General features: G+C 35.4%; 5 protein-coding genes across 5 annotated transcripts in view; 3 read left to right on the top strand and 2 right to left on the bottom strand.

Moving 5' to 3' along the window:
• The window catches only part of LOC110465750, a 22,155-nt gene extending 18,038 nt beyond the window's left edge, over positions 1–4,117 (bottom strand). Inside the window, exons 1-3 of the mRNA XM_021521790.1 lie at positions 4,034–4,117; positions 3,503–3,541; positions 1,801–1,880 (exon numbers count right to left, since the gene is read on the bottom strand). Coding sequence (XP_021377465.1) covers positions 1,801–1,880; positions 3,503–3,541; positions 4,034–4,067 — 153 coding nt within the window. The 5' untranslated portion in view covers positions 4,068–4,117. The remainder of the gene's footprint in view (positions 1–1,800; positions 1,881–3,502; positions 3,542–4,033) is intronic.
• Positions 4,118–23,010: 18,893 nt separating this feature from the next.
• Positions 23,011–26,662, top strand: LOC110465791. Its single transcript, XM_021521884.1, has 3 exons — positions 23,011–23,341; positions 23,912–24,061; positions 25,031–26,662. The coding sequence occupies exons 1-3, from the start codon at positions 23,179–23,181 to the stop codon at positions 25,216–25,218; spliced, it is 501 nt and encodes a 166-aa protein (XP_021377559.1). The 5' UTR covers positions 23,011–23,178; the 3' UTR covers positions 25,219–26,662.
• Positions 26,663–28,011: 1,349 nt separating this feature from the next.
• Positions 28,012–37,278, bottom strand: LOC110465802 (cathepsin B-like). The gene is made up of 9 exons (XM_021521896.1): positions 37,176–37,278; positions 36,241–36,375; positions 33,912–34,127; positions 33,435–33,550; positions 32,170–32,254; positions 31,439–31,583; positions 30,873–30,986; positions 29,154–29,282; positions 28,012–28,187 (listed from the first exon to the last, which is right to left on the bottom strand). The coding sequence occupies exons 2-9, from the start codon at positions 36,373–36,375 to the stop codon at positions 28,111–28,113; spliced, it is 1,017 nt and encodes a 338-aa protein (XP_021377571.1). The 5' UTR covers positions 37,176–37,278; the 3' UTR covers positions 28,012–28,110.
• Positions 37,279–41,303: 4,025 nt separating this feature from the next.
• Positions 41,304–56,321, top strand: LOC110465747 (cathepsin B-like). Its single transcript, XM_021521787.1, has 9 exons — positions 41,304–41,412; positions 43,513–43,660; positions 44,639–44,854; positions 46,184–46,299; positions 47,114–47,198; positions 49,277–49,424; positions 49,919–50,035; positions 52,004–52,132; positions 53,301–56,321. The coding sequence occupies exons 2-9, from the start codon at positions 43,514–43,516 to the stop codon at positions 53,375–53,377; spliced, it is 1,035 nt and encodes a 344-aa protein (XP_021377462.1). The 5' UTR covers positions 41,304–41,412; position 43,513; the 3' UTR covers positions 53,378–56,321.
• A 2,043-nt stretch (positions 56,322–58,364) lies between these two features.
• Positions 58,365–65,622, top strand: LOC110465803 (zinc finger protein 91-like). The gene is made up of 2 exons (XM_021521897.1): positions 58,365–58,453; positions 60,039–65,622. The coding sequence occupies exon 2, from the start codon at positions 60,127–60,129 to the stop codon at positions 62,290–62,292; it is 2,166 nt and encodes a 721-aa protein (XP_021377572.1). The 5' UTR covers positions 58,365–58,453; positions 60,039–60,126; the 3' UTR covers positions 62,293–65,622.
• Positions 65,623–72,089: the final 6,467 nt, after the last annotated feature.

The raw sequence follows: 72,089 nt of genomic DNA, 5'->3' as shown, positions 1-72,089 counted from the left end.
GATCACTATAATGTATAATGTTTTAATTAAAAATATTTCTGAACGAGAACCAAGGTACACTACAAACACCTGAACGAAGGTAAATTATATACACTTAATTCAAATCAAGGCAAATTACACCTACCTACTTGATGTCAACTCAAGAAACATAACTTACATTATGGCTAACGAAAGTAAATTGCGTTACTGAATTATTGATCAGTAACTTCCACGAACTGAAGTACATGTAAGTTATACTTTGAAAACCTACAAAACATTGACGTGTAATGCAATATCCGTAAATATACATAAGGTCCAAAAGGGACATGCATGACCTTTTCAAAAGAATATCAAATCAAACGAGGTAGGAGTAATCCGTAATTCAAATACCAATCACAAGTAAAAAAAGATTTGGATACCATACGTCTTAACACTACGCACTAATTACAGATAAATGTGTTAAGTAGCACATATCCTTAATTTTCACACAAATCACATGTATTACGTGTAAGGCGGCATAAAAGTATCCTTAATGGCATGAAGCAAACTGTGGAATCATTCTCTTGCTCACGGAATGCGATATCTTATATTTGTACAATCAAAACAGTATAGTCCTTGTGAATAAAGCTACACGATAATGCTTGTTTGTCTAATTTTAAATAATTTAAGAATATCAATAAGTCTTTATTACCCTTATCTTATTACCTTCAGTTAGAAAATGAGATTAAATTACTTGGCTGAATGTTTACAAATGAAAGATAAGGCCAAATAAAAATATATGCGTGTGTCCTGTTTCGGCTCCAACAAAATAGTGCAGGTGGGTAGGAAAACCATTTTAGTTTAATGTAATAGGGTCGGCATGAAACAATAGGGTCGGTCGGGAAACAGGAAACACATCTATATTTGTATTTGGCCTAAACATGACTTCGGCACAACAAACGCTAACATCATAAAACCAAATTATATAGTGACCTTTGACCTTCTATCATTCTAGTTGATATGTCTTTATGCAAACGGTATTATCAAACTTATCAACATTCGATTCATTGCTGTAAAACCTTATCTTGTGAATTTAATCATCAAAGTGAACATGTTATAAATGTATGTAAGACAAAACAAACTTGGACATTGAGCCATCAATATTTACATGTGCTGCTTAAACCGTTTAGTAAAACAACATCAGACAGTATTTCTCGCGAATTGAGAGGAAAGTTTAACTTTATTTAAAATTTCTATATGATAACATTGTCTCTGCAGCCTCTGGTTGTAATCGTTTGTGTTGGTGAACAAGTGTTGAAAAATTCATTACATTCAATAGTTCGAAAGAAATTGTTAAATAGTCAAAATCTTGGACCCTATCGAAATCTAAGGATAATTAAAAATGCATTTTCATCACAAATCACGTTTTACTTATTAAAATCAGCTCTTTTTGCAAACATAATTTTCTTTTGGAAAACAAAATAAAACAAATTTAAAAGACATAAAAAACCAGCAAAAACTAAACGAAAAAAGACAACTGATCTAAAAGAAAACCTTGTGCTCAGCTTTATACTTGTTAATAACACTTTTGCATTGATAATTGTAGCGTTACGTGAGAGATATCAAAATATGTCACTAAAACATCTTACTCTGTAAATCTGCTTCAATGCTAATGATAACGCCACGAACAGCAGAGTTCTAATGCAGAAAAAGGGCCAGATATCTGACTGGTCAACTTCGCTATCACCTATAACATAATTTGATCCCTGTGAAACATTAATCAAATTACTACATTAATCTGACTGTTCACATATACAGAGACGTAGATTTTGGAGTACTTACCTGATGTGGATCACACTCTACTACATTGGTACAGTCCCGCGGATGTGACATATTATTACACTCGTAACACACTTTACCATCTACAAAACAGTAAAAGAAGATAATATGTCAAAACCAGACATGAAAAAATAGTTTTTGCTATTCTATTCCCCCAATGATAAACTTTTTCACGATATTTTCCCTATAGTATAAAAATGAAGACAACACAGAGAGTGATTACTTCGTATACCGCAATGTTTGGCGCGGTATATGTCATATTAACTATTGATTGATTGAAGATGCTTGGCAATGAAGTTGCAGCCAATAATGTGTTTTGTGCAAATATGTTGTTTTTTTACTCGAAATGAAGAAATATTAATAAAATATGCACCTATGAGTGCTGTTTTTCTATATACATCCAATAAAAAAGAAAAACAGAATCACCTTAGGTGTTGAACAGTATATACCAAATATCTGTGTGCATTATTGTGAATAAACCACTCAACGGATTTACATTGTATGTTAGGTGTACAGTAAAGTATTTTGTCACCTTAATAGACTTATATAACAAATAGCAATCCTTGGGGTGTTTTTTTTTTGGGGGGGGGGTAATATTTTATTTCCCCCAGCCAAATATTATATATATATATAATACTAATAAGTATATACAGATATATATATCAATAAATTGTTATTCCATTGATATTTACATCAAAGTAGGACGATGCAGTATAGATAAACAGTTTGATTCGATGTGTGTCCTAAATCTTACGAGATAATAGTTTAACATCATATGACTGTCACATGACTACTGTTCCATTGTCTGAACAGAGTTACATATATTTTACAATTGCTGTGGATATGCGTGAAACTCATGATTATTCGTGATTTATTCCATTAATTCCACAGTTCCCTGTGTTGTATCTCCGAGGAGATTTGTAATTTGGTCGTATTACTGAAAATATCTTCCCGACTTGCTTGAGGAAAGAGTTATGATTTTTTTTTGTAGTTTCCTTGATTATGTTTTTGCTGCTACGGGGAACATTACCAAAGGGCATCTTCACTATAAAAGAAGAAGCGTATTCATTGCGCTACTGGTCATGAAATGTACTTCATTGGATACTGTATACTTCATTGGTGCATTTCTACGAACCTGTGAATATTTTCAAAGCTCGATAAAAGGTCAGCAAATTACATTTATACTTGTTATGATCCATACCTTCATTCGTTTACATCGGAGATAAGTGATACAGTCAAAGAGAAAAAAATATACAGAAACACACAAGCTTATTAGAAATGTATCCAGTTAATTCATACATGCAGACAAACTCACAATAGTCGCATCAGATTAGATTTGGATGGGTTTGAGTGTGTTCTTTAGTTCTAAAAGGTGCTTGAGATGCGGCAATAATGTGGAACAATCTTCTACTGCTAGTTTGTGTTTGTTATTGACAGAATTTTGGTCTGTTTATATCAAAGAGAAATAGGATATGAACACAAGGCTAATGTATCAACATAAGTGCCAAATTTGCAGAGAGAGAGAGAGAGAGAGAGAGAGAGAGAGAGAGAGAGAGAGAGAGAGAGAGAAAACGTTTACTGTATAATGACATCGATCTCTGGTAAATTAATTTCTTTCTCTAACAAGCATAACATTTCACCATTTATGATTGATTGTTTTAAATCTTGTAGAAATATTGGAGAAAGTCACGGAAAACAAACTTACTTGAAAATACTCCACCAAACAGCAACACCATCGACAATACTGCAAATAAAATAAATGGATCTTAGTAAAATATAATAGTTACATATAAATAGTTTTTACGCAGAAAGGAATAAACCATTGATATGCCGTTTATACATACTGACGTAATGTTCGAATATATATCGACGTACTCAAAAGAATATTTCCTTATTTCTGATGTTTTTGTGTAATTATCTATCTCTAACACTGATATCAAATACAATTCATCAAGTTGTTGCTGTTGTTGTTTTCTTCTTCTTTCCGGAAAAATCGCAAGCAATATTATTTTAAATAATCTCTTTTGGTTATTAAATATTTTTGTATTTTATACTTTATTGTATCTTTGTATACACAGCATTATTATAAACACATACCTAGTTTTTATTTCATTTTACATAATTGATTTTACAGGTGTTGCACAGATAGAAACGACACAATTAGGATTACTCCGTTTTTTGTACGTATAAATGCTTTAAACTAAAATTGTTTTGTCAGATGTTAGTATATACATACCGCTAAGGATTGGACTGTAATTTGATGGCGCCATATTGACTGGTCACAACAGAGATGGTTTTGTGACCCACTTTTAAGGACGTCTGTCCTTGACCTGAGATAAGGACAGGGCATCCAATGAAATGTATTATCTTAGGAAGTGTCGATACTACTATGTGGCAAACGCTCACGGTCAATTTAGAACTTGCTCTGTTGGTTCAATAACTCATTCTTTTAAAGTATGTTTCCTTTTTCCAACAGTTTCGTGCTTTCATTATTTAGCTCAACTTAACAGATTTATGTCTATGAAGGTGCACCTGCTTTATTATTTTCCAAAATCAGATGTTTGACTCGTAATTTCGAACCATGACACCAACCATTTAAATGTTATATGAGGTAACAGCAATCGTATATAATTTCCACGTTCAGTGCTTTCAGTACAGTTCTTTGCAAAGAAAATATATCATCGAATGTTCTGTAACTACTTTGTTCCACAGAAAGGGTTTCATGTCTACCACTCTGTATACGGAATGGGACAACTCAACCCCACACTTAAATTCGCCGTAGCTCTTTTACAACGGGTTCACATGTGTATATATGGAGAATATTTCTTCCAATTCCACGATTAGTTTGTAGCCATTTTCTCTCGTTTACTAGACATAGCTTCTCCCTATGTATTACAATTAATGTATTTGTATTTAAGTTCACCACCTATACTATTAGACAAGTTTAAACTATAAAGCATTTTTATCAATACCAGTTTTTACAACCCTTTCCTTTCAAACGCTTACGACACCTATAAATACGGTTGTTCATACGTGCTGTGTCCATGTACTCGAGTCGATGCCAAATTGAAGAAATGACCGCCTTCCATTGCCAACTGTAGCGTGGTTTCCATGTAATTTTGAAGTTTACTGCCGCTGTAGGCGTATACTTGACGACTCCAAGAAGAACCGACAACCCTATTTTTGACGTCGTTAATGCATGCATAGGCATGTGTTCCCCAAATAGCGGCTCCATATCTCAAATAGTTGTCAACATAGTGGCATAAAGCTTACAATACAAATCATATAGGAACCCACCCTGCAATGGATTTAAATTTAGATAACATAATTCTCTCTTCGCAAATCTAGCAGTAATTGCGTAGTCCACATGTTGAGACAAAACTAGTCCCGGATACTGGTATCTGTCAGAGTGATCAATCTCCAGGTCTCCACACCTGAAATTCATTTGAGACTTCCTTTTTTTTACGGGAGTGAATAATTTTTGTTTTGCTCCCATTAATCACCATGTTGTTTGTGCCGCATCAGTCTGATAAGATATCCAACGCACACTGTAAGTTATCCTCGTTCTCTGCTATAGTCTCAAGGTCGTCCGCGTAGAACAGATTCCCAATCCTTACTTCATCAACCCCCACACCTTTCCCTGAAGTACATTTAAAAAATAAGATGGATTATCCCTGTTTTAATCCGGATGATACAAATAACCAGTCATGCATGAAGCTATTAACACTAACATAACTATCCACACTATAGAACAAGCTCAGCAGAACTTGTGTGAAGATGTCACTCAAAAAATATGTTTTGGTGTGATGTTTTAAAAGCTTGGGAAAGATTATTAAATTCTGATTTTCCAAAGGGCAGACAACTCTCAATTCTGAAAACCCCCTTATGGCATAACCCACATATAACTATTGGTGGAAACTCTGTCTTTTACAATAACTGGTATGCTAAGGGGGTTAGAGTGATAAATGGTATGTTGAAAAATACAAATCCTGTTACTTCCTATTCCTACCATGAATTTACACAGAAATATAATATGTTTACAAACTTCCTTCACTTTCATAGTCTTGTCAAATCTGTTAAATTAATTATGGATACACAAAGGATTCAGGATATAATACTTCTACTTCCTTTCATTCCTTTAAACATAGAATAATTTTTTGATAAGACTCCAGGAACAAAATATTTATATAAAATCTTATCAAAGAATGATGAAATTCCAACAGGCAGGAAAAAAAGTGCAGATCAATTTGACTTTGATAATTCTAATTGGGCAAATATTTTTTCTCTACCTTTCAAAAAAACAAACGATTCAAAACTTCAGTGGTTTCAGTTTAGAATTTTACATAATATTTGAACAACAATTTGGTCAATTAGAAATGAGTTCAGTAAAATTGATAATGAAATTAACATCATCATTAAACATTACATTTACAAAACTAGATGTCTTGAAACCACACTTAACATAAATTCTCTTATCAACTTATTGAAAGACCACCACAATGTCAAAAATGCATAGCAACCGCTAAAGTTGATGCTTCTCTTTAAAGTTTTAACAGAGAGTAGGGAAAATGGAAAAAAGTTTTACTTCTTTTGACTTTAATTGAAATGATTTCTTTATCTATACCCATTCATATCAATTAATGGACTCTTGAAACTGTCAGTTGGTTTATATAAAACTTTTATACTTGTTTTGAATAGATATTACTATCTTTGAGCAATTGTTGCTAATAAAACAATTGTCGATGATTTAACTTCAACTTTTTGATTTTTGGAAGGCCTGTCCCTCTCAAATCTGTCGTCCTTGTCTCTGTGTCGATTGTCTTTGTGCGTATATGTCTGTGTGTCTGTCTTTGTATGTCTGTTTATCTGGCAGTTCTTGCCTGTGTCTTGTTTGGCTTTGCCTCTGTGCACATGTCTACTTTTGTTTTGTCTGTCTTTGTTTTTCCAGTAATTATCTGTACGTCTATTTCTTTCTTTCAATAAAACCACAACACATGACTAATATAATTAGTTTTTATTCCAATGTTTTGAAATGACATTTTGGATAGATTGATAACATATGTGCTAATAAACATATACTATCATACTAAGGTAATTGCTTGTGTATAATATATTGAATGATAGTGTGAGAGCTATTCATATACATTTCTTTAAATGTACATCATGTATAGAGATGAATATTTTGTACAGAACTGGTGTATATTAAATGTTTGATTTTGAATGTTTCTATACAGATAAATGTTCCATACTGTTGTATGAATGTTTCTGCACAAATGCATGGTGTGTATGAAATGTTTAATAAGAATGTTACATACAGTTGTATGGTGTGAATGAAATGTTTAATATAAGTGTTTCTATACGGATGTATGATGTGTATGGTTTTTTTAACTGTTCTGTACAAGTGTATGACATATTTTATATGCATGTTCTATACAGATCTATGGTGTGTATGAGTATATATGAAATGTTTGAAATAAATATGTCATGAATTAGCATGCTCTGTTATGATCAAGATAGTACACACGATCAGTAAGTCAGATCAATATTCTCTACAGACCCAATACTTAGAAAACTGGGTATATGAAATGAGTATGGTTAACATGAAATGTGTATAGAATGTTTAGGATGAGTGTACTGTGAAGTATGTTATAGTCTCCCAAATATTGTCATGTGTATGTGCTTTGAAAAACTGAATAGAAATATATATTAAAAAAAAAAAAAAGTCACTTAAACCGGAAGTCGAAAGCTTGACCATAGTTATGTCATTTCTACCTGTAATATGACAATGTTATAAATATGTTTTTTAAAATTTCAAATTTAAAAAAAATAGTGAAATGGTGCAACATTTAACTACGTTATCTCGGGAAAGGGGAGATAAATCTTCTCAGAAACGGTACTACGCGTAGTAATAGACATTTCTCATTTTGAGGCAGACCTACCACAGAGACAGAGACGGACGCTGAGAGTAGTTAAATCAGAGAACATCTCAAAGTATGTTATAATTTCATCTGTATTAAGGATTCCTGTCCCCTGCTTGCGACAAAACACTAGAGAACGGTATTTTAGTGCTCCTTACCTACAGTAACATCCCCTGATTTTCATTACATGTACAACTGATAAACTTCTCTTGGCTGATCTCACCTTACAGGGGTTTTTTTCTGAAAGGATTTTTTTAAATTATGCTAGAGTTGATCGCGGTAGTATAGAAATTCGAAAATTCACTCCCCTGAAATGATCCATAAAACGGTCTTCTAAGAATAGTAAAAAAAAAAATCTTTCGTAATATGGAAATATCGTATCCTAAGAAGTTTGTGGATGGTAAACTTAATCTGCAAATGTGATCTCTGTCCCTCTGGTAAAAAAAAAACTTCTTCCAACTGATTATTTTGGCTTGGGGGATTTCTTTTAACTCAGTCGGCGTCAGAAAAAATACAACAGACGTCCCGGGGGAGATATTGAAATAGCAATTACCTCGGTCACATACCTGTCGCATTAAGCCAAGAAAAAGACTAAACGACTCTGGTTACCGGTAAAATAATTTCTTACCAAAATGAGAAAGTCTAGTCATTGCTATGCATAGACGGACGAGGTAACAGTGTAACTTGTACAGTGACAAACAATTGATACCACTAATGAAGACCGCATAGCAGTGTCTGATACAACAAAGGCTGATGATTTATAAGTGTTAATTATTTGGATTCAACGTCTAATATTTTACTTCATGGATGATCCAAAGTTACAATTTTGTAGCAGAAAAAAATAGAATTATTTTTTTCGCCGTTGGAAGCAATGAGGACGATTCATCAGAGGTTCCATGTGGTTGTAAGAGTGGTCCTTATCATTGGTTATACTCTTCTAGTGTCATGTATTTCTTTGTACATGGAAAAGCCTGCTTCCATATCGAAAACAGCAAGGGAAAAAGATCTCCGAAACACGATTCGGCATGATCCAGTGGCGTTTGTTCCTGACCGAGCCAATATTTCTACCAATCTGGATTTTAAGAGCAAGGCATTCGTTAGCAATTGTAAAAAGAACAATGAAGAAACCAAATCTAAACTTGCAATCGTAGGCGGATTATTTCAAAAGGCTGTAAATCATGTCCGGGGAACAAAAGCAAGAGATGCTATGCTAGTTGCTGGCCACGCTTTAAAGGAAGTTTTGCGTGCGTTTGATTTGGATAGTTTGTCGGTGACGCGCCGTCATGCACACGAGGCGCACAGTGTGTGCCCAGAGATCTACAAGGGGGGTAGATTCGGATTCCCTTTTTATTACGAAGGATTTGACCTAGTCAAGTGTGACCATCATATTCCAGAGGAGCGACTGCTTACAATAGTTACCCTGTGGGACGAAAGTAGGACAAATTTGTCCAGATTTTTAATGGACGTACAAAAAAACAACCGGAATATGTCAGTTATCGTTGGTTTGTACGCTGTTGGTGATTTCCCTAAAGGTAACTATACGTCTATTTCTTCATATATTTCACTTCAATATTTCAAAACCGGAACTAGTACACTATTGTAAAGGTCATATTTGGAATAAACTAATTGTATCTGTAAATACGCCCTATGTCCTAGTGGCACGTGACACAATCATGTTCAATAACGACAGTCGAATACATCGCCTTATTAGTGAGCTTGAGCGTCTTGAACTGATTTCCGCTGGTGGTGCATCTCGGGATAGCGATGGCCACTGGCAAATTGGTTGTCTACAGCGAGCCTACAAAAACAACACTATTGTGTTAGAGGAAGGATACCTATAATCAGTCCACGAATGTATATTTTATGATCATATTGATAGTTCATTTGCGATAAGTACCAAAACCTTTTACGAGATCAAGTTTGACGAACACATCACTGGAGAAGGCATTTGGGAAGACTTCTTTATGCGCACTGGTGGAGAATCGGTAATTTGTCCAGATTCCATGTTTTACGTTAACCCCATATCTAGGAGCTCGAATATATCCGACTGGAAGCAATTTGGGAGAAAATACAAGCTGAAGAAAATGAAATTTATATCTTTGAATTTGGAATTCGATTTTGGTTGCTCCAAAGATTACCCCTATTTCCGTGACAAGAGGTATGCGGTTGACGCTTGTTGTCTGCAAGAGTTAACCAATCTAGTAACGTTCGCCATGAACACAGGCGCAGCGAATGGTATCTTTTGTGAATTAGCGGAGGGTAAGATGTTAGGAGCAGTGAAATTTCAGAAAGTGCTACCATGGGAACGAGATGCTGATATGGGTATTCTGATTGCAAATTACACAAAGTTTCGATCGCTTAGTAAGAAAGTCAGTGTAGCGGGGTACTCACTTGAAGACAAAACTAACATGGGCGAGTTTAGAATTCATAGTAAGAACTGGTTCATTGACATATACGGACAACGCACGTTAGACACTGAAATACTAATTGACCAGAAATTAGCACCGACTAAATTGCTATTCCATGGTCAGTGAGTGAACGCACCGAGAAACCCAGGACTATACGCAAGAAATGTATATGGACATGAAATATACCGGCATGCAGAGCATTGGAGGTTTTTAGGATATACCAACGGTTTCATACCTTATAAAACCGACGGTTTCGCACCTTGCAATAAACCCGGATCTCATAACTGTCTGGATCGTTACAACAGTGACGGAAACCTCCAGTTTTCACACCCAATCACTTGATTATGTTTTTATAAATTCACACCTCTTAAAAAACAATTTCTTACAACCAAGTTATTCTTATGTACACAATCCTAAACAACCTGGCTCTTCATTACTTTTACCACTGGCATTTCGTCAAGAGCTACTAGATCTTCTGCATAAAATGTATGTTATATGCAAACTTGTTTAACTAATATTTTTAAAAGATCATATACATACTTTTGAAATAATTGCACATGTGGAAAACTGGAAAAGTCTCTTGTCGTTCAATAAATGAAGCAAACCATTTTTTATGTGCTAACAAGTACAATCTGACAATTATACATGGTTGTTTCACATTATTATTAATATCGTAAATATAACATATATATATCTACATGTTGAGGCGAAGATTCAAACTGACCAAATGATAGGGGGAACCTTTAACCACTGGAATGGTTTGGGCAAGACCAGTTACTTTTATATTTTTTGTACATTTTGATTATATTCTATTATAACCTAAATGTTAGTCCATCGACTTAATTGCTACTCTTTAATGCACACTACATTAATGAAAATTCTTTTAATTTTTACTCTTTGCTATATATAAGCATTGTATGTATATCCGACTATGATAGTGCTTTAACCGTATCCTTTAGTGACACGTGTGTGACATGCAAGCGTCCATTATAAATTTCTGTTTTAGGACTACTAAGTTTAAAATCACAAAGTCTCTGTGGTGATGCTTTATCATATATTTTTTTGTATCTAGATAGGCTAGTTATGACTGTGGTATTCTGTACGTGTGTACTTATCTTACACAGGGTCTATGTTGTTCTATAAGTGTTGTAACTTTGTTATAAATAGTGTACACTTTTTTTATGGTTGACCATATGTTAGACGAGTCGTTCATCCAACTATAGTAAATTTTAAAAATAAAGAAATAGTTTCGGATTACCTACAGAGATACAGTTTGGAAGGTAAAGTAGATAGAAAAGAAAGTAAGCAGGAGGACAGAGAGGAAAGGTGAAACATTATGTATTGGAATGGGGGTAGCAGATCAGGTTTGTTCTCTTCGTTGTCCTCTTTAAAGTAGATACGAAGGAAATCCACGATTTTGTATGGAGTCCACATTATTTGCCTTTTGCGGTGAATATGCAGTGGGATGTAGTACTAGTAGGTCTATTCCCCCCAGTGCTCAGTATTGGCTCAATTCAATGCCTAGCAAATGATTGTTTGGTATAAAGCGTCAAAACATTTCTTGACACATTAGTAAATTGTGACTTTTACAATATTTAATTTTACAATAAATTAATTACAAGCTTTAATTGAAAAATTAGTGTACGAGTATATGTGCAATTTTTATTGAGCATACATGTACCTTTTAACTATATAATTATATATTATTCTTGTTTGTCATGTCTGAATAGTTGGTGCTTAGCACCGAGCCATTCCATCATCGTATTTTATATAAATATGTATATATTTAGTAAATATTTTTAAGTCTAATTTTCATTTCTTCAAACAGAAGACGCCCCAAATCTGCACGGGGTTCGTGCCTTAGTCGCCTCTTACGACTCTACAGTAGGATACAACAGGCTTATTATTTTCTTGAATCACGGGAACAGTTGTCATTCAATGTCACTCCCATTTGCTTATGATTACCTATACTCGTAGATCTTTAAGCGACAGGTCTCGTGAAGAACTTGTTTGACCACTGGGCTTGACCCTAAGCTTATCGGGTAGGTAGGCGCCAGTAGGGGTTATAATCAGTAGGACATTGTAGGACGAGAGTATACCTAGTGTTTCGCGGGAAATAGTTAGTTAGCTGGCTGTCAAGTTTTGACCTTGGCACTGTAAGCCAGGAAAGATTCTATGGGGACATCTGTGGGGGAAAGTCGGTGGACCCGGTGAGTAGGGCTAGGATGAAGATCTAGGCTACAAATCCTACATTGGTTAGTCAGTGGGTTTCGTTTTGTTGTAATGTGTATCGTCCTAGTCTTGTGTCGTATTAACCCGGCTATTGCGTCATACGTTAATGGGTACGTGTAGCGTGATGAGAGGAACTGTTGGGGAATCGTCTCGAGATGTATTTTGCCATGCTTTAATCTGTGCTGTATACTATCGCCAGTGTCGTTGTGTGGTAAAACTTTCATATAATCCACTTTATTATCCCCTTGCAACAAAAGTTCGAGGGAATATATGGTTCCGCCAATACGTGCGTATGTTTGTTACACTCTTTGGCATCGCTCTAGCGACTTTATTTCTCAATGGAATTTCATGAAACTTCATACAAGTATTCAGTATGACAATACATTGAATCGTTTAACATTTCAGGTTTCTACGTTGAAGGTCAAGGTTACTGTTACTATTTTTAGAAAATAAATTGTCATCGTTTTTCATGAAACTTGATACAAGTGTGGAGTTTTTATCAATTGATAAACTGATGCAATGTCCTCCAGGCATTAGTTCTAGAATTTCAACAACACAAAATGTAGAATAATTGCTCCTTTTTACTAAATGAATGTTTAATTGTGGCATTCCAAAATATCATGACCCTGGGTTTTATGGAACTTCAGATCTTTAAAAGGTTTAACCCATTATAGCCCATAGGCCAGCACTTCCATTACCTTTAGAATCATATTTGCAACTGCTTGTCTACGGAATATGCCCAAGTATAGTAGCCTTAGACACCATGGTTCTTGAAATCTTGTTTTTTTGTTGAGTTTTTAAGCTATTTGACCAACTGACCTTTTATCAGGAGATTGAAGGCATTAATGTTAAAAAAACACTGTATAGCACTCTTTCCAGGTTTCTATTCTGTCAGTACTTAAAAGGTAGTGGGTTTTTTTCAATTTGACCAATGGAATTTAAATCCAGGTACTTTAAATGAAAACAATGACAAATTCATTACAAATGAATGAAGATACAAATTTTTTTATTCATTTCTCATTGCCTTTACATTTATTTGTACATAAAATATATTTATATATTTTTACATAATTACACAACTTGTCATCAAATTTGAAGATAATATTTTACCTACATGAAAATGTTGTCAACTTTTATATGGGTCACTCACAATCTCAAATTGAGAGAAAAAAATCTAACTTTTCACACAGAAATTTTGTCTGGTCAGTTGGAAAAGATTAATTTAACAAAATAGTCTCGTCAAAATCTAGTTTTAATTTCCCTCAACAAAATATTCTTCTTTATGCAGATGATACCTGCGTCACTCATCTCCACAATTAACATATAGGACCCAAGATCCTGATGTCAAGGTTCTTTAGATCATGATGTTTGAATATTTGTTTTTAATATTTGACCTTGAAAATATGTCAAGTTTATTTATAAGGAGAATTTTTGGTAATCAATCCCGGGTAGCTAATGAACCATATATCATGACTCTGGGTTTTCAGTTTTGAAGAAGATGATTGATGCTCATAGGCTTAATGCTGCTCCATGCCATAATTTCACAAGTTCTGTGTGCCAGGTGATTTAAAATTTAGAATAAAATTATCACTGCAACTACGTTCCTATATCAAATGGTAATATCTCCCCTTTCTGTACTTTGGTGTATTTTCAGATTCCACATTCTACATTGCTATATCAAATAGATTTATCTCCCCTTTCTATAATGGGGGAATTTACAGATGTTTCTGCTTTCCCAATTTTCAGATTCTACATTCTTCATTCCTATATCAAATAGATTTATCTCCCCTTTCTATACTCGATGTATTTTCAGATGTAACGGTTTCCCAGATTTCAGATTCCACATTTTACATTGCTATATCAAATAGATTTATCTCCCCTTTCTATAGTGGGTGTATTTACAGATGTATCTGTTTCCCAGATTTTCAGATTCTACATTCTACATTCCTATATCAAATAGATTTATCTCCCCTTTCCATACTCAATGTATTTTCAGATGTTACGGTTTCCCAGATTTCAGATTCCACATTCTACATTCCTATATCAAATAGATTTATCTCCCCTTTCTATACTCGATGTATTTACAGACGTAACTGTTTCCCAAATTTCAAATTCTACATTGAAAAAGGTCCTACTTAAGTAGCTGGATTATAGCAAGTGTTGTTTGAGCTTTAAACCCGTTCACCCCTGAAGGCACATTTGAACTCGCACAATTCAAAGATTGGAATAGTTCATTATGAATTAGGGGTGAATGAGTTCATGCTAATCAGTTACAGGACTTCAGAGACTTCTTTCACACTTAGAAAGTAGAGGTCAATCCCGATTTTAGTCGATAATTTTATGTCCCACAGCGTGGAACTTCATAACAAGAGGCCAAATGGGCCTGCATCGCTCACCTGGTATTTATTTCACACTTGTAATCTTAAAAGTGGACTTAAATACAGCTACAGGCAGAATATCAGTGCTGATTAATGATAACCTACTGAAAGATTTAAACATATGACGCCTGTGACCTTGAGTATTGAACAAGGACATTAGGTTGGACAGAGTTTATAGTCTTCCAACCAAGCATGTTTCTGGCAAAACATCATTACCCTGGATCTTTTCGTTATACAGAACAAATCATTTAGAGATTCAAACATATATTGACCACTGTGACCTAATTTTGTGCATTTTTAGATATTTCCCATTCTCATCAGATCTATATGAAGTGTATAACAAACGGAAAAATAAAAATATAAATGATAAACTGCTAGAATAAGATGTATAAGAAAGCGAACAAAGAAGCAAAACTCTTCAAGTTCATGAAAATCCAACCCTGAATTTCTGCCATTTTTAGGATGCTTCTACACCAAAGTCGAATAACTTTGGCTACTTCAACTTCAATTTCTGACAGGTCAATGACCCTTGATGAGACTTATTTAGCTGTCAAAAATCAGACAAAAAAATACTGCAGTACAATTTTATGTCAAATTATGTATTAGTGGATTTGTAAACCACTGTAAATATCAATGTTGAACAGAAATGTTTTAACATTTAAGCGAACTGAAGATATTGAAAACAACGTCAGGTATATGCGGGTAAAATGGACTTCCATCATAATTTCACATATTCATAATGTGTTTATACAGCCTCTCTTAATAAAAACACATTCCATACATGTTTTCAGTCTGTTTTTGTTGTCAATATCTGTCAAGCCTGTAACATCTCATCTTTGCTAGACAAGCGTTCATTTTGTATTCACATATTCATTTATTCAACCTTAGTTGATTTAGCCTTGTTCTCTTAACTTTCAAATTATTGTACCTGGCTCATGGCTTTGGCACAAATTACCATCCCATGATCCACATCATTTTTTATATCATACATTACATAATACACATATGTTGACTGAGGGTTAGAAATTAATACCAAGTCCCTGTGCATGTAAATAATAATGGCGGCGCCCAGTACCAAGTAGCCTTGTCGACTATGTCATGCTTTATGTCAAAAAACAAAGGAGGACAATACTTCAAGTAACATTTTCTGTGTTTGATCAGTTGGTAGAGATAATTGGTCATATTCTAACTGTAAATGATAACCAAGGGAAATATATAGGCGACCAGTGCTGAAATAATCTTGACAGTTTAAAGTTTTGCTAATAAAGTGTCTCTGCTAGGTGGCAGTGGAGGGAAATTAAACACAAGGCTAAATCCGCCAAGGTTGAATAGTACAAATTTAAATTATGAACCCTTGCCTATTGAAGATGGTGAGATAACGAGTTTCGATTGTAAAATAAGATGTGTCTTCAGCAGTATGCTCCAGTGAAATAACACTATAGAGTCAGCATCAGTCCTACACTATCACAAGGAGATAAACATTAACATACCACAGACTCCCAAAACACAAATTAGTTATGCACACACTCACCACACGCATGCATCTAGCAAATGGGGGGAGGCTGTCCTTAAATGGCCATGTATAGCTGTTGATAGGACGTACATTAAACAATACTAAACCAAACCTGAAGTTTATTTTGACATAAATATCTTATTTATTTGGATAATTTCATGGAAATGATTACTTGTAATTTTTAAACCAATGATTTGTTAATTTCAGCTTGCATGCACTGCATGAGTGTTATTTTAATAACATTGTACCCATGTGAATCCATGATTGTTGTGAAGTGATGCTATATTTGAATTTAATACATTTGATGCTCTATTACCTGACCTGGAACCCATTCGTAACCATACCGAGACAATACAATTCTGTGGTATAACTGTATATATATTGTTTACATAGTTTAAGCGTTTGCGAGACCAGCTGTTCTAATTTACAAACGTCCAGGTGAAGAGAAAGAACGTGAGAGGAACGTTTTTGACTTTTGACACGAGCTGTAGGCAATTCACACTTTTCAATTCGTACTATTCTTCTCTTTGGATAATGACGCTTTAAGGTAAGCGAAAAATACATCGCCGGTGTCACGAGAAGCATCAATACTAAAAACGTCTTTTAATATTAACGACTACCAAACCCGTGCTCCAGGTTACAAATAAATGCTATGTTTAAAAAAAACATTAAAAGGGCTGTTAGTTAGGGGCTGTCTCAATCACCTGCCCTGTGGACTGCTTTTTAAGCTTTACTAAGTAAGTTGTTTTAGTGCCAAATTTTGTACAGCATGATTACCTTTATCTTAATCCTTCCAACGTAGGTATCTTATGATAACATTTGTTGTTTGCCTTTATGTAGCCGGGTTAACTCTACATTGGTTTATGACAGAATAACCAATACTGTGATTTCATTTTAGTGTTACGTGTACGTCAGGTACTCTTCATGTCAAGTGCAGGAATGCCGGTAAAACTCACGGGTACACGTACGAACACGCAATCACGTGACAAGACAAGTACATGTATTAAAATAGATAGCGCTAGAGATACATTATTTAAAAATACAAAAAAAATACTAATATTACCACTTTGGTAAGATATAGATAGTCTGAAAGATTTTAATCAATTTATATTTAAACAAAATACTCACTGCCACATACTCCCCTCTGATAATGGAATGATGTCCTCGTCAGTCTTTACTTACAACAAGGGACGTAACCGCATTTGCCATATGTGGCGAAAGTTTTAAAAACTCCGAGTTTGCTAGTCTCATCAGGTAACTTACCTTACGCTGCCAATCGGGTTCCTGATTCGACATGTTAAGTCACCAAAAGTGATTCTTAGGGGCTCCACATCTGGTGTCTAAGGTTGTTCGCCCTCAACGTATTGAGGTGGACCGTCATCATCAACCTCACCATCCCAGTCAGTGTTATCCGGATCGTCATCCTCCTGAGATGGAATACCAAAAACTGGTAGATCTAATTCCGGTGCAGAAACGTAGATATCCACTGACGAGGTATCACTCTGATCATCTGGTTCCACTTCCACATCCACTATTGTTGATGTTTTGTCTAGTTCCATTATGTTCCCGCTTCTGGGCATGGGCTTTGGTCGCTTTGGAACCTGGGTGCTCCCAGAAGTTGGTGACAAATATCCTTTTGGGAGTAGATGGTTCCGATGTATGGTACGTTTCCTCCCAGTCCCGTCTTCCCGTTGAATAAAGAAAACTGGAATATCGGTATTAGGCTGGCGTTCGACCATATACACATCGGTCTCCCAAGGTTCAACAATTTTATGGCGTCCCTGGAATGCTAGGACTTTTACAAGTACTCGATCACCTGGCTCCAAAGTGGCACCACGTACTCTCAAGTCATAATTCTCCTTCTGTTTACCCTGGGCCTGACCAGCATTAGACCAAGCCAAATGATAGGCTTGCTGTAGGCAATAGCATTGCTTGGAGGTGAATTAGAATCCTCATGAGTGAGTAACGCCAAAAGCAACATCCGCTGGTAATCTGGGTTGACGGCCAAACATTAGGAAATATGGTGAGTATCTGGTTGTTTCGTGTCTTGTACAATTGTATGCATGGGTGAAAGGTCCAATAAAAGCTTTCCAATTGCTCTTTTCCTGAGGATCAAGAGTGCAGAGCATATCCATTAAAGTCCTGTTAAATCTCTGACACATTCCGTTTCCTTGAGGATGGTATGGAGTCGATCTTGACTTTTCTATTCTTAATAAAGAACAAAGTTCCCTGATCACCTCTCCTTCAAAATTTGCACCTTAATCAGAGTGGATTCGTTTTGAATACCATAATGTACAAAGAAATTGTTGTATAGGGCATCCGCAGTAGTATGAGCAGACATATTCCGTAAAGGTACAGCTTGCGCATATCTTGTGAAATGGTCGGTGATGACCAAAAGATATTGGAAATTTCCTTTCAATGGTTTTAGGAAATCAATGCACACAAGTTCTACGGCTGTGAGGTCTCTATGCTGACTAATGGAGCACGTGCCCTGGCCGGTGTCTTTGCTCGAGTACAGCGATCACACAGCTTGACCCTTTCATCATTGTCCTTGCGCATCCCTGGCCAATAGAATCTGTCTAGTATGCTTGAAGTAGTCCGATCACGTCTTGGATGACCACCATCATTGTGTATGGCTTGGAGTACCTTTCGCCTCAGCCGTAATGGTAATACCAACTGTGGTCTTTCCTCATTCGTCTTTTTGTATAAAACACCTCTCATTAATGTTAAGTTGTCAAAGTTCTTGGAATACATCTTAAATTCACTGCTCTTTTTCATTGGTCTCTGTCGATTCCTTACATAAGGTAATATGTCAACTATAGTTTCATCTTCCTGCTGAAGTTTTCTCATCTGAGCAGGTGTATATCCCCCTACATCCTGTCCTGTGTCCATGTCATCCAGTATCCTGGTAGACAAACACATGGTTTCCAGGTATGGTGATCCCTCAATCTGCACACTCTACATTAAGGAAATCTGTTACAGGCAACAACTGGCAACAATTGGATAGAGAACTTCTATAATATTGTTCTGAAACAGTCGAGAGAGTAGATCCTGTATCTAACAAAGCCTGAACTTTGTTCCTTGCAATAAACACCTGTGTTTCACTCGGGGAACCAACCAACTTTCCAGGTACCTGTTTCCTGTCTGGTTGTATAGCATTGTTTAGGGATCTCCTCTCCAAGCCTAAGAACTTCCCTTCTTCATAGGTTGGTCCCCGTTTCAATGGTCAAGTCGTACACGACATCCAAGTCTAATATATTTTCTCTGGCCACATCGCCTACACAGGGGTCCATCACTATAGGATTCTAATGTCTCTGGTTGTTGTACATGTTTCTGTTCCCCCTGCTGCTGGAATGGTTTCGCAACTCCAGATTTTGAGTACTGCTTCTCATTACTTTTCATCTTGGCCATGTCCGTTGTCAGCTGCTTAATCATTGTCTTCATTTCTGTTAAGTCATCTTTCGTTACAGCACTGGCCATGTGTGCAGGATTTGGCTTTATTTTGGAATCATCTGCGCTGGGGTTAACTCGTCTCTCCTCCTTCCTCTTGTTAAGATCCTGATCAACCTGTCGATATCCTTCCGATCTCGTCTTAATCCAGTCCAAAACATGGTACGCAGCATGTCTCCTGTGTCAGTATAGGTTACCTCCCTTCTCCTCACAGCCTTATTCAAGATATCCTCCAATCGACAACTCCATGAAGAAACATCCTCGTCTTCCTGCTGTCGAGCACTATAAAACTGTGCTAAAAGTGCTTCACCCTTTTCCACAGTACCAAAGATGCTGTTCATCTTGTTGAGAATGTTCTTCACAGGGGCTGTTGGTCAATGTGCATTACAACTCTTCCAGCTCTACCCTTCATAGATCGACGAAGTGCCTAAGCCACCACATCCTCATCCTTGGATACTAGCAAGGATTCCACCTCGTATTTCCATAAGTTATATGGTGTGTCCTTTTCCTCACCGGAGAAAGGAGGTGGATTGACAGTAACTGTAGGGGTAGGTAAAGCGGAAGTAGCACCATCTTCCTGTTTGACATCCTTAGCACCTTCCTTAGACTTAATCAAGGACCGTAGTTCCTCAGATTAAAGTTGTCCTTCCTCTGATTTGTAACCCATAGCTACAAGTGTAGCTGTAATCACCTTGATATCCTTTTCCGAGAATGATCCCTCCATAGCCATGATGGATCAATACAACATAAACTAAATATACAAAAATCAAGTGGTATGCAATCTAAAAAAAAACTTTCTGAAAATCAAAATAAATACAAAAACATGAAAACCCACCTTTACATGGAACCAAAATGGACATCAATATTTACAATACCAGATGACTTTACCTACCTGTATGATCCACAAATATCCAGCCTGTTCCAATTTGGTTTCCACAACAATCACAAGTTGAAGCTATCGAAGATCAAACAACAAGCATATAAGCAGTACAAGTAAAGAAAATCAACACAAAACACATAACATATAACATAAAAGAGCAACATGTAACACAAATATATAAATGTCACAGAAATCATTTAACGATTTCTGAATGACACATAGCGGTATTACAATAAACTTATATTTAGAACTGAATGGTTGCAAATTCCTTGTTGTATATTCCTGGTCATGATGAATGGAATGTTTTATTATATGCATTCTGTAATAAACTATTTTTGCTGTAAAGTATGGCAGACTTAACGACTTAGTAACAAACAAACAAAAAAAGATTAGTCATGACACAGTTGATATACCTATCCAATTGAACAGGTATACTTGGTTTAAAGTTTTTATGTTGATAAGCAAGAGTCTGTTTATAATACAGGAGTCTATTTATTTTATTATTATTTTTTTTTTACATGGTTACATATTTAGACATAGTCTAGTATACATTATGTACAGACTAAATAAAACAATTATAATGGTAGAATGATAATAAATACAATCTTACAATCTTTGTAAATATCACAGATATCATTAGGTATCACACTTATTACTTACTGTAAAACATTTCTATGTATTTCTTTTTAAAAACACCTACACGCCACGACTGTTTAATAACATCACTCAGTTCATTCCATAAAACAGAGCAACTCTAGCTAAAAGAGCGTCTAAAAATTATTTTTGCTAAAGGGACATACAGTCTATAGGATATAACTAGTTATTCTCACCAGTAGTCAATACACATCTGTTCTATCCCGTTCATGATTTCATAATGCCATGTCTGTGAAACATATAGCGTCTATGATTAGCTGAATTTATTCTCTTTCTAAAGATGTAAAAATATCAAAACATATAAATGAAATGGTGGTTTGTACGAAATACATGTACTCCTTTCTATAATGAAATAGGAATATGAAATAAATTAGTGAGTCCAAATGTGATTTTTATTGACGTCAGTTGCAACTAGATACTGGTTACTTTCACAACGATAGTCTCACACTACAATGGGGAAGGCTATGTATACAAAGTTTAAAGAGCTCAAAGTCTTTCGATGCTAAACATCTCTTCAGGAGATATTGTATAACACCGAAAGACCTCGAGAATCAATCTTCTTGTGATTTTTAATGTTTTGTATAATTTTCCTATCATATGGACTTCAATCCGAGTTTTGTATACATTCATTTAAAGATATATAGACTTATCACATAATGTACTGTGTTATCCAGTGAATATACCCATGTCATATTTGTTTGCGTATTAACCCATGTAATATGACCTATCAGCCCTGTGATTGGTTGTAAGTTTCAATTGTTTCAATTCTGACGTCACGCCAAGGACAAGTTGATGACGTCATAGACTTACGCACTGGAGTCAAAATGGGGCTTTTTACATTTCAAGGTTGCATGAAAATTGTCGTTTTACACGAATAAATGTCACCAATCTTGATTATGTGATAAAAAGGATATAACACTCGTTATCATTTCATATGAAATGTATGAAACTCGTCATGAATTTTTCATTTCAGTTCGCCAGAGGCTTACTAAATTAAAAATTTATTTTAATAAATCTCATATGAAATGAAAACCAATGTAAGATCATCTATTTATACGCATTAAGATGGCGTGTCATCAAGGAAAGAGTGTTTAACACGACACACTCGAAAGAATTCGCTATGATAATGAAATGCTATGATAATGAAATGCTATGATAATTCATGTGTGACTGTGAGAACTTCATAAGACCCATGAACGAACTGTACTGTAGGGTCGAAAACGTGATGTGACCGTGCTAGACCCGTGAACGAACTGCACTGTAGGGCCGAAAACGTGATGTGACCGTGCTAGCCCCGTGAACGAACTGTACTGTAGGGTCGAAGACATGACGTGACCGTGCTAGACCCGTGAATGAACGGCATTCTAGTCCGACATGCGGAATAAATACAGCAACCATTTCAGATGACGAGACGAACGATATCACATAGATTACGCTGAGGTAACATTTTACCGCAGGTTCATGAACACTTTCTACAACAACAATTATTTATGAATCTTTCCTTGACTAACTATATTCGAGCATATAGCGGCTATTTGATAAGTTTCAGAATAGTTAATCAGGTTAATTTGCTATATCGGTGTCGATGACAAATAGGCTTCATGACCCCGGTCGATTAATCTGTACTGGTAATTAAAGTATAGGCTAGTCTGATAAAAGCGTATCAGAGTTGTTTTGGTACGTCCTATTGACATTCGGAACATGTGTTGGTGGCTTTGAAACTTCGATATAAGTTATCCCTCTTGTGTTGACGTATATATTGTACTTACGGTACTATGAACACATGAATGACTCAACAAAATGTCATGATATAAAAGAGGAACTTCTTTAAGTGCCGTTATTTTGAAATTCAATAATTTATATCGTGGAATATTTTGTCATACTTGAATACTTTGATGCCCTTACTAATCGGGATTTTAAATTGTGTGAAAAGAAATTATTTAAAAAAATGGGAACAAAAACGTGTTTACTTGTTTACACTGTTGGCGTTATATGTGAAGCTTTCGGTTACTTCACATTATACTGGGAGGTGACCGAATATGACGATTACCACTCAGGATTGTGGGAAGCCTGTAGAGGCGAAGTGTGTTCGTCCACCACGAATAACCTGTGTGAGTATTACCTCCACGTGCTGCTGACGTCATACCATACGTAACGGATCTATTCTGACGTCAGCTGGAAACGCCATAGCTCAGTTGGTTAATTATAATATAAGAGAATCTCCAGACAGGGTTTCCGATTCTAATCTCACTCTATTTGATTGATCGTTTGATAATTAATAGAAATGTTGAGTTTACAGCATATCGACTACAAGTTAATGTATTTGCGAATAAAGTCTGCATGCATAGTTTGCGAAACAAAGTACACGTGAAATTAAAATGACTTCTAGTAATTTATATTTGTAAATTGTCGGAAACATTCATTGCAAATTTATCGAATTAACTATATAATGTTCTAAGAATTGATTAATATTGAGTTATTTTGGATTTTATCTGTATTGCAGATTGCTTTTTAAGCTTCCTATGCTAACAAGTCACACATGTTAGTGGCAAAATGTAGAAGCGATATATTTGTTTATTATGTTACCCGTTGTTGCAGGTTACTTTGAGGCGACCCAGGCGCTCGAGACAGTGGCGTTAGTCTTTAAGTCTGAGTGCTGACATGTTAACCCGTTGTTACAGGTTACTTCGAGGCGACCCAGGCGCTCGAGACATTGGCGTTAGTAATTGGAGGTGTAGGACTCCTATTTCTCTTCCTCTACTTCTTCATCAGTCAGACGTCATACGATATCTCCCTTTGTATCGCTAGTCTCGCAGCAGTGGTGTTTGCAGGTATGTAGCATACGGTGAAGTGAAGTGCTCAAATTTATTTCTTATCCTTACACTAAAATTACACTATAAGCTTAAAATATTCCAAATATCATCATGTTGGTCAACTTAATCTTTTTCTTGTTCAATATTATATTACTGTCTTTAAATATCAAGAGTCTGCAGAACTAGCACTTAATTAAACATATTTTTAAACGTTTTATTCAAATATCAAGTCTTTGGCACATTAGAATATCATACAAAATGTATTTTTAATAAATTTATTGATATATTACATTTTATCCATGTAAAGAGTGATTTTCGTACAAAGGCAATGTACACTTAAATGAAAATGTGAAATATTTAGGAAAGCTTTTGTTTCATATGGCAAGTGTGTTTCTCTTGTATTTTGATTATTTTTACAGCATTTTTGAGAACTATTTTGAGGGGGAAAAGACCTGGGTCACGAATGGCTACCTCAATTTAAGATGTATTGGTGTCCTCTGTGTTCCTTTTGTTAATTGTTCGTATTTGTTAAATCGAATATTGTTCTTTTGTGTTTACAATGTCATGCTGTTGCCCCCTTTATCGGCGAAATGAACTATGACTTCTCATTGTCAGGTTCACAATATTGCTTTTACACTGAAATGGTACGTATGACAGGTTTGTAGATAAGTCATAAATGCAAATATAAATACGCTGAACGTTAGTAGGGTATACTGACGATTTGGGAATGGATTGAGTAACTCACAATGTGCACATAATGGTCCATGGCATCACCAGCTGGTGCAGTGTCATTCATTTTGACATACTGTATCTATTTTCTTTGTTTTAACGGTGCAATCAAGCGAGTGTGACCTGTCTTCATTTTAAACGTTATTAATCGATAATTGAACTAATTAATTATTTAATTTACATCATTTATTTGCTCTTCAAAGTTGATTGATTTCATACGAAATATTGGACTGAAGATTACATTTCTCTTTACTTCAGCCTGCTGTGCTATTCTGGGCGTGATCATTTACGGCTGTAAGACGTCACTTCCAGTGTCATGGTCCTACGCGTTAGCCGTGGTGGGCGGAATATTGTACGGCCTTGCAGCAATTCTTATCGCTGTTTATCTTATTCGAAATGCTGAAAAATACACCGACGACAAACTCCGGATGAGTTCAACGCCCTAACATTTTTCATGCAGTCAAATTAATCATGTACATGCCTGGAGCCAATTACTGTGCCAATCAAATTAATTTGGACACACTGAAAGATACTTAATTGATGTTTATCTGACATTTTTTCATATTTACCGTTGTATGTTTACAAAATATGGTGATTTACTCTAGGGGGGAAAAATTCACTTCCATAACCAGTATTTTGTAAGACAAAGAAAAAAGGGAAGAACAATCGATTTCATCTGAATAATTGGTCATACTTCGAAAACCAGTCAACACAAATATATGAAAGGATTCTCAGATTATCATGTAGAAAGAAATAATTTAGTATGTGAAATTTAATATCAATAGCGCTGTAATAAGCCGAAGGAAATTTTAACAAAGAAGGCAAAAACGCATGAAGTTTAGAAAAACAAATTGGGAGAAACCACGATTTTTTAACGGGAAGATGCAATATTTCGTTTTTTTCTGGTTCCGTTTATTTTATGAAATTGTACTCTGTGAACTGAATGAATTATGCGCGAGAGTTTTCTATGGGAATCGGAGGGTTTTGTGTAAGTAATATATTGACGCCATTATTGTGAAGTGTATGCATTTGTAAAACACGAGGTGCTAATATATGTTTTTCAAATACTAACAGAAAGTTGTACGAAAGGTGAGTACTACAAACTCTACGGATTGAAACGTCAGAATGAGTGGTAAATATGACCTGGAACTGATGACATTATAGTAAGTGTACAGATGATTAGCTATGCATTTATTAGCCTTGGCTCGTGGTCAGTGTCAGAGTTTTATTTGAAGATAGTAGCTAAGTAGCCGTAGATAATTGTGCTTGTGATATAGTTTAGGATCTGTACATTGGTGTGACCGTCTGTAGTCTAGGTGGGTGGAAGTCTAGTCTAGTCTGTGACGTATTGTTTGTGCCTCCGCAGCCGGCTGATGCTGACCTGGGGTCAAATTTAGCAGGATGTATGGCCTGTTAAACCTTGTCGTGTAGGGGTCATATTAGCAGCATTTTACTAACTTATCAACAATTTTAATGTAGCAGGATTTTGCTAAGGGGACAGATTAATAAGGTAGTTCAGATTGGGAGAGTTAGGGAGTTGGAACAGAGGAGTAGAGTTGAAGAGTTTGAACAGAGGAGTAGAGTTGAAGAGTTGGAATAGAGGAGTAGAGTTGGAGAGTTGGAGAGAAAATGTTGTGTTAGGGAGACCGAGTTGAGAGTTCTAGAGACATAGAGGAGAGTTAGAAAGTTGGAGAATTAGGAAGTTCGTGAGAATAGAAGTTTTAGTTGTAGTCTTAGGTCTGTGTAGTATTGCAGTTGATAGTAGGAGATTAGCTTAGAGTGGAGAGATTGTTTCACAATGGTGAACACTTGTACATTCTATGACGGAGTAAAATACTTGTGTTGTAAATAAAGTGTAAATATCAATGTACTTATTGTGTTGTTCAATTAATATGAACTGGTGGCAGTGGCGCAATTCTTACAGAAAGTAACACGTTGGGGATAATACAAAACGTGACACTGGCGGCAGTGTTGGGATATTATAAAAAACGTAACAATATATATTTATTGGAATCATAAATTAAACAAAGGAAAAGGTTTATCGTCCTTACGTTTATTCTTCTGATACATCTCTTTTGTCTTGTGTTTCAGACGTGAAATCTTTTCTTTGTTCATACTTTGCCTTAGTCAGTGGCGTAGCGAATCATTTTCCGAGTGTAAGCTTTCAGAGGGTCGAACGTCCGAGGCGTGTAGCGTATTAGGCCAGAGAAACAATCTCTCGTTTATTAACAATTTAAATCCCGATTTTTTTTTTACACAATTATCGACTTCAGGTGAGGTCTATCCCTGATTTACGAAGCTGGTCTGAACAATATTCACAGAGCCCGAGTGTCAGTAAATCTGTTCTACCCGTCATATCAAACACGCGTAGTTTTTTCAATGAATTATGTGATATTAGGTCATATTTACCGCTAGTACTTGATTATTTCCATCGATTAGTCTGCTTTCATTTACTGATATTTCCTTTTCATATAGAACATAAAGTATTCAGAAAGCAGCAACCTCGTATCACCAGTAATAAAGTATGGAGGTATAGTAACGCCTATATAATTTGGTTATTTATGCCTGACAGAGTTATGTCCCTTGGACCTTTCATAATGCCTTTTAATCATCCCAGGATAGTACAAGATAAAATAACGTATGTAAGGATCACGTGTTAGGCGGAATTTGACCGTTGATATTACTTCTTTGACTTGTATATCAAAATACAAAACATAGGAGTAAATGAGAAAGAATTACAAAACGAACTCAATCAATAGTCAATCAGCTTAATTACGGTAACACATCATAGCTTGTATACGATCAAGTTTTATCATAGTGACAATTACTTTCAAACTAACAAACAAAACGAATTTGGTGTGTCCGATGTTCTTAATAATTAATTTGGCACAATGCCACTCTATCGTTATTAATATTTGAACTGTTCTTAATAGTTTTAAAAAATGCCTTCAATTAAAATTCAAAAGGACCTGATCGTGTTTGCAGCCGTTTGATGTCTTTCTTTCCTCTGTAATCTTTGGGGAAATCCCTCATTTCAAAAATGAGAGACGAATCAATAATATAATATATTGTTTGATCAATCAGTCAATTTTTCATAATTCTGAAATATATTGCATTTTTCAAGGACACAATAATCGAGTAACAAAATGACGAGTTGTTCACAATTCTGAACACATTTGAATTAAATCAGTCTAATCATAATATCAGTTTATCCCGTTGTGATTAAGATTAAAACATAAAGAAATATAAAGTTTTATTCAGTAACAAACAACGTTAGAGAGATGTCTGAAATATTCACAGATAAACGATACAGCGATGGGATGACGCTATGACGTCATCTAGAGTTTCGGTTCACCAGCAACCACTTGTGATTCGATTCCACATTCGTCACGTCCTCGCAGGATCTTGAAGAAACCTACAATATTCAAAGTTTTAACATAATTCATACTGATATTATCTTAATACATGTATAAACAGTATCAGACATAATACAAATCTATGAGCAGGTATTGATTGTTAAGTCATTTGTTTGTGAGAGTAACGTCATCATTTTTTGAGAAAACGACGTAATTTTCTCTCACAAACCAATGACGACGTAACAATCAATAGCTGCTCACAAGAGAAGATAACTCTGCAATACGCAAAGACGGAATAGAACACTAAAACTGTTCCCGGTTCCCGGTGATTTTCATCAGTTTTTCTCATTCTTTTGAAGATATACCAAATCGTTTTGGTGACTTTTTCCAGTATCGAAGAAGTTCGTAACCCATCTTTAACGAACGACGTCTATTTTCGTGTGAGAATCGTGCATCAGTAGTCATCAAAAAGACAATTTACATCATAAAAAAAAGTCAATAACCAAAACAAAATGCCATCAAGGTACTTTTAAACCTTACACAGATTGTCAAATGAGAACATTCCTACCTAATAAATTTGTCCATTCAATTATTTGTGTCATTTTTCACAAAATAATATGTATAACTGGCCCTGAATGTCACATTAAATCATCACAATTTCACTTGAGGTTGAATAATTTGTCAAACATTGTAAATAACTTGGTATACATGGTTAATAACTTGCCATACAAGGTGAAATATTTGGTATACAGAGTTAATTACTTGGTAAACAGGATTATTAACTTGGTATGTCGGGTGAATGACTTGGTATACATGGTGAATGAATTGGTATACAAGGTGAATCACATGGTATACAGGGTGAATAATTTGGTATACATGGTGAACAACTTGGTATGAAGTGTGAACTACTTAATATACATGGTCAATTACTTGGTAAAAGGGGCCGATAACTTGGTAAACAGGGTGAATAACTTGGTAAACAGGGTGAATATCTCGGTATAGGTTTAGGTTATCTGATTACGTACCGTTATCTCCCCAGTCGGGGTTCCATGAGTTAGCCACAAGCCAGTAGTCGGATCCGTCCTCATTTCCCCATCCAAGGAGTTTGATGGCATGGCCTCCTAGGGCCTGACCAGTTGTGTGCTTGTACACACCTACAATACATGTATAAACAACATTATAGAATAATAGCACTCCCACTATATAAGTGGTTACATGTATTACACCTTTCCATATGCATGTACTCGCGTAGACTGGCTTCCATCTCTAGAATACTGAATTATTAAGAAAAACAAATTAACTCTGAAGATTTTGATCACTTGGATGTCTGATCCTAAGTACTAAACTAGGGGAGATAAGCTAGTAGTAAAATGCAGCCGCGAAATTCTTCATAAAAACTTAGGGGCTGGTAGCCAGTCTAGAACTCGCGTAGTGTCATTTCCTTAAAATATCTTATGCTTTATTACATCTTAAGACTAACAAAAAAGTATCTTCCACCTGGAACAAAACGGCAACGTCAACAGAGGGAGAACATTTTGACAGATTAAAAGATGTAGTTTGAGTGTTGAAAGAAGGGTCAATTCACCACCCGGGATATTTTGTAAAGACTAGAAGGCGAAAACTGTAGGGGGTAAACAACACGTACGGATCATATAAGTTCTTATAAAAAGGTTATTTATATATGTGTATGTGTGTGCGTGTGTGTGTGTGTGTGTGTGTGTGTGCTGTAATGCCAACTTTACCTTTGCCCTATTATAGAACGTTTGTTCAATGCTTCATTTACTCATTGATGCAGATTGTCAAAATGATAGTTTGGGGTAACTAAAAAATATCATACATATAAGATTATAAACATTTTCAGATAATTGTATTTTTTTTATTCATAAAGCTTTTATTTATGTATTTTTTATTTATTTTTGTCTTAAGATGATCATTAAGAATATCTGTGCGTGTAATTTTGTTTTTAATTTTAGTTCCTTTTGTTAACATGCTAAAGGACAAACTTCCTTTACATATCGTTATGCTTGTTAATCTCTGAACAACCGACCCCTGCACATGTAAGTTAACTATTCCGGAAATAAAACACTTGTACTTTGCGACGACATTGTGCTCATCAAGAGCTTTGGCGGTCAACTAATAATAAAATCACTACAAAACTTACTTAACATTGTACATCGTACTTTATAAAGGCATTCTTTGTTAAGACAGATTGGGCAAAGTGTAATACAGTGAGGTACTCATGCTACATATTTATCTATAGAGCCTGTGACACGACATGTATTTATACGTTCAATCACAAAGAAACCTGAAACTTAAACACAAGGGATTTCATTTAAACACAACACAAGATGTCATACTATGTTTATAGTGTCATATAAAAATAATATTTCTATCTTAGATTTTTTAATTATGAAAAATGAATAGCATCATTTGTATATCCTCTATTATATTTTATACTATGTGTACATACAGTACAACCCCGTTTACTCGAACTCATAGGGTCCAGATCAATAGTTCGAGGAATACATTGTATTCGACAAATCCGAGGTTCCTTAAGGTACCATAACCTCGTTACATTTACTGTTGCGAAGACGCTCTTATCGAGTAGTGCCTTGGACACATTTAACCTACCAATTGAGATATATTACATTAATCAAGAAAATACGGGCTTCGTTTACCTTCTCGTATTATTAAGAACCAATGAGCGAAACCTGCCAAACTCGTGATAACGATACAATACTGACCAGATTTGTAGGTGAGGAAGTCGGAGTAGACAGTGAAGGCGGCCTCGACCGGTCCGTTGGTCATAATATCAGTTTGAATCTTCTCCACAGATCTCAGGGAGTATGGAGCCATTCCTGGTGAGAACAGAGTCAATAACAACAATGAAAATGGACAATGACTGTAAATTTTAAGACTGCAAAAAAAAAAAAAATGGAAATAAATATGAACAATTACAAAGAAAATCAGAACAGAGGGTTCAACAGAGGCAAATACATCAATTAAAATGGCCAATGACTGTGAATTGTAAGACTGCAAAAAAATCAAAAGAAATAAATATGAATAAAAACAGAACAGAGGGACCAACATACGGAAGTGATATCACTCACCTTATCCTATGGAATGCCATATGTACCATAGACTGATCATTGAATAATGCAATGGTGAGTTTTACACATCAAAGTGTTACCATAAGGTAATTCTATGAATAAGCATAAGCCTAGTAAATACGAAAATTAATTTAAACTTATGGATAGCTACAATGTGTTCATTCGTATGTTTGTCTATGGAGAATTGCATGTATACGAACCCATGTGTTTATCCTTCTCAAACGTGTTGTTGTATCCAGTTTCACAAGTTCTGGAACACTTGGGAGTACGCTCGGACTTCCCGCAAGGCTTTTCCTTCCCCACTACGTGGTGATCACAGGAAGCAATGAGATATGGCTGGCATCCCTGGATAGAAACAAGATCAAAAGATGTCATACGAGATACTCTAAGATAGAGACGAGTTACGAAGTGTGTAATAGATCATGTTTTTAATATTTAAAAATTTAGAACATTATAGGAAAAGGTAAATTACAACAATGCAACCTCAGAACTGAAAAATATCTAAACTTTCAAGCAGAATATAATATTCACTATAATCAAGAAACTTACTCAGACTATTACAATTATGAAACAAACATGTTTACACAGGTAAATGATATATTAACTTAGTCCTCCCCAATATATAACAGGTAAATGTTGACCACACTCTGCTATCTCCAATCTGTGGGTATGTATAGTGGAGGCCAGAGTTTAGCTATTATTTACATGTATACAAAATACTTTATATATTTGGGAGGACCTTTAGTCATTATTTACATATAACTAGATATTGGGAAGGACGAATTTTAGCCATTATACACCTGCATATCATTGACAACAGTTGGCCATTGCTTAACTATATATAATATTACATGTATTAGGGAGGACACAGTGCTGCCGTCCTTTATCTGTTTACAGTATCAGATAGGCACAATGTTGTAGTTATAGTTACCTGTTTAGTGTTGTACTGTCCACCAGTGACCAAACCAGTCCTCTCGAAGTAAGACCAGGCTGCCTCGAGGAAGCCACCGTTACATCTGATATAAAGACAAACAAGTATTTTATTTTCCTGGATGTAATGAATTAATTATGGGTAAATAGAGAATTATACATGCCTTTTTTCTATATCACATCCAGTATTAACCCGAGACTGCAATATCAGCCCAAAGGCATGTTTTATTCTGTTTATTACATCTATTTTTCTTTTGAAATATTGAAAAACTAAAAAAACACCCAAAAGGGGTGTGATACAGGTTTTGCGGGATGATACGGGTTTTGGGTGTGATACGGCGAGGGCTGATGTGGGTTAGAGCAATTGTGTCGTATCGCATATCCAAAAATCCGTATTTATTAGTAAGTATGAAATAAATACTGATATTTTTATATTTTATCTTTTGATGCACAAAATATATATGAATACGGCTATACAACTTCAATGTATGGAGCATCCAATATCAATGAGTTTTAAACACTTTAAAATGTTTTAAGGTGGGGTTAAGGAAAATATAAGAGATTTGAAACTTTAAAAAGGGTGCAATTTACTAACGTTATAACAGAATTTTCTGATGATCATAGGCAATCGGTTAAAAGCTGTCCTCATCAAATATTGTGGTAAAATAGATAATGATATAGTTTTATTGTATAAGTTTACCTGATACAATTTCTAATACTAAGGTTATATGTGATAACCTCAAATCCAACAATACAACTGTTGACGTCAAACTCTAGGACATTTCTTTACATAGAACTAATGCGCAATACTGTTTTTAATAACATTAGCATGTGTAGGAGAAGCGTTTGTTTACCTTTCAGATGTAATTTCAAGAAATGAAAGTATGACGTTTATATTTAAATAAACCCCCATGCATTCTTTGCATCAACTGCTTCACGCAGTGATGTAAGTCACACACAGTGTATATGGTATAACCATAACAAGGTTTTAGATTAACGGACGAATGATTGAATAATAGAGAAACAAAACACAGTACAATCAAAAGTTTTAAAACTAGTGTAAGATATTGAAGTCAGATTACACCCTTTCTTTTATATTTGCATGTTTATGATAATAAAACGAGAAATATTGTAAAATGTGAAGGTCAGGTCCAAACTATATCCAAATCTTTAATGTATAACCCAATATGTATAACTCCAACTATAAGAGGGATAAATGATGCAAACAAGACAACTCTGAGTAATATTCTATATCGTTTTACATACCCGTTACCGCATGTTTTACAGCATGAAGTCAGGTCCTCGGCGGAGATGTGGAAATTGGACTTTCCTCCGGACTTGATACAGATCCTGTCGGACATGGATTCTACAGCTCCAAACGCCTGTAACAGAAAGGAAGTTACATGACCAATAGCACTTTGTTAAAATGAAAAGAAACATGCATTCAGGCAGAGGAATAATTGTAACCCACACCGTCCACACACCGTCCCAACTTCGAAGTGACTCTATTACACAAAGAGTATTGAAATCGTAAAGCTATTTCTTCAAAATGATCATCAATATAATTCATACCTACATATGACATATGTCAACATTACTTATAAATATCAAGGATGTGAAAAACAAAGACGACTCGCGTAGAACAAAGATTTCATTTTCACAATGACGTCATACACAGATCAGTGGAGTCAAAAGACAATGACGTCATATGCAGAACACGAGGTCAGATCTACAATGACATACCCAGCATGACCCACAAGCTCCCTGGTCCCTAACTTCCTTCAGTGTTGGACAGTTAGGCCACTGGGTTCTGGCATCAAAAGTGGCTGGAAGATCATCGGGCACGTGCATATGTTTTTCCTGGAGCTTCATGTGATCTGGAGTCGGCAGGACACCGCACATCATTTTTGCGTAACTGACGCGGTCCTCCTTGGGTACATGACGGAAGTTTTCACCGGCCTAGAGGGCAAAAATTGAATCTGTTTTGAGTGATATTCAGTAATATAAAAAAGGGATGAAGTAATATAAAAACACTTGTGGTATATATCTAGTGACTATGTGGAGGGAACTAACTGATTGTTAACGTGTTTCACTATGTTCATATAAAGCCACACAGTAGAAAACCAAGACAAAATTGCCATAACCTGATCTTACAGGTCGATAGAATTTATCTAACCAACAGGACAAGTACATGGCACTTGCCTGTCTCAAAGGAAACATGGTCAAACCATATCCGTCTATTTCGAAATATTCTGAAGATGACCATTCCTGTTCGATAAAATGCTTCTATCAGAAAGTAATTGGCTTGTGTTTATAAACACAAAGATTATACTGTTATATCGTTTGATCGGATACACAAAAAATATAACGGCAAAATCTGTCTACTGAGATTAAGTGGATTATGTCTGATGGGCAGATATTGTATTATATCAGGTAACCTATCTACTGAGCACAAGGAGAATGGATCAGTTGGATAGATATTATATTATATCAGTAAACCTGTCTACTGAGAGCAAGGGGATTGCATCAGTAGGGTAGATATGAAATTATACCAGTAAACATGTCTATTGAGAACAAGGGGATTGCATCAGTAGGGTAGATATGATACTATACCAGTAAACCTGTCTACTGAGAACAATGAGAGTGCAACAGTTGGGTAGATATGATACAATACCAGTAAACCTGTCTACTGTTAGCAAGGGGATTGCATCAGTTGGGTAGACATTATATTATACCAGTAAACCTGTATACTGAGAACAAGGGGAGTGCATCAGTTGGGTAGATATGATACTATACCAGTAAACCTGTCTACTGAGAACAAGGGGAGTGCATCAGTTGGGTAGATATGATACTATACCAGTAAACCTGTCTACTGAGAACAAGGGGAGTGCATCAGTTGGGTAGATATGATACTATACCAGTAAACCTGTCTACTGAGAGCAAGGGGATTGTATCAGTTGGATAGATATGATACTATACCAGTAAACCTGTCTATTGAGAACAAGGGGATTACATCATTAGGGTAGATATGATACTATACCGGTAAACCTGTCTACTGACAACAATGAGAGAGGATCAGTTGGGTAGATCTGATACTTTACCAGTAAACCTGTCTACTGAGAACTATGAGAGTGCATCAGTTGGGTAGACATGATACTATATCAGTAAATATATCTACAGAGAACAAGGGGATTGCATCAGTTGGGTAGATATGATACTATACCAGTAAACCTGTCTACTGAGAACAAGGGGATTGTATCAGTAGGGTAGATATGATAATATACCAGTAAACCTGTCTACTGAGAACAAGGGGATTGCATCAGTTGGGTAGATATGATACCATACTGGTAAACCTGTCTATTGAGAACAAGGGGATTGCATCAGTTGGGTAGATATGAATCTATACCAGTAAACCTGTCTACTGTGAACAAGGGGAGTGCATCAGTTGGGTAGATATGATACTATACCAGTAAACCTGTCTACTGAGAACAAGGGGATTGTATCAGTTGGGGAGATATGATACTATACCAGTAAACCTGTCTACTGAGAACAAGGGGATGGCATCAGTTGGGTAGATATGAAACTATGCCAGTAAACCTGTCTACTGAGAACAAGGGGATTGTATCAGTTGGGTAGATATGATACTATATCGATAAACCTGTCTACTGAGAGCAAGGGGAGTGCATCAGTTGGGTAGATATGATACCATACCGGTAAACCTGTCTACTGACAACAAGGGGATTGTATCAGTTTGGTAGATATGATACTATACCAGTAAACCTGTCTACTGAGAACAAGGGGATTTAATCAGTTGGGTAGATATGATACTATACTAGTAAACCTGTCTACAGAGAACAAGGGGAGTGCATCAGTTTGAATGATATGGTACTATATCCATTGACCTGTCAAGCAAGAGTAGATCAGGTAGGTATATACACCTCAATGTTTATTATGTTAAATGTGCCGCGAAAAGCTGATAAGATAATAACATTTTATCATATATAAACGATGAACGTATCAATATTTCTCGTTTTTGCATACGACACGGACAGACATGTTATTTGTCACTGACCTTCCATGTTGTGCCGACGGAGTTGATGTACTTTGCCATGAGGTCAAGATCAGAGGTCAAGATAGTGGCAAGGTCATCACTGGGCTTAGCCCATGACGCCACCACCAGCACACACAGAACTGCCAAAATCTTCATCTAGTAAAACGATAAATAAAGAAGAATTCTAATACATTTTGAACTTACCATCTGTCTCTACCAACGCACAGTTATCTATATATCGAACGACAGACCCCGGTTTCATCAACTTTCCTTAACTTAAATGTTTCCTTCACTTAAAATCGGTAAGGAATTCCTTATATTTAAGGAAAAGGCCGGTTTAAGGAGTTCTTTCAAGTTAAGGAACGTTGATGAAACCGGGGCCGGGATGAGTCGAGTTCAGTGGAGTCAACTGAATTACAAAATGTAATCTCATCCCAAGAGGTCGTCAAGAATGTAGCGAAAAGAACCAGTAAATGTCGATTCATCACTCCCCTAATTCATAATTTCTTAATTCTTTTGTTTAAGAGTGGTTAACAGATACGATTTTTATTTAACGACGAAAGGGGTTTAATCTTTTTCCGTTTATAAAGCTTAATGAATATCCATAATCAGTTTTGGTTCAGCTTTTTCCCATGAATTAATCAACATCGGTATGAAAAGAAATAAACTGGAGATTGTTCAATGTCATTTATAAAATAGGGTAACCTGAATAGAGAGACATCTAAATGTATACACTAATTACAAAATCACTAGTTTGTAAATATAAATGTAAGTGGAAACATATCTCAGCAGAGAAACCCCAACATAAAGTATTTTTACAAAAATGTATAATTTTACTTTCTATTTGAGTTTTGTACCAAAGATCATACCTAAAATAGTTTTTCAACGTCAAAAGTTTACTAAGAGAAATTAAAACCAAAACAGTATGTATCTAAACAAAGTAAACTTTAACTCACCTGTTCAGTCACGCCACTCCGGGAAAAACAGTGATCCACTGTCGGCGAGACGGGACTTTATATCAGCTTAGATCATCGGTCTAATTTATCTTGGTCATGAGAACGAAACCACGAGACCCAAACACTGTCCCTTCCCTAATTTAGTTATAGAACCGTCTGAAGTGGCACTGATCATGAAGGACGAGTCGACCATATCGGCGTTTAGGTAGGAGAGTTGACTATGTGCTGCATCAACTCTCATGTGATAGCTGAGACCGCGATAACTGTTATCTATACAACGTTGTAATTTACTGACATGATTTTACTTTGTGTTACCTGTTATCAATAGGTATGACAAGGACTAACTTGACCCGTTGTACTCTTTGTATACATGTACCGACAGCAATTGTTCATGCAGTTGTTAAGTATTTCTTAACTGTTCGCAACTAAGAAAATGACTACGTTACAGCTCAACAAAAAGGAACTAGATGTACACCAATGCTCAACACAAAACAACAAGTTGTACACCATCCTTGATATCCAGGGGTTACGCTCACTTACGCTCTCTACACACCTGGAATATGTCATAGCAATATCGAAGGCTCAGTGTGCGCAACCCTTGGGGATGACACGAGAAGGCTAGTTTGATCATTGATGTATAGCAAAAAAATCTAGCGGTTGCGTAACGGTAAAACCTACAGGCTTTGAAGTCGGGTTTCGCTCCTCTGTAATCTTCAAAGGACATTTATCAGTCTAATGATTTGTCAGGTTTTTTTACCTGACACCAATCAAATAGCGAGCAGTGTGCCTTCATTTATTTTGCTATGACATATTCCAGGGGTACAGAGAGCGAACGTGAGCGTAACCCCTGGAGTATCGAGGATGGTTGTACACCAAGGCACTAGACTAGTAGCACATCACTGCTCAACACTACGAAAAATAACAACACCAAAGAAAAAGTTTTGCATGTTTACGCAACACTAAGAAAATAGTTGTACAAAACTGTTAGACAGTTACAAATAAAAAAGTAACGTTTGCTTCTGTTTAAGTCCTGTATAGAGTGACTACAGCTGAGTAAAGAATTATATGCTTACTTCTTTACTTCATATTAATATTATTAATCATTTTCCATGTCGGACAGTGTGTATGGAACGTCAATAGGTACCTGTTGTCTCAAAAACTGTTATGTTTAATAACATAAAAAAAATGTATTTTAAGTATGGAAGTTTTTTATGAATTGGTTTGTTTGGTTTAGTATTGTTTAACGTCCTATCAACAGCTATTGTCATTTAAGGACGGCCTCCCCTATGTGCAAGATGCATGCGTGTAGTGTATGCATGTGTGTTTTGGGAGGATGCGATATGCTCGTGTTTGTCTCCTTGTGATAGCGCGGAACTGATGCAGACTTTATAGTGCTACCTCACTGAAACATCATACTGCCGAAGACAACCAGCAGGACACCCACCCGGTCACATTATACTACTTTTTCATGGAACTTAAATAGGCTCTCAAACTCAAATACAATACCTCCTGCCTGGTTTAACTTGTTGTCATTGATATTCTGAGCTCCTTTTTAAATTCCATAAAAACTACTATAAATGTACTTAAAATGCGAAAACCAAAGCAAATGGTACTTATTTGAGGCCATTCCGTCATTATATTACTAAGCAGTGTTACTATAAGAATAAAAAAGTGAAAAAACAAGTCTACATCGAGGATAGAAATATATTAAAAAATACACTAGAAGAGTGCCTATATAGCCCTTTAAAGTGTCATCGATTTTCTACTCATGGCCGCAAAGATTTCACATAAATTGAACCGATTTACTATACTTCCAGCCGCAAGTTCAGTCATTAAAAAGTATAGCTATTTGGTACACAGACTAACATATTAATTTAGTATATTATTAAGCATATGTATGTTTGCCATTCACAATTTTATACAAAAACACCCTGCTTCTCTGTAAATGTTCTAAAATTATATTAGGTCAGTAAAATTTCAGAACAACTGCTGCAACACGCCAAAAAAGTGAGCATGCATACTATCAGTTTAAACATCTTTACTTACATACGTATCTTCATGTAAATATTTGATAATGACACTTGCGCAGATCCGGGTACTTAATTACTAATACAGGAGTGACTCTGCTGAGAGTTTTCTTCGCTGCCTCCTACACTGAGGATATCAGAGGCCAGAACTGACATATTTCTCTCATTGCAGCACTCCAAGCATCTGTTTTTATTTTCTCTCCTTCCTTTTCCCCCCTTCTGTGGTGCCTTTATATGCACGTTTGGTAAGCCCTTTTTTCGGCGAGGTGACACTTTAAAAAGTGGCCCTTGTGTGACCCATTAGTTGTCCAACGGGTAATACCATGTGATAGTCATTCCCGATAGCCGGGCATTACCTTAGTCCAACCGAGAGGTAACAAGTAAATGCGCCGAAGTCTTGCATGCATCTGCAGTTATAAACTTCCGGATACAGCCGATGTTCCTGATCTGGTAGTAACATGATTTGGCAATAGCGTCCACTTGTTTCTCAATGTTCAGTGAACTATCAAAGTGTACCCCTATGTTTTTACAGTTGGGACAGTCTCATAGGTGCAATAGTTCTGGCACCGACCTTGATCTGGAGAACCATTGTTTGCTGACACTTCGCGGGAAAACGATTAGTACCGTCTTCGCCTGATTCAGCTTTGTTGGCGTTCATCCGGGTACTGCATAAAGTCTTCAGACAAGCCTCCAGATTTTCTTCTTTAGTATCTCAACTGTCCTGTGGTTTGAAGAACAATCATGATGATCACCATCAAACTTGTCCATAGTCTTCGTCAACCTGCATTTATTTATTATCAAGTATTTGATATATAACTGATAATGTCTTTGCAAAGCTTACACCATCCAGACGTTAGCTTTGTACCTGGGATCTGGAGGGACTCGGGGGGGGGGGGGGGGGGGGGGGTTGTGTTCGTCATGCTCCTTAAACCGTCAATTGATACAATACCGTTGTTCAGCCTAGCATATTTGAACAGATTTGCTTGAAACAGAATCTATTTTAGTTAAGTTAAATAAACTTATGGCTTATTCAGTTGATGTTTTTTAAAAGAAAGGGGAAAAAATGCTTTATTTTTAACATTTTTATTTTTTGTGGTTTTGAAGCAAACCTTATCAACGTCCTTATCTCTCTCCGTCTCCACCATACTAATTTAATTTAAATGTTCATCTTCCCGTTGTTCTTTAATGACGCCCCTAGCTGTCAATTACGTGTACATGTATCTCAAAGATACGGAAAAGAAACTGGTATGTGCGTTTACCCATTGCCGAAAAAATACTTCCATGTTGGTAACCTCGATCCATTTTTTATTATCGTTCTGTCTGGACAACCTTTAATGACTTGTATGTGGCCTACAATAGCGCGGACTTAGATTCGGTCCCGGGGTGAATCTGAGTTTGAATTTGAGGATCTTAGCAGTTCACTTGCCCGAATGAAATATGAAATTTGAAGGAAATAATCCTTTCAGTACTGTCTGAGAAATAACGCTAACAAACTTTAACTCTCAAAATTTAACATGGCCGTAACTAGGAACCATGAGGAAAGTTCATCTGAAATTTGAGAAAGATTCTCCCGAACTTTAACAGAAAAAGCAAAGACGGGCGGAATGACGGACCACATTCGAAGGTGGGTCTCACTTTAATTTCTTTCGACGCGTCATGATATATATAACAGTACGCGTACGTCTCTGCCTAAATGTAGCTGGCCCAAATTGATATTTCAATAATTCGTATATCAAGTTACAGCTGTAGCGGAACAAGACTGCAACAACTAACTATATCCTTTTAAAGTGTCTGGTGAGGCAAAGAAGAGAAGTACATATATATTACATTGTAATAAATACGTCTCTGGGCACGTACTGCATCTGTAGTTAGCTAATCTAATTCCGTGCTCTGGGCAAAGATAACCCATCATTTTTTTTTCAGTTAAAGCTACTCGATATACTCGAGATCTCCTCTTTGAATAAATGATGGACCAGGAGCTGGGATAAAAATACTGTTTAGTTATTTCGGACGTAGCACTTCGTGCGAAATGGATTATAAATGAATTCATTATAAATACTGTCACAAAATAAACCGGATCCGGAAGTTAGCGAGAGAATAGTACTCAGAGTCACATGACTGTCACATGATTGGGAATCTCGTGATCTACAGCGCAGGGAGCAGACACACTAGACACAAGATAAACACGGAGGAGCTGATTAAACAGATAGGTATGTAACCGTTATCAGATCAAACAAAGAGACATGTCATTTGTTAAGGTAAATTTGAACTGTAGCAAGTTGCAAACAAAATTTTATATCACAAAACATTAAATACAGAAAAGTTGTAGTGAAGTTATGCTCCACCGGTTTTCTGTTCTGGCAATGTCAGTTAAGTATCCGGGTTCAATTAACAAAACACAAGCAGTAGTTGTGCTGCTTCTGCCATGTACGTGTTCTCATTCGTCTTGCCGAATATAATTGTCTACTTCATACTCTATTGCCCTAATCATAATACTAAGACATCGATGACTCGTGCTAATAGCTAGGCCTAATTGGTGTGTTCTTTGTTGTGTTTATACAGCATAAATTTGCATATCATATGGTTTTATTCTGACGTTTTAACCGCTTTTTATCATATCGGTCTGTCGTCGGTGACAGACCGATATAAAGAAAGTTAAAAAAAAAGTCAGAATAATTCGGACTAATGCTTTTGTTGTGATATAAATTATGTAATAGTGTATTGTGTTTGGATGTGATAAATTTAGTACATTTCTTACTTTGGATAGGTATATATCGTCTAGTCATCAGTTTCTGCGCGTTATGTATTTACGCGCAGCCATTTTATCAAGCTCGTAACTACATGACCTGATGGACACACCACAAGGATATTTTAGACGTTTGACATAAGAAATAATCACTGATTAAAAAAACACGCTTAAATATGCAGTTTTGCTTAATGCATTTTTTATCTTGCTCAAAATGAGCCCATACCTGAAAAATCAATGATATATCTCATTCATGAACCGGTCTTTTTTGTAGTCTGAAAAACGTACGAAAATGTCGTATGCAAATGAGGCCACATCTCCTTTCCGATTTTTTTCCACTTCCAAAGAGCCAAGAAGACATTCTTGTATTGATAAACAGTGTTTTTAATGAAACGTAAACCTTGTAATGCAATTAACTTCCAATTTTCACCAATTTTAAACAGAACAAAATGAGAAATAACTTACCATCAACCAAAACCGATATAAGACTGCAGAAAAAAATAATAACAGATTCTATATTATAACTAAATAAATAAATAAATATAATAAATAATTTTAAAAAAATACATGAATTGGTTCAATTTGACATCTTGAAAAATCAATTAAAAATGTGAAATTTAAAAAAAGTTATTTTGATAATTAATTTGACAATCAAAGATATTTTTTGTATTCCAAACGCAGCTTTTGTTCTTGCAGGTCACTGAAGAGAAGTTCTTTTTAGTGTATTCGAGTTATCTTTCTTTGAACACTAAATCAAAATAGACAAATGGAAACATATGACGCTACTTCCGATGGGAGAAATTTGTTAAAAATTGTTTGTTCTGATTTTTTTTTAAATACAGTTTTATGTTGCTAGTTTTTTGTTTCTATTAGTAGATTGTATACATGTTTATGACATTCATCCGTAATTTCAACAGTTTTCTGCCGATATGAGTACAAAATCGCGGATGCATCTTAAGTGCGCGGAAACCGGTAACCTGAGGATATATTAGACTGGCTACCTGCAGCCCCCAAGTTTTTATAAATAATTTCTCAACTGCATTTTACTATTAGCTTATCTCCCCAGGTTTCTAGAATCAGAAAGTGATCAAAATTATGAGTTATTTTTTTTATCTAAAGTATTCAATATTCTAGAGACAAGGGCCAGTCTAAGGTATATTTTCAGAAGTAAATTTATATAGTTTACCTTGGAGAGTGATCGTGACTTTAACAGTCCTGTGTTTTTACTGGACAATCACTGGGAAAATACCAACAAATAATTAACTTAATTTTATATATTTATGATAATGGACATGTTAATTGTCCACAGAAGCTAGTATATATCATACTGTAAATATTGTAATATCAACTGATATGGACACAGAGGCTTACAGCCTGCGTCCATTATTTATCGTATTAAATCGTGTCTTTGAAAATTTCTGGAAAAAAAATGTTTAATATAAAAAATTTATTAGAACAGGTTGGGTCATGGAAATCACCAAACTTTTTGTTTTTTTGCTTGGCAATATAATGTTATCCTGTTGTGGTCTGTATGTTGTGTTTACATAATATTTCGTTGTTGTAGAATGGAGAAAGTGTTGTTTCTTTGTGTTGTTTTAACACTCGGGATGGCTGAACATCTTCATCCACCAAGACAAGGACTCAAGGAATTTCTCGTAAGAGAGTGGGATCTCCTTGTGAACAAAGTCAACTTTGTCAACACTTCCTGGCAGGTAAATATATATATAAAATACAAATGTCTTCCTGCTTCAGACGGCTGCATACTGAGTTATTTATATATACCGCCCTTTTTATCACCAACAGCTGTTAACTTCCATCAGTCGAGTCCACGGGTTTCAAATGAGTTATGCAATTTTTTAAGTTATGCAAATTACACTGGAGTGACTTATTCAGCAAACTCTACTGGTCAGGCCCAAAAACAGACTATATTATTCTTATTTTGAAGATCGCAGGACTACCTCTTTTTGTTGCATAATTAGTCACTCCTGTATAATTTCTTCTGAACCTAAAAGTTGTCATGTCAAATAAGGGTAAAATGTTCTTAAACTATAAACCTTTTGAGATACAGTCATGCTGCATAAAATAATTTCAGATTATGTAATGATGTTACATAATATTACATATATATTGTAGCTATTGTGAAATGCTGATAGAAAATTTACATTATACGATAATAGTGGCACATATATTTAAGAATCCTCAAACCACTACCAAAATATGTAACTACATATTGGAATTTTTTTATCGGCATGACTATAGCTTTGATTAATCATTTCTGAAAAGAAAACAATACCTTGCCAGATTTTTATGAGAAATAACAAAGATAGAATATATAAAATATGATCAATAACAGTGTTCTGAGTGTAAAAAATGGAACGGGGCTAGAACATGATTCAAATCCTGGAATAAATTTTTTAAACTATTGCTCTTACAATTGAGCTACCTGGTCAACGGAAATGTCCAGGCCAAACTGTGCTATAGTAAATGCCAAACAGGAGTAAAGGGGAGGTTACTCTATAGGAAAAACACAGTGCAGTGGGACAGGGATCCTTAAGATGTACAGAAATGCAATATAGATTTATCAACTTTTCCCAATCACTGTAGCTGGGGTTCCAGACAGTTACCCATTAGTACTTGAGTTAGACTAACTGACTTTAGCAATATTATTATATAATACTCTATATTTCAAGGCAGGAGACAATTTCCCCAGAATCAGCAAATATGAACGTCTGGATTATGTCAAGAAACTTTGCGGAGCTTTGAAGACACCTGATAATTTAAAGCTACCCGAGAGGCCCCGTTTGACAGGAGTCCCTTTGCCAACAAGTTTTGATGCACGTAAGAAATGGACCAAATGTCCTACGATTAAAGAAGTTCGAGACCAAGGTGACTGCGGATCATGCTGGGTAAGAGATTTTTATTAATTTTAAAGTATTGCTTAGAATAGAATATTTAAGTAACAGCTTGATCCTTTTCGAATCAGCACAACAGAGTTCTACAGTAACTAAGGTCCTTTAGTGCATGACTAGTATATTCAGCGATGTTATTATTAATGGATCACCATGATCAAGAAGGGCCATGTGAGCTTATGCCTTGCTGCGGCGTCGGTCAACTTTTTCTTTTGAACGACTTCTTCTAAAGAACTGGAGGACCTAGGGTCATGATATTTTGCCAGTAGGTACCTGGAGTGGAGTGCTATAAAGTTTCTTCATTGAAATGACCTTGACCTACTTTCAAGGTCACGGGGGACAAATATGTTAAAAACTTTAAACAACAATATCCCAAGAACCATTTGGTCTACAGTCATGGTACCTGGGTATGTTATGTAGACCAGCTGTGTGAATCGTTTTCTTTATTACAGTTATATATTTTTAATGAGGTCAAAGGTCAACTTTAAGTGTTAGTTTGAATCAAAGGTCAATGTGGATTAAAAGCTTTAAAATTTCAAATTTCAAACAACAATATCTTAGAACCGTTGAAATGATGTTAAAATGTCTTGTGTTTTTAGTTTAGTTACCAAATTTGATCTGAAGTTACCTATATGTCGGTTTTATGTAACAAAAGAAACAGATGAGCGATACAGGCACTCTGTGCCTCTTGTACACTTTTGGTTTAGGGTAGTGTCTGTTGTCTTTTGTCAATTTTTTTCAGTTAAAAGACTACTTGTCCCAAATAACTAAAAGGATTTAGATTGAATACATGATATTTAGAATGCCTCATTTAAGGAGAATATAGTACAATTGAATATTGAGTGTGTCCTGTCTTGGAGCAGAAATGTGTGGTCCTGAATAGAGAAAAATGGGACTCAACTTTTAACTCCCTTGACTACAATCAAATGGATGATTAAGAACGAAGCGTTCTTGCTTCAAGGTGATTCAGTGTTGTTGAAATAAAGGATGTATCTAAAAATCTCCAACCCAATGGGAATGAGGAAGCACAGTAATGAGGATCAGTACAGCAAAAAGTTTTCCATTTTGTTTCTTTAAAAGACACAACATCACATTCAATAAGCAACTTGATGAATCATCTAGATCTGATGACATTACCAAGTACTATTGTTGCTACTTTTTGGACTAATTTGAAATTCAAGATGACTGCCACAGCATCTGATGGCTGGAGACCTTTCATCTAATTCAATTATACCTGATTAATTTCAATACACAACCGGATACATATTGCTTGACGTTAGAAATAGAATAAGTTTTGAAATGTATTACCCTATGTTTACAATGCAGGCCTTTGGGGCTGTGGAGGCAATGTCAGACCGAATCTGTATCGCGTCTAATGGAAAGGTTAATGCTCACATCTCCTCGGAGGATCTTCTGTCTTGCTGCTCTTCCTGTGGTATGGGGTAAGTATCTGGTCAGTCCACATGGCTGAACAGCAATAAGGATGTATTACTATTCAGTATTCATCTTATTAAAGTTTTTATTTAGAATTTGTTTTAAACAATCTGAAAAAGATTGTAAGTTTCAGTAGGTTTTGCAGAGCTGTTGGGTACACAAATCTATTGACATTGTATTCGAGTCAAACGTACATGGAACTGACTTTTGCCCTTGAATTATTGAATGACTGAGCATTGGAAAACCTTTATTATGCTTTTAAAGACCAAGCATATCCTTGTAAGAATATCTATCTGTTCAAACTCAACAAAAAATACATATAACTACCAATCTCATTTATTGTAAACCTTGGCATGTTAGGATACAGTCGTTATGTCCCTTGATTTTACAGCCCTTTTTCAAGTTATACTTCTTCTATCAATATTGTGAAATTGTTTTCATTGAAACTTTTTATCTATCCTATAAACATAAATTTGTGTGTGTGTAATCACTATGTTTTTGAGCTTGCCTGGCACAAAGGCTTAATTTAGTCATTTAAATATATTTAACCATTAACCCTTTTATCACTATGTAACTTTAGTAGACTCTACTATGCACTGATATAGATTAGTCCATTATGGTTTACAGTGTTGAATGGGTAAACTCATTCACCCCTGAAGACACATTTGAACTCTTCTAATTCAAAGGTAGGTATAGTTCATTATAAAATTTCAGGGGTGAATGAGTTAGGGTGACTGAGATGAGTGATAAGCTAAAAGACACTAAGTAGATATATGTAGTCTAATTAAAGGTTTTACCGTGATATTCTCATTTTGTTGACAGATGTGATGGTGGGTTCCCAGGATCAGCCTGGTCTTTCTTCAAGGGAAAGGGACTGGTGACCGGTGGTCAGTACAATTCTACACAGGTGAGTGGTAATCATCACATGTAAATATCTAAAGGATATTCATTTGGGTTTGTCTGTCTGTCACGCTTTGTTTCCGTGTCAACCGATTTTCTTCAAACTTGGCTAGAAGTTTGAATGCTTTAAGGGCTCAGTCAAATTCGATACCCAAATTCAGTGGACCCCATTTGGCGGAGTTATGTCCCCTTCAATAAGGAAAACAGTCATTATCTGCTGTTTCTCTTCATTAACTCTCACCAAGTTTGACAACCACAATTCCTTCAAACTTGATAACAATGTTCGTGTCCCTCTGTCTTTCCACCCATCTCGGGCACTCTTTGGCTTTCGTGTGATAATTGCTGTAGATATTGTTCAGATATAGTTCAACCAAATTCGGAATACACATCCGACTCATGCTAAGTTTTCCAACTGATGTGATTTTTGCATATTTACGGATAATCAATGAGGTATAGGTGGGGGTTTTTCTTTCAAGTTTCAAGCTATACATTATGTCTCATCAGTACGATACTCACATGTTTAAACCTAACCTCAATAACGTTAACCTACAATATGTCCTGCAAGCAGGGGATATAAATTCCACGAATTTGCTTGTTTTACTATATTAACATTGGCATGGCGATTTTTTGTTGATGGGGAAAATGCCATGCACCAGGAGATGCAAGTCTTAGAGTATTAATACAGCACAGACCAGAACTACAATATCTACAAATATAATATAAACAGACACTGCGGCTGGTGAAATATCACAGGGCATTGTGAGATTGATAAAGTAATTGTAAATGTGTAAAAAAAAAATGAGAAAATATTCCAAAAAATAATTTTATCACAACAACAAAAAAGGCAAAGATCTGCAATATCATACAAAATTCACATTGGTTAAAATAACCGATGAAAACAAAATTGTCTGTTAGACTGCATTGATCTAACCATGAAGGAATCAAATGATCTTCTCAATTTTTCCTTCCCTTTGCCAGACTTTTGTGGTGATGAAGTCTAGACTATACCTATATACTATGTCTTGTATCCCTTTACCTGTCACATGTCCTTAGTACATTGTATGTTGCATAAAACTAAATGTGCACATGTTATTTGAATGTACAGTCCATGTTTAATGAGACTTTAAAGAAAATATATTTATGTCATGTACTATACATATATCTTGAAATTAGTCCAAGGGGCCATTACATATCTCTGTCTCAAATGAGGAGGATGTGATTGCTAAATAATGATGAATTAGTATTTGTTGGCATTTCTACTGAACTGCATAAGACATATTGTATGTGTGAGATTATTGCCCTAATTTTAAAATAATGATTATCTTTGTTGTGCTTTGTACTTAAACAAATTCCCATCTGTCACAAGATTTTGGTGTGAAATTCACTTGATAAATGTGTGTTTCATGATAAGACTGCTTGTATCAATAAACTCCATGATCCCTTATAACCCTAAGGTCAAAGTCATGATTAAGGATCAGAGGTCAAACCCTGTCTGGCCAGTAGGGGCTCTGATCACCCTAAGCGTTTGTTCATGGTTGATTGTTCACACAGACCATGGCAATTGCAGTTACTTCAAAACTGCTTAATATTTTACTGGAAACAATTAACACATATTCTTTCTCATGAATGAGTTTCCCTGCGATTTAGAGCGAAAATGAATCCGTCACAAAAGTACCATGATTAACAGTATTTAAAGTCGATGTATGAGAAGCACAGTTTGCTAACGGAATTAGGGAGTTAATGTATTAGTGCAGTGTTTTTGTTACCTGCGTTTTACACTAGCCTGTTCCTTTAGCCATTGGGAAGATTAAGCATTGATTCCTGTATCAGACCACAGACCTTTGCCTGTAGGACGTTGGATCTCCTTTCCGGATAATTGTATTGGTTTACCAACATTTTTATTCCACTTTTTCATTATTTGCATTGAATTAAGAAGTCATTCCTCAGTCTTTGCTCATTTTGGAAAAATAGGGCACATTTTATCGAGGGGAAAGAAACAGCCTGTAAAACTGAGCAAAAAAGGTCACTGTAGTGAACTGAGGGTTCACTTTGCTTGTATTTGTATATAAATCATTTTATTTTCAGGGTTGTCGCCCATACAGTATAAAGCCCTGTGAACACCACACAACCGGGACCAGATTACCATGTGCTAAATCCATTGAACCAACTCCCAAATGTGAAATGTCCTGTCAGTCTTCCTACTCTGTGTCTTACACCAAGGACAAACACTTTGGTAGGAAAGGTCTTTTCTATGAAAAGGATTTTTTTGTTCTCATAAAATCCATTATGAGGCGTATTGGATAGTTATGGGATACATACCTGTAATACTGCTAATTCCTAACGTAACCTTCTCTATAATTTACCTCTTATAAAGTTAAGGTCATGTGTTTGTATGCATCTTTGTCATTTTGGATGAAAAGCTGTTGTTGAAAGCCTGGTTAACTTAAGCACAACTTAATACAACCCTTTCATCTCGTTTAATTTCAACAAGATTTAAATGAAAAACTAACATACTTTGTGCGGGGATTGAACATGTCCATCTGAACAGGAAAAATACAGAAATATTTCAAACTTTTCGAATAGTTTTCAAAATTGTGAAAATTTTGTTTTCAAATAGATTGCCGGTAACTAGCAAGGCTTTGAGCAACAGTGCCGCAAAAAATCTTGAAAACAACATTAACCTATATACATTTACTTTTATTAAGATTTAAACCCTCTTGTCTGTAGGGTCAAGCTCTTACTCCGTGTCCAGCGATGTAACGGATATCCAGACTGAGATCATGAGCCACGGACCAGTAGAAGGAGCCTTTACTGTGTATGCAGACTTTCCCACATACAAAAGTGGTGAGTGACGAAAAACAGAGAGTATTTGATCGTACCATAGATTAAGGATCCATGTACTACTGACAGTTTCTGTGATTTTGAATTTGAACCTTTTTTGACGATAGTTGTAATTAATTATTTTTGAAAAGAAATATACTACTGCAAAATTTTCATGAAAATATAATAAAGATGAAATTACAAAAAAAACATGTTTTGAGAGTTTGGAGCCATACTGGGATTCAAACCCCCAGACTCCCAATCATGCTATGGTTGCTGAAGCTGATATTCCTTATCAGCAGTACTTCCCTGGCCCAGATCTACTAAAACTTAAATTAAAGGGAGGTAATTACTGTGAGATTGAAACACAGAGCACCTCATTCCTGGCATCCTTCGAAAAAAATTGTGGGGAAATAAAATCTAATTTTAATCTGAAAAAAAATCATGATTTGACTGAATTAATGGTGTAGTCATTTTGAAAGTTTTTTAAGGCAAGACTTGAATAAAATTTTCTAAATTCGATGAGTGCCATTACTAAGAGATATACATATTTGTACAGTGAGTTCCTAAATATGGATAAGTCCTACAGGAAAACCATAAGTCCTTGATTAAAATGTATTTGTATCTGTGTTCCCAAATCTGCTGTGATGAAGTGTAAAAGGGATCACACTAAATGCTTCATCAGACTGATTTAGCTGTGGAAAGATAAAAGGTGTCATACCGAGACCTTATAAGCTGTAAAGACTAATCAATTTACAATTTCCCTTTTAAGCAAATAAGTGTTGTTTAAAAAATGATAATACCGACTAAGATCACAAAGGGGCTCATAAATGTTTAATTAACATCTTATGTTATTGGTTTTATTGTGTATTTTGACAACATCATCTTTGAGGCACAGTTATCTAGTGGTAGGACGCCAGGCTCTTGACTGAAGGGTTGCGGGTTTGATTCACGTCACAGCTTTGTGTTGCATCTTTGAGTAAGATACTTTACCCCGTTTGTTCCAGTCTACTCAGCTGTAAATGAGTACGTTGTTGGGCAGTGCTGGAATTGTTGAATGCTAGTTGTGAGCCCTTGTGTTATTTTATAAATATTCTGTACTAAAAAATGTACATATGCTGTGCGATTTTCATGACTTTATAATAAAATTCATTATTTTCGTTGATGACTTATTATTTAGCTTACCTGATAAAAAGCTTATACTAGGGCCTTTCATCTGACAGGGAGTTGAGAAAGATATTGGCTGCTTGCCACGGCGATTCACGTCACAGCTTTGTGTTGCATCTTTGAGTAAGATACTTTACCCCGTTTGTTCCAGTCTACTCAGCTGTAAATGAGTACGTTGTTGGGCAGTGCTGGAATTGTTGAATGCTAGTTGTGAGCCCTTGTGGTATCTTTTAAATATTCTGTACTAAAAAATGTACATATGCTGTGCGATTTTCATGACTTTATAATAAAATTCATTATTTTCGTTGATGACTTATTATTTAGCTTACCTGATAAAAAGCTTATACTAGGGCCTTTCATCTGACAGGGAGTTGAGAAAGATATTGGCTGCTTGCCACGGCGATTCACGTCACAGCTTTGTGTTGCATCTTTGAGTAAGATACTTTACCCCGTTTGTTCCAGTCTACTCAGCTGTAAATGAGTACGTTGTTGGGCAGTGCTGGAATTGTTGAATGCTAGTTGTGAGCCCTTGTGGTATCTTTTAAATATTCTGTACTAAAAAATGTACATATGCTGTGCGATTTTCATGACTTTATAATAAAATTCATTATTTTCGTTGATGACTTATTATTTAGCTTACCTGATAAAAAGCTTATACTAGGGCCTTTCATCTGACAGGGAGTTGAGAAAGATATTGGCTGCTTGCAAAGGCCCTATAACCACTGATAATAATTTGTGAACCGCTTTGAGACAATCCCTCTAGGAACTAGGTTGTGATAAAGCGATATATAAGACCCTATTATTATTATTATTATTTATCAACAGGAGTGTATAAGCACACCACAGGTTCTGAACTGGGAGGTCATGCCATCAGGATCTTGGGCTGGGGTGTTGAAGAAGGTGTCGACTACTGGCTTGTGGCCAACTCGTGGAACACTGATTGGGGAGACAATGGTATGTATCTAGTTTAAAAAAAAAAAAAAATGCAAATGCAGGGCAAAAATATTTCCAGATCTGATGGCCAGGGTCCTGTTTGTTTATGCAGAACAACCGGTTCATCTGTTTTTAAACATAATTTTGGGGTATAAATCCTGGCGGACCCGCAAAAGTTTATGCAGGCCTAGCTTGCATGGCTTTGGCAAGGCTCACCTGAAAACAGCATCAGATTACTGATTCCTACCTTATTTCATAAACAAACAACTGTTGTCCCATCGGTTCAACAGTTTGTATCGCGATAAACGAAGACGGCCGAGTAGATCGGGTGAAAGTTCATGTCTACATGGCCTTTGAACCTGAAAAAAAAAATCTATATTCACAACACACAATTTTATTACTTATCAAATGGAAAATAGACGAGCAAAATATCTTTGTACTGTTAAAAGACCATTGTGATAAAGACTAATTTGATGAAGTATACCTGTATGTCTATAACATTTGGACTTGTATTTGTCACATTCAGGATAGTTCTTTTTCAAATTCACATGCCCAAAGAATCACTTCTTTCAAAGGCTTTGATCTTGTACCGACTTGTATTACTAACACGCACAGAAGTATTTGATGTGTCTATTTTACTGTTGACGTTCAGTGATCTACTGTATAAGTGGAATTTTCGGCAGTGTTAAACAATGATCACGATTTTTCACATTTAATAAATGAGCATGAAAATGTCCATGCATGAATTAAAATCCATGTATTGTTGGTTATATTGAATACAGATAGATTACAGAACCATTTTCAATACAAACATTTCTACTTGTGAGAATTCTTACGTTTTACCGTGAATCTACAATCTGTACCTGCTTTTAGGTATCTATATATTCCGTCTTTGCGTATTGCAGAGTTATCTTCTCTTGTGAGCAGGTATTGATTGTAAAGTCATTGGTTTGTGTGAGAAAATTACGTCTTTTTCTCCAAAATTGATGACGTTACTCTCACAAACAAATGACGTAACAATCAATACCTGCTCACAAGAGAAGATAACTCTGCAATACGCAAAGACGGGATAGAGAGTACATATTTAAGTCTATAAAATGCCTGATTAGGAAACTCCTAATGTTCTTCCCTGGAATGCTGTCTCTCAGCCTCACCAAGGATGTTATAACAAATTCTGTTTGTTTGATAGGATTCTTCAAAATCCTGAGAGGACAAGACGAATGTGGTATTGAGTCCCAGATTGTTGCTGGTATCCCCAAGCTCTGAATCAGGGAAGGGAAGACAACTCCAGATCTCTATCAACGTTATACTACAGATGTACACCTAGTTTAACCTTGTTTTCTAAAGATAATTAAAAAACTTATTTTGAGATTTGGACAATTCTGTTGAATAATGTTTTTCTTTTTTTGCCTTCTGTAGATCACTCACACTTACACTTTTAGCTCTCATAACTACTCCCCTGTAATATATCCTGGAATTATTGTTGTCTTTCATTACTGGGTATGTTCTTACATTTTTACGACTTTAACAAACCAGTTCCATTGTAAGATTTTGTCTCCTTAACTTTCTTGCCTACTTTTTCGTTTGGGCGGTGTCTCTCTAGGCACCTCTGGCTAGCCTGTTGTCAGGATAATGTAACCGGGTGGAGTATCATGCTATCATGTCCAGGCTATAAATGTGGATAGAAATGATTTGTAAAACATGGTAATAGTTATTTCTTAGTTGATGCACCTTCCAAATTGTAATAACAGTTATATTATTTCTTGAGTCCGTTTGTTTTTGAGTTATCCCTAATTGTATAGATAATTGTATTGTAAAAGTCCAGTAGATTTTAAATGTTACCTGAAATAAGTTATATCGTTTACATTCCAATCTTTCCGCAAGTACTTAATGGCATGCTTTGAGAAAACTTTAAGAAATCAGAATTATAAGTCAGAAAATTAAAATCATGTCATTTCAATCAGATGGTTTAAATAAATATGTTTACACAACTATGCATTTAGGACAATCTCAGAAATATATATGTAAGGGAGGTAATTTGTGTTCACCACCACCTACTTGATCTTCTTGTGGCTTATTATGCAAATATACTAAAAATTATTTTAGATGCTTTTCGCTGCCAAGTAATCAGCATCATTTAGCAATTATAATTCCGCTCAACACCACCCCACCACCCCACCCCACTCCATCCCCTAAATCACGTATTCATTTCTGGAATATCCCTAACAAACATGTGTTTGAAGTTTAGCCTTTGCATTACAGTGGCATTGACAGCTTTATCTATTTAATATCAATAACTTCAGAAAAAATTAGTCGAGAATATAATTTCTTTTTTATTATATGTAAACCAAAACATGCCCCCTGTGCCTTTCCATTATGTACCACCTGGTGGTTTGTACCTGAAACAATTGTCCATTGTTCCAGTAGATAAACATTAATACCATACCAATTATTGTCTAATTTTTTAAACTTGATTTATATGTCATCAAAGTGAAGATTGTCATCTTTAAATTTTGTAAATTGTCAAAAATGTGATTCAAGCTTTTGAAGTAAACATTGCATTTTGTAACTTTCAATATTTCACCTTGATGCTTTTTTTTCTTTTTAGTTTTATTTTGTGAATGTGTTGGGTTATTTTCTAAATTCATATGTATCAGATTTTAGAAATTTTCATTTCAAATTAATCTTCAGGCAAAATACAAAAATAATGTGTCTATGAACATCCAGTAACATTCTACATACGGTAAACCTCTGGTCAGATCGAACAAAATTAAATAAATACTGTCAATATGTTCAAATTACACATATTATAGCCAATAAAATAAAGAATAGTTTGAACTATCTCGGTCGACATCGACATAAAACAAGGCAAACAGTCAAGTTGTCAATACGGAACAACGACAGCATATAGCGATATATTTGCAAATCTGGAGATGAGTATACATCATTTCAAAAAATTCTAAATAAATTTGAACTTTATAAAGGGTTTTAGAGATACCTTTCCCTTGTCCCTGTTTCTACACACGTTTCTGAACACATTAGCCTTGAATTTCCCTTTTGACCTGTAATATCACTGATGGGTCCTAAATGGCTATATTGTGCAGTAAAATATAGACTTTGTTTAGCTTTCTGGATTGATATCCCAATTGTTTGAATGTATGCTATCTTGTTTTGTATTTTTCATGGTGATTTAACTTACCAAATATCCTATCCGCTTGGGGTTTTTTTGGTGGTTTTTTTGCAAGGAACTAAAACAAATGATCACTTTTGTTTAATCTCATAACTATTTAAGCAGAACATGATATAAATGTTGTTTGCATTTATGTATTTTTGTTTAACATTCTTTCCAATCAACTCAAGTTTATATGTACATGTTCCTGGAAATTCGATCTGACGGCTAGTAGTGGTAATTTGAGGAGATTTGGCTTATTTTTAAAATGCTAAATCACTGCTTTGTTTTTGAGTACATTTTGTATTTATGCTTTATTTTATTTTCACCAATTTTATGTTATGCAAGTTTAGGTAAGAAACCAAGAAATAATCTCTGAAAATCTATTTATTTGAAATGCATTTTACACTATGCTACCATGTAAACATTTTACATTTCCAATTTTAAATCAAGAACAAAATGATTATGACAGAATTGAACTAAAATGAAAACAGAATTGAACTAAAATGAAGAAACCCTAAGAATTTTTACACCAAGGGTAAAGTGTTGAATTAATACTCTTATATACAGTATATTTTAGCTTCTGCTTTGTATAATCTCTTACATAGGGAAAAGTCCAGATAGATGATTGTAAATTATTTCTCAAAGTGGGGATAAAAAAAGTACAGAAACAATATTGTACCTGTGATAAAATTGTTATTTTCATATATCTTTTGTTTTTATAACTTTCTTTATGTCATTATTAAAACATTGTACAGGTTTATTTGAGTCCTGTTTAGAATGCTAGGGACTGTCTAATCTATGGTTCATCAGTTATAGAAATTAAAAGCAGTGCTACCTGTTTTTTTAGATGAAAAAAGTTTATCAAGATAAAGCATTATCTGCTTTTAAGTGTCAACCCACTTCATATTCTCTTCAATGAAATATAATAGTGCTAAGTTACTTTGTGCCATCATGTTATCTTATAAATATTCTGTACTAAAAAATGTACATATGTTGTGCGATTTTCATGACTTTATAATAAAATTCATTATTTTCGTTGATGACAGTTGACTTATTATTTAGCTTACCTGATCAAAAGGCTTATACAAGGGCCTTTCATCTGACATCTGTGTTTTAGCTTTTAATTGAAAGATCACATTACTAGTCCTGAATGGGTTTTTTTCAAAACTCGTGGCATTACTCCTGGGCCAAGGTACCGAATGTTACATTATGTAGCCTGTGACTCCCTAAGGAAAGAGAGGGATGGAATCCAAGAGGAAAAATGAGGGAAGGCCAGAGAGGTGGAGCTTTTTTTTTGTTCATGGTCAATGTTCATATGGATATTCCTCCGACTTCTGTTCAGACTTTTTAGCCCATCATCATTTGATGGTTGGCTTTTCAAATCATCATTTGTCTGTGACATGTTTCCATCCTTAAACAGTGCTTGTTATTGCTAAGTCTCAAAAAATGCTGGATGGGTATTTCTCAAATTTCATATGTAGCTTTCCCTTGGACTGTAGTTATGCGTGAAGCTATAGATATATATTTGCCAGGGAGCTAACTTGGATTTTGACAGTTCACATATATGATTGGTATTTCTGAAGTAATGTATTTCTGGTTTTTCCATATGTAGGATCCCTTGTGTCTAGTTGTGTATTTGTCATTTGAGACTAATCGGAAGAATAAGATGGCCAACAGGCAGCCATCTTTGATTTTGACAGTTCAAGTTTGTTATAATAACTGCAATTTCTCGTGAGGTCCTTCTCGACAGATCTTTCTCAAAAACATTGTACTGAGGGAATGCAGTGCTGACTGGAAAGAAAAGTGAATGTGAAAAATATTAACATTGTTAATTGATAAAATATCAACTGAACACAAATCTATTGACATTGTATTCGAGTCAAACGTACATGGAACTGACTTTTGCCCTTGAACTATTGACAGACTGAGCAAGAAAACCTGTATATGCTTTAAGACCAAGCATATCCTTGTATGAATATCTATCGGTTCAAACTCAACAAAAAATACATATAATTCTGTCAAATGATACCCGTTCTTCGATACTTACATTTTTGTTCCAAATCTGATGTGCACATATGCATATTTCAGAATATTTATTTGTACATCTAATTTAGCAGTTATGACAAAAAACTGGATATTTCCAACACTGCCTTTTAAATATTTTAGTATATAGTATACTATTTCCGAAGGATGAGAAATTAACTTCAGCATAATTGATACATTAACAATATAAGAAAATAGTAGAAGTTGCTAGAAGTAAGGGAGAAAGCTACTTAGACCAGTTTCAAAGAGAATAAGCCAAATGGCAAAACTTTTTTTGAAACACCCAAACTTGAAATTACGACTGATTTACCATAAGTAACTTATCAATTTATAAATATAATTGTTATATTGAGTAAACGCTCACACTGACAGCTAGCTTAGAAATTCAAAATGAAATACAAATTTTCAACAATCCTACCTTTCCTTTCTGATAATTGTTTTGATGTTTGTATGATAATGAATGAGTGTGTGTGTCTTTATATATATGGTTGTGTTATGTCATGTTATGTATATATATTGTAACTGTATTGTATAGTAATGTAAAAATCCTGTTACAAAATACTTGTCAAAAAATAAATTCTTTTGACAAAAAGTTATATTCATCTACAGTAGTATACATTTGTACTTCACATAAACAAACCTTGAAAAAATTCAGAGGATGAAACCACTTTATCTATTGCGATGAAAATGAACAAATTATATCAAACTATAGGGACATGTTTAATACCGTTATGTATGCGGCTGCTAACCATATTTGAACAATACTTCATCTTTTGTAACTTAAAATTCTCCATTTTAAACCCAACTATGCCATTGTTTGACAAGACACAATAAGAGTTGTTTCCCCTGGGCCAGAATGTTGCTATGTAGTATATATACCTAATACTAATTATGATTTTAATAGTAGTATTTGTTACAACTGAAATTATTGCATTGGATGCGCACGTTCTTTACGTATGCCACACCGCCTTTGTTGTCAATGCCAATAAATTCAAATTAATTATTTTCCGTCATATTTATCCGTATTTTACTCCGTCCCAACTACTGTAAGCAAGCAGTGTACACGAACTGGTTATAATATCATGCATTTTAGGCCTATCTTACGTTAGTATGGGTAAAAATAAATGGTAAGTATTGTGATGATAATTGTTTAATTACACTGCATGTATATAACTGCCAACACATAATAAGCTTAGTCCTTAGACAAGCAGATCATCTTCCTTATCCGACAACAATCTATAATTTATGCCGTGCATAACACGAGAGTTTTCATCCCTTTGCTGATGTAACGACTGTAATTAAAAACTTAAAAGCACAATACCAGTTGAAGAAACCATTACTCATGTGCCCTCAACTACATAACGAAGTCTGAAGTAACAAACGCTCACAGGTGCACACAGATCTGTATACCACTGTAACATATATTGTACATAATACACGGACAACTTGTATGTAATTGTACATAACAGGTCCAGTACACTCTGCCGATTGAGCTATACATGTATAGCTATGAAGACCTATATAGCTATATTCACCTATACATTATAGCTGTATTGAGCTATATTTTCTCATATTTCAATTTTCATTAAGTTTAAGCAAAGTCGCATAAAACAATAAGGTTAAAATATATGGTAATGTTGACTACAAAAAGCATACAGTTGGAGGTTTATTTTCATTTTTTATAAATGTAAAATTTCCGATTTTTTTACATCATTATTTTTTAAAACGAATGTTTATATCTACTGTCTTTTGTTATCAACCTAATGATACAATCTTCTTTTAAAAGCGACTTTGTTTCGTTTTCCTTAAAAAAGAAAATCACATGAAAATAGCTCAAAAGACCTATTTCAGATAGGTTAATAGAACTATTATAGGGCATTACAGCTATATAGCTCAATCGGCAGAGTGTACTGGACCTGCATAATATACAATGTATGTATACATAACATACAATGTACATAATATATTATTGACAAAGGTTGTATTTACTCCTGTAATAGGAGTGGAAAAATGCATGGCCAGTCAGGGATTTGAACTTGGGGACTAGTTTGTTCTGATGACACTAATTGAATATCTATACATGTATTTTTCACAGATCAATAATAACTATAAAATTTAGAATGTAAATATGCAGTGTCATAAAGCCATCACATAAATTATGTTTATGTAGCGTGTGTAATTGATCACTCCATAAATGACATCGCAATCAAATAGGAACAATCAACGTGGCTTCCGTCATTGTGAAGCGGACACAATTTTCATCATTTCAGAGGCGGCTTATTGCAAAATATTAGTTTAAGATCAGTCACAACTATACAGTTGACTTTGTATTATATGATAAAAAAATCTGTCATTCGTTTCCCTTCATATTATATTTATGATACTCGATTTGGATTTTTCATATTTGCTCACAGAGAGGCTGGCAAACATGAAAAATCCAAAACTTGTATCATAAATGTTATACGAAGTGAAAGTCATGACAGATCCTCTATGTATTGAACAACAGTGTGCTTTGTGGTTAATTTATGTAACCGAATGGTATTCATACTGTCATGAACATTGAAAAATGCTGTTCAATACGTATGTATAGGTAAATTAAAGTGTACATCATATACATTGTACACAGAAATAGTACCTAAAGTTTACATTTAGCATACAAATACAAATACATCATTTTGTTTTTAACCTGGACTTTTATTTATTTTATTTCAGACCCCTTGACTCTCTTACCGTCAGCATACCAGTCTATGGACTTATTCTTTCCAAAATCTTTTTTAAAATGCGGTGACTAACTATCATAATGACTTCAAACTCTGTGAATGATCCTTTACTGATGAGTGAAATTTACATCAATTGCAATATAAAGGCTGAAATGGGCGTTACTGATCCTGTAGAGTCGAGTTCTCATTATGGTGACAGTGAGGCACTGAGTGACCAAGGCAGTGTTAAGAATGGAGGAAGCGATCAGGAGGAGGCTTACGAACCAGAATCACGACGGGACAAGAAGCGGTTTTGCTGCGAGATTTGTGGTAAGAGATTTAGTGTAAAGGATCATTTGTACAACCATCTTCAGAGACACACAGATGTTAGCAAGTACAGGTGTGAAACCTGTGGGGAGGGATTCCTACAGTTAAGTAGCTTACAGAGTCACCTTGGTGTTCACCTGAGTGAGCATCCTCAGTCTTACTCATATAGAGGGCTCAGTGATGAGTTTAATAATGAACTGGCTGGAGGAGAGAAACAGGCAAGTGACACAGTAAAATGTCATAGTATTGTGTATGACAAGAAACCGACAAATCCAGATGAACAGGAAGAACAGATCAGAACAGATTGTGGAAATGAACCACTATATCATAATTCTGAGCCAGTAAACAAATCTTACAATAATGAGCTAGTAAATGAACCTTACAACAGTGAACAACGAAACAAAGCTTACAAAAATGAGCAAGGAAACGAAGCTTACAACAGTGAACTAGGAAATGAAGCTTACAACAGTGAACCAGGAAACGAAGCTTACAAAAGTGAGCAAGGAAACGAAGCTTACAAAAGTGAGCAAGGAAACGAACCTTACAACAGTGAACCAGGAAACGAACCTTACAACAGTGAGCCAGGAAATGAACCTTACAACAGTGAGCCAGGAAACGAACCTTACAACAGTGAACCAGGAAATGAAGCTTACAACAGTGAACCAGGAAATGAAGCTTACAACAGTGAACCAGGAAACGAACCTTACAACAGTGAACCAGGAAACGAAGCTTACAACAGTGAGCCAGGAAACGAAGCTTACAACAGTGAACCAGGAAACGAACCTTACAACAGTGAACTAGCAAACGAGTCTTACAAAAGTGAGTCAGAAAATGAAGCCTACGACAGTGAGCCAGGAAACGAACCTGATAAAATTGAACTTGAAAAAGAGCTCTTTACCTGTAAGAAATGTGGTAGAGAATTTTCTCAAATAGAACGTTTTCAGGAACATACCAGAAGTCACCAAAATGATAAACAATACCAGTGTGAGGTCTGCAGTAAAACTTTTCGTCAGCCGTGTGATTTAAAGAAACATTTCCGAATACATACTGGAGAAAAGCCTTTCAAATGTGAAATATGTGGTAAGGTATTCAGTGACAATGGTAACCTGCATAAACACTCAAGGGTTCATACAAAAGGGACGTATTCATGCGAAATTTGTGGTGTCTGCTTTCGCACAAAACCTAGTATGGTGAAACATTCTCGATCCCATTTGGGGGACAAGCCTTTTTCTTGTGAGATTTGCGGTAAGTGTTTTGCACGGAATGGTGGACTACGAGCACATCTTGAAATACACTCTGGGAAGAAACCTTTCCCATGTCATTTATGTGGGAAAGAATTTCGTCGGAAAGGAAACCTACAGGAACACATTGAATTACACACAGGAGAGAGAATGTTCACCTGTGGGATATGTCAGAAGGAATTCAGTATCAAAATTAATTTGAAAAAGCACCTGCGAACTCACACAGGAGAGAAACCATTCAAATGTAAAATCTGTTCCAGAGGGTTTAGTGAGAAAGGAAGTCTGCAAAAACACCATAGAATACACACAGGGGAAAAGCCGTACAAGTGTGAGGTTTGCGGGAAGGATTTCAGCATGAGTAGTAGTCTACAGAGACACACCCGTATACACACAGGAGAACGCCCCTATGGGTGTAATATCTGCGAAAAACGGTTCAACAAGAAGGAGATACTACAGGTACACATCAGGACACACACGGGTGAGAAACCGTACACATGTGCCGTATGTGACAAGCGTTTCAATGAGAGTGGTAGTCTCCAGATTCACATGCGAATTCATACGGGCGAAAAGCCTTACAAATGTCACCTTTGTGAGAAAGATTTCAGTCAGAGTAGCAGTTTAAGAAGACATGTAGAGTTACACATGTCCATGAGTAAACTAGACATTATACCGACACCTGAGACCTCCTTGATTGTGTAATGAAGTATACGTAATCAGGTCTGTTTTTTAAGTACATATATTTGTATTGACATCACTTCCATCAGGCATGGTTAATTTTGCCAGCATTATAACTCACTATACATGGTGACATGTACTAAATCAGGGATCAATCTAGATTTGATTCACTACCATTTATGGGTAGTTTCCCCTACAGAAGAAAATTCCCCTGTTATTTGCAATTTACCCTATGTGCTTCAAAATTCACCTATTTCAACAAGAAAATAGCCGTTTTTCTTCAACATATTTCCCCTATAATGCTTTCTTTAAAGAAAAACAGTATACACATGTATGTGAGACAAAATTTTATCTTTTACCTTTTACCTTCATGACACTAGAGCCTTGTATCAAAATTCCCCCAAATCTGAAAAAGAGTTGTTTTCCCTAAAACCTAGATTGATCCTTGTAAATATTAATTAGGTATCACTGCGCGAAGTGGAAGCTGTACATATAGCATATTTAATGCAAAAAAGTCAATGTGTTTCCCCTGTCACTATATTTAAGAAACTAAGCTTAGCCAGAGATTCCTCCGGCTCTGACACCAGACTTGGACAATTTGACAGATATATATATATAGATACCAGACATCAATCTGTCAAAATGAATTGAGTCTGTTATGTGGGCCAGAGGAAACTCAGGCTATATTGTATCCTAGCTTTTAAATCTATTACAGAATTTTTAACAAGAACTGTTACAGTTTTAAATGCTGTTTATAATCACTGTAAAAATACTCCATCGTCAGAGTTTTGCCTGACTGTACCTACCCAAATTTTTTAGCCAAAAGTGGAAATGTAACTTTTTTTGCTGACATTTAATAACAAAAATTAAATTATAAGTTGTTGACAATATATTCTGTGCATGTTTATCAGTAGTCTTCAGTGAAGAACAGATCTGGACTGTTCTATTAGTCCGATATATGCTAGTTGCATACTGGTATACACCGCAATTTAAAAATCAAGGGAGATAACTCTCACACAAATAGTATAGCAATATATATTGACCGTTTATTCAATAATAGTCATATATAGTTTATTACAATTGATACAGTATTGCTTCAGTCTGTATTTGTTCTTCAAATCGCTTTAGATTTTCAATAAATCCAACAACAAGCATTTGCGATGTCATTACGATAATGTCGGAAAGCGCTGGCCGATGATATTTATGTATATCTGCATAAACTAAAGGCAACCAGGCTAAACATTGGTGATGTGCAGAAAATATTGAGGCAGAGGGGTTCTGATTCCCTTTAAGAACTCATTGGTGCCTCACACAGAGTGTGATAGCAATACATTTAATCTTTTGGAATGGAATCAAAGCTATATAATATAAATATAGAGGTTTCCCCTACAAGCACTGGTCAGTTATTATGGTTATCTAACTCGTGTTTTTTCATTTTCAAATTGTGTAACGGCACAAGGTTTTCAGATCTAGAGTGTTTAACCAGATGACATCACAAAGCATGGTTACTTGACGTCATAATAAAAAGATTGACTGATGATACCTGTGTAACTACCAATTCTCAATGGAAGATGAAATCACAAAGCATGGTTACTTGACGTCATAATAAAAGGATTGACTGATGTTACCTGTGTAACTACGAATTCTTAATGGAAGATGACATCAAAAAGCATGGTTACTTGACGTCATAATAAAAAGATTGACTGATGATACCTGTGTAACTACCAATTCTCAATGGAAGATGACATCACAAAGCATGGTTACTTGACGTCATAATAAAAAGATTGACCGATGATACCAGTGTTACTACGAATTCTCAATGGAAGATGACATCACAAAGCATGGTTACTTGACGTCATAATAAAAAGATTGACCGATGATACCTGTGTAACTACGAATTCTCAATGGAAGATGACATCACAAAGCATTGTTACTTGACGTCATAATAAAAATATTGACTGATGTTACCAGTGTTACTACGAATTCTCAATGGAAGATGACATCACAAAGCATTGTTATTTGATGTCATAATAAAAATATTGACCGATGATACCAGTGTTACTACGAATTCTCAATGGAAGATGACATCAAAAAGCATGGTTACTTGACGTCATAATAAAAAATATTGACCGATGAAACCTGTGTTACCCACTAGTGGACAATCGCAAATGTTTACCAAACCCCTATACTTAGCAGGCCGAGGTTTATCCAATGAGTTGTGAGTTAAGAAACCTATAGTGGTCGTAGGAGAAAATTATATTCCAAATTTCCCTATCTATAGCAGTACACTTTTGTATCAGTATGTCTTAGAGAAAATGTCATTGACATGTAGCTCTCGTACAATACAATATTTTATCAGACAATTCCTGGGTTAAGTGCTATATATTATAGGCAATATGTCTATGTAATATCTTTAGTATATGTGACTGGTAACACGTACAATCGTTCTGGTGTCATACAGCAGCTGGTTTACAATGAAGTCACAATTACGATAAAATAAATGACATCATTAAAACTTGCTGATGTTCATGATCAGTGAAACTGTTAATATCTGGTATAATACTGGTGTATTTCTTTGTTTTGTGATACCGAGTAGTCATGTTCGATTTCATAAGATTTATTCAACTTGTCCCGAGATTTTAATTTTAGAATAGTTTCACTTATCGGTGCGTGAAAACTTAATAGTCATTTAATAAATCTTATATGAATTGGAAAGAGTGATTCTGCGTGATTGTGTTGAATTTATGTCTTGTTATGACTTTAATGTTGATGAGCGCTATAGAATAACTTATTTCTATGTTTTATAAAAATTAAATACATTATATAATAAAAATCTAAATAATATACTGTATTTACCCTGCAATAAGCCCAGTGGGCCAACACATGTTCTCAAAATAGGTGGATGGGCTTATTACAGGAGAAATATAGCTAGAGAACTGTTATTTATGGCCAGTACAGCGGATGTTTACTGTGTTATTATTGTGAATGGCTGGTCAATCTGTTTCTATTAAGTTGTTATAAGTATGTACAGGTCACTTGTACACAAAAATACTACAAAGGGGAATAACTGTTCACAAGAATACTACAAAGGGGAATAACTGTTCACAAGAATACTACAAACAATGATTACTGTACACAATTAAGTATAGTATGAAAGGGATGCACTGTACCGTAATATATCATAGGACTACTATACCCTCTTGTCTGTTCAGGAAATAGTGTACATGTCAAGCCAAAGCTATTGTTATAATTTGAAACCTAAGGTTAAATAAGAGCAAAAGTAACTGTGCCAAAAAGCTCAATGTTATATTGAGTTTTACATGTTGTCAGTATTTATGAATAATAATAAATGTCATATTCTTCATTGTTTTTCTTTATCTTTACAATTCATTAGTACACCAACTCACGTACCATTTAATGTATAACTGCACATTGGTATTTCTCTGCTAAACAACAACTGTACTATAATTTGTTTTGAAGACTGATTATGTTTTTAGCTCATTTGGTATGAGTGTTTGTGGGCTAAATCTATGTTGTGGTGTTTGTGGTCTATCAATACAGAATTTCTTTGAACAGCTTTATACTTTTTACAACCTAAGGACAAAGGACAATGTTAAGTATTGTAAAGCAATACAATAAACTGACCTTTAAACCATTGCTGACCTTCACCTTATATAATTAGCAGTACCGCTGTCTGACAAGATGGTTCCATTCTTTATCATAATGTGCCTAATTACAGCCCATTTTGTTACAGTACACGACAAACAGCTTAGTGGTGATGAATTCATATTTACTTTATATTAATACTTTTTAACTAGACTACCTCTGTTAAGCGACCTCATTTGTTAAGTGACCAGCTCTATTAGAGACCAGCTCTCTTAAGTGACCAACTCTGATCAGAGACCACCTTTGTTAAGTGACCACCTCATTAAGTAGACCACATCAGTAAGAAGACCACACTAGTTGAGCAAGTACCTTATTACAGCCCATTTTGTTACAGTACAAAAGTTAGTGATGAAAAATTACTATATATTAGCACTGTTTAACTTGACCACCTCTGTAAAGTGACCACATCTGTAAAGAAACCAAAATTGTTAAGCGACCACATATGTTTAACGACCACATCTGTTAAGAGACCACATCTGTAAAGCAACCACCTCTGTTAAGCAACTACCTTTGTTAAATGACCACCTCCATAGGAGTACACTTCTGTTGAAAGACCACATATGTTAAGCGACCACTCTGTTAAATGACCATCTCTGTAAAGTGGCCACCTCTGTTAAACGACCATCTCTGTAAAGTGACCACCTCTGTTAAGCAACCACCTATGTTAAGTGACCACCTCTGTTAAGCAACTATCTCTGTTCAGTGACTATCTTTGTTAAGTGACCACCTCTATAGGAGACCACCCCTGTTGTAAGACCTCCTCTGTTTGGATACCACACTCAAGCCTTTTAATTGGTGGCCTCTTTTACACAAATGTGATTTCGTATTTTCCAATGCATAGTTAGGTTTAGCAGTGGTTCAGGAGTGCTTTAATGTAGAATTAGATTAAACATTCTTTTTAACAGACACAGGTGTTAGATACAAAAATATGTGATGCCAATAAACCACAACTAGTATACAATATGTACACCTCATACGTTAGTCTGCATTTAGCACATGTGCACACAGACCATTACTCTTAGCTTGAAGATATCACGATATTTTGGGGGGCAGCTTTGTCCCCATCTGACACCATGTAACCAGATGCTCCTAGGATTTCACCGTATGTTTTCACTGTATGTTTTTCTTCTATGATGGACTTGAAGCTGATGTTATAACATAAATTCAATCCCACAAAGGTCACTACCGAAGGGCTTCTGGGTTCCACATGTTGCTGTAGATTAGAATTTGTGGTAAATCCTCTCCAGCAATGTGCTCACTTAAATGCTCTCTACCTAGTCTGAGTTTCCTCTGGCCCTGACATCAGACATTTATCTGTCAAAATGTCCAAGTCTGGTGTCAGGGCCAGAGGAAACTTGGGCTACTCTCAGAATCTCTCCCCTGTATGGGTAAGCATGTGTTTCTGAAGAGTTCCACTGATTGAATTTTATGTGTCCTAGCATGCTCGTGTAAATACCTTGGCAGAGTAAACCCCTTTCCACATGTGTCACAGGTATGGGGTTTCTCACCAAAGCACAGTAACCGATGTTTCTGAAGGCAGTCTTATTGATTAAAGCATTTATCCCAAAGATCACACATACATGCTTTATCATTGTCTTCAGAATGCATCAAGATGTGTTTCTGTAGAGTTATAATTATGTGCGAATCTTTTGCCATGCTCATCACACTTGAATGGTTTCTCCTCTGTATGTCTCTGTATGTTGTAAGAACAAGTGGGCTCCTTACATACCCCACAGATCTATACATCCTCTCCCCAGTGTTGTCCTCGTGCTGTCCAAATTCTTGTAGTTCCTTGGATGTCTGAACACATTAAGTTCTATTACCATGACAAGTTTGGTTTGAATTGTTTGGCATTTAATTTAACATTGTTTTTATCATTACTTCAGATCTTTTCGTTGACAAAATGAAGTTACCATCATAAGTGTCCAGCACTTATTCAGACTGATCCATACAATTGATTCTACATCGGTCCTGACATCCATCTTGTTAAGTTAGTTTGTCTGTATGAGGTAAAAAGATCAGTCCAGGAAAACATAGAAAAATAATTAAATAAGTAGTTGTTATTTTGTTGTAACTTTATTTTTAACTTGTTTATTTTTGTCCGTCGTCTGTCAACTTTTTCTTTGAATGCTTTTTTTTTTTCAAATATTATATTTCCCCCAGCCTTCTTCGTTGTAAGAACTGGAGGATCTAGGGCCATGATATTTGGCCAGTAGGTACCTGCGACAGAGTGCTTAACATTTTTCTTAAATAAATGACCTTAACCTACTTTCAAGGTCACATGGGTTAAATATGTAAAAACCTTTAAACAACTTCTTCTGAATTACCAAGAGGTCTAGAGCAATGCTATTTGGCCAGTAGGTACCTGGGTGGGACAGAGTGCTTTTAACTTCCCTCAAATATATTACTTTGACCTTATTTCAAGGTCACATGAATCAAAATTACAAAAAAAAAAACTTCTGATGAATAACCAGGAGGCCAGGAGAACAGATATTTGGCAAGTAGGTACCTGGGACAGAGTTATGTACATTTTCCTCAAATGAATTACCTTGACCTACGTTCAAGGTCACAGAAGACCAATATGTAAAAAAATAATATAACCACTTCTTCAGAATAAACAGGAGGCCCAGAGTAAAAAGACTTGACCAGTAGGTATCTGGCATGAAGTGATGTAAACATTCCTCAAATAAATTACCTTGACCTACTTTAAAGATCACAAGGGTCAAATAAGTTTAAAAACTGTTAAATATCTTCATTTGAATATTGGCCAAAAGGTACCTTGGAAAAGAGGGTTTTTTTCAAACAAATGACCTTGACCTACTTTCAAGGTCATAGGGTTCAATTATTTAAAAGTCTTTAATTAACTTCTTCAGAATAACAAGGATGTCCAGAGTAATGATACTTATAAGGGATTCTCACAATAAATGTCATTGACCTACTTTCAAGGTCACATGGGTCAAATATGTGAATACTTCTTCCACAATATCATTTGAGCCCCTTGGTGATGATATTTGACCAGTAGCATGCTGAGATAGAGTAGTATAAAGTTTAATTTAGTCTGGAACATACTTCAGCCAAGGAGATTCAATATATGGAAATATTTGCAAAAGTACTTACATTGAGAATATTTTCCCATGATTGCTCAAATATCCAGGTGAGCGATACAGGCCCTCTGGGCCTCTTGTTCTTTTCTTATACTTTTTCAGCATAAATGTGTGAATTATTTTTTTAAAAAGATTGGAAGTTATTTAAATGTAACTGTGATAAGTTTTTGACTACATGTACAATGTAGTTGATATAATGATGTACCCACGACTAGAATATTTAGAGTTGTCTCCCCTATACCACACGATAAAAAAAATTACTTGCATGTTTCCAGGTTTTTTTTCTTTTTGTCAAATAATTTGAATATGTTTTGTATGTTTTTGTCTGTATCTATATTTTTCTGAATTCATATATGCCTTATGGGGCTTTATTGAATGTTTTAAATGTTTGTATATAATATGACAGATGTTAACAATATCAGAGACCCACATATATAAAGGTAAAACACAATGTCATCTCTTTCACAATCGCTAAAACATGTTTTTCATATATATATGCAAGCACCTGTCAGAACCAACTTTTTTTCCCGGAAACACAAGAGCAGATTACTCTAATATCATATTTATGTTTTGGATAGCACTACTGTGCGGATTATAAACGCTACGGTCCCGTCCGAACTGTCAACTGCCTGTACTTAAAACTGTCTGTTGTTGACACTTCATTATGGTTACTGCCCACTTAACGCAAGTGAACACTAAGACACTGTACATAAAATTATTGTCAGATAGCAGACAGTAAGTATAGTAAGATCGTAGACAGTAGATATAGAAATACGTGTACATATATAAGGCAGTAGATATAGTAACATCGTAGGCATTAAATATAGAAATACGTGTACATACATAAGGCAGTAAATATAGTAAGATCGTAGGCAGCAGATATAGAAATACGTGTACATATATAAGGTAGTAAATATAGTAAGATTGGCATGCGATGTCAACGCGATGGTTAAACTAATATATAGATAATTTGTTTCATATGGTCTGCCATGCAGTATCTTAAAACATTTTTAAAAGGTGTGTCTGAGACAAAGATTTTCCAGTGGGCGGAAGATGTAGGATTATTCAGAGAGGGATGTCGATCCTGTGTTTTATAAAGTTATAAATGATTTTCTATATAATAAAATATCTTATATAATTTTGCTAAATAAGAAATCTTTTATAATTGTTTATATCAGATGTCTTATATAGTATAGTTTTAATATGTAAGCATCGTGTGAAATATTTATATATAGGTTTCTTTATAAGTTGTCTGATATAATTCGTGTGTACGGTATTAACCCGATGTCACTGACGGAATGAGGCAAATACACCAACATACCTTGCCTCCAGTACAATTACACACACGCTCGCATACATTACACACATGGAAGCACGTCCTTAAATGACATTTGCTGTTAATAGGACATTAAAAACCCATTAAACCAAACCGAACCATGAAAAGTTTACCTGCTTATATGGTATTGCAACTGTTTTTAAGCCAAACAGGTCGACTGAATAAAAAAAATGAGGTATCATCACAAATGTCGCGTCGAATGAGCTTTTGCATGGAAATCATCAAGTTGACCATGGTTTGAAATTATTGATAATCCCCTGAAACAAAATTGATGGGGCGGATATATCTCAGCACAGAAAATATTTAAAGTAGATAAAAGTTATTTCGGACTAATTTGACCCCGGCTCTTTCAAGTTCTACATCTGATCGGTTGGTATATCAAATAATTCTCGATCGGTTTTGACAGTATATTGACATTTAAATTGAAGATTTCTATGGTATATGTTCTATTAATGGAACAGACAATAACCAATATCGACCAGTGCCGTATTCATGAAACCATTCTGTTGCACAAGCCGACTTTCTGGTAAGGCACTTAAAACATTTAACATGGTCAAAAGTCAAGTATAAACATTGAAGACGGTAATCACATTTAGTCTCCAAAACGTATTCCAGATTATTGATAAAAAAATATTGATTTATATCACGGAATCATGAAATCGGGCTTGAGCACAGAATCAGAGTTGAGCGTGAGAACGGTTTCATGAGTACGGGCCATGCTCTTTATGTTTATTTTTTTTATTTTTTAATAGATGCTGGCATTCATTTGAAAATAATTCCCATTTCAATTGCCCAGCGGTTCCAATATAAACATAAGCAACGTATAAATGAGACTGGGTTGATCGCCGGCGACCAGGTAGCTAAATTGGTTAGAGCGTCCGTCTATTTTCGGAGGGTCCCGGGTTCGAATCCCGGTCCAGGCGGTTCATTTTTTCTCTCTCTTTTGACACATGTATGGTAACCAGTTCGTTGGTGACAGACTAGCGGCTCGACCACAGGCCCAACGCCGCAGAAAATTATTATCATATTGAGTTAAACCAAATATGATTATCTGGTAATCAAGATCTGTCTTATAGAAAACATTTTCATATTTCGAAATATGCAAAATATATAGACAAGTAGTCGGTTAAACACCTATATTCTTCTGGGATAACTGGTGCGAAGAGTTTTATTTTCAATCTGATTAAAACTAGACCTTTCATTCCAGTATTAGAGTAGAATAAAATATCTGGTTGAAAACCGATCGGGATTTTATTTTATTTACTTTTCTCTTTTGATGTTTAATTATTATAAACAGCATTCTATCCAGTTATAACCATACATGTTTGGTGTATGTACGGAAGGAAACAACTCATGCCTTCTCCTCCCGCCATCCTTGTCAACAAATAATATGTTTGAACTAATTAAGCGATAATCCCCTAAAATTATTAATCGGGGTGAATTATACAGAATATACACTTCCGTCAATTTTTCGCTGTATTATTGTATGATGGCTTCCTGTTGTAATGTTTATTTCCTGATTTAGGTAAGAAGATATTTTTATTGATTCGTACTGATTAGGCACATAGGTCTATTTTTAGGACCAGGTGAGCTTTGCCGTACTGCAGCGTCTGGCGTCAGTCAACTTTTTCTTTTGAACGACTTCTTTTGAAGAACTGGAGGACCTATGGTCATGATATTTGGCCAGTAGTTACCTGGGATGGACTGCTATCAAG

This window comes from Mizuhopecten yessoensis, unplaced genomic scaffold (genome assembly GCF_002113885.1).
Source record: "Mizuhopecten yessoensis strain PY_sf001 unplaced genomic scaffold, ASM211388v2 scaffold11101, whole genome shotgun sequence".
NCBI classification, from domain to species: domain Eukaryota; kingdom Metazoa; phylum Mollusca; class Bivalvia; order Pectinida; family Pectinidae; genus Mizuhopecten; species Mizuhopecten yessoensis.
Note: the sequence above shows the minus strand (reverse complement) of the source record. Positions and strands in the feature narration are given on the sequence as shown.

What these genes read in the sequence shown, in the direction of transcription:
- LOC110465791 (XM_021521884.1), top strand. Translation starts at nt 23,179, where the DNA reads ATGGGAACAAAAACGTGTTTACTTGTTTACACTGTTGGCGTTATATGT. An exon ending in GTCCACCACGAATAACCTGT is followed by an intron (nt 23,342 to 23,911) that starts GTGAGTATTACC and finishes CCGTTGTTACAG; the next exon opens with GTTACTTCGAGGCGACCCAG. An exon ending in CGCAGCAGTGGTGTTTGCAG is followed by an intron (nt 24,062 to 25,030) that starts GTATGTAGCATA and finishes TCTTTACTTCAG; the next exon opens with CCTGCTGTGCTATTCTGGGC.
- LOC110465802 (XM_021521896.1), bottom strand. Translation starts at nt 36,375, where the DNA reads ATGAAGATTTTGGCAGTTCTGTGTGTGCTGGTGGTGGCGTCATGGGCT. An exon ending in TGTAAAACATGCGGTAACGG is followed by an intron (nt 32,255 to 33,434) that starts GTATGTAAAACG and finishes TCTTTATATCAG; the next exon opens with ATGTAACGGTGGCTTCCTCG. An exon ending in CCCCGACTGGGGAGATAACG is followed by an intron (nt 28,188 to 29,153) that starts GTACGTAATCAG and finishes TGAATATTGTAG; the next exon opens with GTTTCTTCAAGATCCTGCGA.
- LOC110465747 (XM_021521787.1), top strand. Translation starts at nt 43,514, where the DNA reads ATGGAGAAAGTGTTGTTTCTTTGTGTTGTTTTAACACTCGGGATGGCT. An exon ending in CACCAAGGACAAACACTTTG is followed by an intron (nt 49,425 to 49,918) that starts GTAGGAAAGGTC and finishes TCTTGTCTGTAG; the next exon opens with GGTCAAGCTCTTACTCCGTG. An exon ending in CACTGATTGGGGAGACAATG is followed by an intron (nt 52,133 to 53,300) that starts GTATGTATCTAG and finishes TTTGTTTGATAG; the next exon opens with GATTCTTCAAAATCCTGAGA.
- LOC110465803 (XM_021521897.1), top strand. Translation starts at nt 60,127, where the DNA reads ATGACTTCAAACTCTGTGAATGATCCTTTACTGATGAGTGAAATTTAC.